We start from the raw sequence: 72,089 nt of genomic DNA on the forward strand, positions 1-72,089 counted from the left end.
AATTGCGGACTTCAAATACGTTTTCTGCTTGTTCACTTGTAATTAGATAATGAATGATATTTGTTATTTGACAATTAAAAAGGCCCCTGAAAAATGAGGATATATATGTTTAGATTTATAAGCTCTTATTTAATTAAAGGTGGGAATATTTCCACCCAATAATTTGCATAAACTCTCTCAATTTCAAAATTAAACTTTTTATTTTCAACATGAGAGATTTTACTATTTCAACTAAATGACATTTACGAATTAAAATTTAAATATCAGGTATCTTTAAAATTATTAAGATAGGTATATCTCATTATAATAAAAATTTATCCTTAAAATATGAAAAATGGTACTATCCAGTTTAAACTAAGTACTCCTTTTATAATTCAGTTTAATTTTTTTAACATAATAATGAACCATAATAACCCGCTTAATTAATTTTTTAAGCTAAAACAAATTATTATTTCTTAATTCAGTGTTTCACACATCCTTTTAGGTTATTCAGTTTTGTTTCTAAACATATGGTTAATGCTTCTTTCGTCATTACTTTATTTTTTAAAGTTGTTTATTTTATGTGTTTCATATTTTTAACCAAGATTTCATTACTCTATACAAAATTGAAGTCTATCTTAACCTGGGTTCCATCTTTTTAATTTTCAGTCGCTTCCGCTAGCAAATTGGCTTATTAAATTAGCTCCTGATATCGAATTTCCAACCACTCCAACCCTCATAATTAATTTGTAAGCAAGGGGTATCCTGTCAATTTCGTTAGTAGTCTGCCGGCAAATTGTTAACTGCAAAAGTCTAACTTGAAGACTTTATCGTACCCGTCATTGCGGACATGTACATGGTTAAGATAATATTGAGTCCTCAATGTCTAAATTCATAACACTTATAAATATAAATAAGGTATCTTTGTAATTTCGGCAAATTGGGAAAACAACAATTATTTTTCATTCCAAATTTTGAATTAAAAAATATAAACTTTTGTATTATTGTACACCTCATCAATATCATATATAGAGTCAATATATTGACTTCACGATTCTGTTAATAGTCTAATTGGCGAATTGAGCAAACAACAATTATCTTTTAGTTTTATATTTTAAATGCAATAATATAAATTAATAAACTTTATTGAACAAGTCACTGATGAAATGTCAATGGCCCAGTGGACTTGATGAAATGGAAATGTTAAGATTAAAAAGATTGAGAAACGTAAGTTTCTAAATTGTGTGAAATTTTATTAATGAAATGTCTGAATCACAAAACTAGGATGTTGGACACCATTTTATACTAATCCTAAATATTATCAATTTATTAAAATAGGCAGACCTAAAATATCATTACATAATAAAATTCTTCTAACTGAAATAAGAAAACAAAACAAACAATATTTAAATCTGATATCTAAAAAATAAAAATAAAAATCTTGAAAGCAATAGGAAAATTTTTAAAAAAATCTAAAATCTTATAAAATGACTGTGAAAGAAAGGCAATTTCCAGCTGCCACGAGACAATATAGTTAAAGGAAGTTTCATCTCATTGCAAGTTTCGAAATGGTATATTATGTGCCTCAAACGAACACTCATAACTCAAGTTATACTATCATAAAGGTATCCTACTCATCCTACATAACCATTCTACAACAAAACTCCCTTATGTCAAAATTCACCTTATAACTAAGGAATCTTTATAATTTTGTTAACATCCTATAGATAAATTGGCAAACAGTAATATTTTTCAATTTTAAATGCCAAAATATAAATTTATGCACTTCATTATATATGTCGTCAATGACATGTCCTCGATCAATTTATAGTGTACCCAATGTCAAAACTACAACCCTTAAAAATAAGGGTATATTCATAATTTCGTTAATACTATATGAGCAATTTGGGCAAACAGTAATAATTTTCCAAATTCAAATTTTAGATGCTAAAATATGAATTTTGTAGACTACTGTATAGGAATGGCAATGGGTAGATATGGGTTGGATCTACTCTACTCTAGATCTAGATCTATAATAAAAATTGAGATTCGTATCTACTTCAGATCCATCATGAATCCATTTTTTTCGTTTTATATTTCGATAAAAAAAATTAAAGATATATATCTACTTCAAATTCAAAAATAAAGAATAAAAAATCCAAATTTGCTTTAGATCCATTATAAATTTTAAAGCTCAATAATAAAAGTGCAATAAATTTTTAGAAAAAAATTAAAGACTAAAATGTATTGATAAAAATTAAATTATATAATTTATCTAAAAAATCTAATAAATATTGTAGCTTATGCCTTTACATCGGAACGAACAAATAAGAAAAATAATCAAATATCCATTAAAAGTAATTACAGAAGTAAGATCAGTGTAATATTCTAATGTCTCCATCATCATAATATCTATGGCACACCCGTCATCATTCTTATAACATTAAATAACGACATATAAGTTAACTATGATTTATATTTAGTGCTTTATTATTTTTATTATGACCATATTTAACTAAATATATGAATAACATAGTTATTTTATGGTAGATACCCACAATTGATTAGTGATTACACAACATGAATAAAGTTATGAGAAAATAACAGAAAAGGAAATTGAAGTCTAGAGATTTACTTGGCAATTAAAGGATTGATTCAAGCATTCAAACAGAGTGAAGAAGCAAGAATAGACTGAAGAGAAAGAAAGAGGCTAAACTGAAGAGTAAAAGACTTAAAAAAAATTAGGGCTAGCTGCCCTCGTTTTACTTTACACTAATTATGTTTGTCTTATTATCATTTAAATTTACAAAACTTACCTTTAAGTTTTAAGATTTTTAAATACACACTAAATACCACTAATATGCTATGAATAAAATTTATTATTATTTAAAATTACACAATTGTTAGGAAATTTTTAAAATAAATTAAAAAGGAAAATGGATATGGATTTAAATTTAAATATTAAGATAGATCTAGACTTGCTGCAAATCCGCCTTAGATCCATGCATCGCTATCCAAATTCATTTTAAACCGACTCAAATCTAGTTTGATTGGATTTGGATCACATGCATCTTGAGTCAGATCTGACCCATTACCAACCCTACTATTGTTCACTTCATTGATGACATGTCCAAGGTAAATAATATGTTGGCTTCTATGTGACAGAGACATAATCGTAACTATAAATTAAACATAAATATTTTGTTAAAATAAAAAAATAAAAAAACAGATCATGAATCTCTTAAGAATCTAGACATTCAAATCTGTCTTTCTCAATTTTTTTTGTAATCCTTTTGCCAAAACTTGATATAAGCTTATTAAATATGTTCGCCTTTTATAGTCGTTATCTAGTCATTTTCGAAAAATCTAGTCACTTTAAAGTGTTGGATTGAACCATTTAGTTAGAGTTTGTTTGGCGTTGACTTTAAAGTGTTCAAGGTCACCTAAACTTGTACATATACGTATACTGTTTAGTGGCTGCTTGTTGATATAATTCCGGCGGGAAAAAAATGGTTACCCCTGAAATACCGAAATAAATGTTTTAAAATTAGAAAAAAATCGATCAGTTTATATGAGAAAAAAACTTAAAACTGAAAAAAATCATAAAATATAAAGAAATTTATAATTTAAAACTATAAAAATAAAACCTAACCAAGAACCGAATTATAATTTGTAAAAAAAAAAAGATTCAATTTGACTCAGAACTACCGAACTGTGCCAACCCTTAGATGTAATAGTTTACAAATTTATAGTGTCAATTTCTTTTCAATATTAGATTATTGCTAAAAATTTTGTGGTTTGTATTATATAATTTATATTTTTAGGTTTGATCAAATGTCCTTATTTAACTTTGATAGTGTACAAAACTTTGACACAAATCCATAATTATTGACCTCATCAAATCTAATGGTAGAAAAAGTGAATGAGTTGGCAGCACTTAATGTTACTTTTTTTTTAATCTCTACTTCACATGTCATATATATATTAATTAGTTGTATTATTTTTAAAGTATTCTAAAATTTCTTCGACTACTAAGTTTAGGATTTTGACACGCTCAAAAGTGTATTACTCCTAAGTATAAGAGTGTCTAGTTATAATACAACCCGGTGAGTCCGGGGTCGAACCACAGAGAATTTTAAATCTAATAATCAATTTGAAACTAAGAAAATTAATTGTGGGGAAAAGAAATTATTTGAAATCAATTTAAAAATATGCTAAGGTTCGGGATCCACTCTCTATTTTCAAACTATAATTTTAATACTCTCTCATTTATATTTTTCCTCACTTTTACCAGTTAATTATTATATCATTTAATTCTATGTGTGTGGATAAATATGGAATAAAGTACCTAATGTGTCACACTATATTAATGTGCTGACATTGTGTCAAAATACCATACAGATCCTAAAGAAATTTATAAATTAACATGACATAAAAAATAACTTGAAAAGAATAAAATAAACTTTAAAACTCATTTGAGAAAATAATAAATTTAATAGTTTGAAACATTGAGTTTCACCCTTCACCTCAGCTTAATAAAATTAGCCACTCATATTGAAAGAAAACACAACACTCCATTTATTTAATAAACTTTTGAAATACGTTACAAGAAAGTTGATTACACAACAAAAGAAGGAAAAGACACAATTCCTCAGCTGCACTCTATTCTCTTTCGGCTTAAGCTCTCTCTACTCAGCTCTCTAACTTCTCCCTTCCTCGTTCACTGCATTTCCTTGCCTATAATAGGCAAGGAATTCATTATCTTTATTTATTTTATTATTATTATATATATATATGTACATTGAAATGTGTAATGGTCCTGACCATCACGAGCAACCAAAGTGGTTGCCTTTTGTTCTTTTTTATTTTTATTTATTTTTTGATTACATGTCCTTAATAATGCTTCCAAATTGCTCCAGCAGTCATTCTTTATTCCCGCTTTCAATTCCAATTCCATCTTTATTCCTGAAAAATATTTACAAGATAAAAATTAACATATTGCGAATTAATTTAACATAAAAATATATTTGGGGAGTATTAAGATAATTTAGAAATAATGAGCGCATTAATCGACACAATAAGTGTAAAACTAATAATTTTATCTTTATTACACGTACACTTTTTGGTGTTAATCAGATTTAAATTCTCTTTTAATATAATCTCTCCAAAACTTTGCATGAAATTATGACAGATGTCATTTAATTTTTTCTAAGAGTATGATTTAATTTACTTTGAGCTTATTAAACACCAAAATACACCGTTTTATAAGTGGCTAACTAAAATTTTAAAACTAACAAAGGTTAGCTCATAAGAAAACTATTTCTTCTCCCTTTTCTGTCATCGGCATGATTTGTTCAATTATTTTTATCCTTTTTTTAATCGCCTTTTCTCATGTTTATTGTTCACACGCATAAACTTTGATATAAACTTCGATATTATTAAAAGTTGTCACACATCGATTATTCATTATACATATAATGTACCTTGACGTATTCAACATTCAATTATCAAGCTAGCTTAAAGATATTAATTGAAAAATAATAGAGTTAAATTAAAATAAACTACGTAAATTTCGAATTATCTATTTAAGACAATGCCAGACCCAGATATTGTTTGAGGTATTCTGTCGTGTGGATCTCTCTCTTCTTTCTTCCATTTTTGTGGTGAAAGCCTGACTATAAGATTCTGAAGCTTTTTGCTTCTAAATTAATTAGTGTGAACAAACAAATATTAATTGATCGATATGTCGAGCAAAATGAGAGTAGCAGTGATCGGTGGGGGAATGAGTGGGCTTGTTTCAGCTTATGTTCTTGCAAAAGCAGGAGTTGAAGTCGTGTTATACGAGAAGGAGAATTCCCTCGGCGGCCATGCAAAAACTGTCACCATCGATGGTGTTGATTTGGTTTCATGCTCTTCAATCATGTAAGTGTTACTCTAACTTCCTTAATTTGCCTCTCTTTACATTGATGTTATTGGTAGAATCAAAAGTTTGAATCTATAGACAACCATTAATTCAATAATTAATGTGATGCATTTTTCTTCCATGTAAAGTGTAACTAGTGTAAGCTCTAAAGCTCTCGTATATACACTCTTGTGAATAATATATTTTCTCTTTGGTTATATTGCTCTCTCTTCTCTCCAACTTTTCTGCAAGCATTTTAGCTTAGCTAGTAAAGAAGTTTAAGGCTTACTTAGCAACTTTTGGGTAAGAGTTATTTAAGTGCTGCACGGGGTCTGCTGCGTAAAATATTCATCCCGTGACAGTACGATTAGTTAAGTGGTTTTTGAAAATATCTTTTAGTTATCTACCCTTATTTCATCCCAAATGTGGTTGCAGATCTAGGAAAACGATTCACCATGTGCTAAATTATAAAATGACAAGACGTAAAAACTAAAATTTTAGGGGTTAACAAATTTATAAATGTTATTTTAATACATTTAATGGGGGCTAAAAATTAAATAATAACAATAAAATCAACCATATGCTTTACTATGAGTTTTTTTTTAAATTAAAGTGCGAGTTTTTATAATTTTCAAAGTTAAAATTTAAATTTTGTGAGTCTATGAAATTATTTTTATCAATTTAACTGAGGTTAATTAGTAACTCAATTAATTTTCTCTTTATTTTTTCAAAATTATTTTTTTTAGTGGAGCTTAAACCCCCACACTAATTATGAAGTTGATCTGTCTTTGTCTTAATGGAAAGTGGGGATGAAAAAATAATAATAATAATTTAGACTTTGTCCACCTCCTTTTTTTTTTTTTCAAGTTGAGTTGTTGAATTAAGATTCCGTGTGATATGACAGGTAGAGTATCCAAATATGATGGAGTTTCTAGAGAGTTTAGGAGTTGATATGGGGACATCGGATATGTCATTTTCAGTGAGCTTAGACAAAGGCCAAGGCTATGAATGGGGTACAAGAAATGGTTTGTCCAGTTTGTTTGCACAGAAGAAGAATGTGCTCAATCCTTACTTTTGGCAAATGCTTAGGGAAATGATGAAGTTCAAAGATGATGTACTCAGGTCAGCTCTTCTCCTTTTTTATTTGGATTGTTTATTTATTTATTTATTTACTCTGTCTAAGCTCTAAATATGACTTATTTTAAGATACTCATAGATTTTATGGATTTTTTTTAAATACTACTTATTTTAAGGTATTCCATCTTATAAAAAGAAGTGAATTTTTTATTATAATTTAAAGTTTAAAGTTTATTTTTTATCTGTGATATTCTCATTTTGTTAAAATGAAGATTTACTTATTAGAAAAAAAAATTATGTGTGTATATATAAAATATAATTTTTAAGTATAAATACCCTCATTTTTTTAATGCAGACACATTATTAAATTATAGAGTTTAATAAATTTATTTTTTAATGAATTATAAAACTGTGCAATTTAAAAAAAATATAAATCTTAACTCTATTAAATTTTATTGTTTGAGAATGTGTCCGTGTGAAAAAAGAAAAATGAGTGCATCACGCTAGAGAAAACTATATATATATACATACGGACACAAATTTTAAACCGTGAGATTTAATAAAGTTAATATTTATATTCTTTTAAACCAGTGGGTTTGAGTGCGTATTCCCATTAAAAATAATTACAGGATTCTGAACCCGAATAATAAGAGGAAGAAGAAGAATCGCAAAATTATTGCCTTTGACAGCCCTAGGGTTGGAGGTGTGGGTGTTTTGTTTACACTGACGCAATAATTCTTTCTGCCCAACGCATCCTTCGAAAATTGACAGTACGGCTCCTGTTGTTTTGTGAAAAGTAGTATTAGTTGCCAAAACGTCTCAATTAGGTCCTCTCTGTTTCATGAAAATGAACTTCACATTTCACAAAACGTACATCGTATCTCTTCAGTGGGGTGCCAATTGCAAACGCCTTCCATATGGCTCCTTGTATCAGCAGGAGGCTCATATACAAGCGCAGCCATCTCCAGTAAATTTACCGAACATGCTTGAGGTCAATTTACAGCAAAACCGATTTGACAAATCCGTCCACTCACATGATGTTCGCTACATGCTCGATAAAATGCCTCACCCGGACAAGATTTCTTCGACCACAGTGATTCTAAGGCCATGGACTCCACTGAAGCTTTGGCAAAGTTTTGCTGAATGTGGATTGAGCCTCAAAATGAACATGGACACCTTTATGCTTAGCCTTGCAATCAAAGCTTGTGTGCTGAATGTGTGACTGTTAATTGAGGAGAATCATTACACTGATATACAGTCAAAACCGCTCTTGTGGTTGTGGGTACTACTGCCCTTTAAGTTCCGATGAAACAATAATAAGCATGTTGACATGATTGTTTAACTACTGCAGTGTTTATATTTATCTCTAATACTTGGATAAATGCGTAATGGCAATTCATTTCTGAAACTTGACTTTCCTAGGAGCTACTTACCATCTTCTTTTTTGCATTACAGTTATGTTGAAGAGCTTGAAAACAACCCAGACATTGATCGCAATGAGACCTTGGGGCATTTTATAAAGTCACGCGGCTACTCCGAATTATTTCTAAAGGCTTATCTTGTAGGTTGCTAAAGCATTATATATTGTCATTTAATTGAGCTTTTTACGCTCCATCGTGGAGATCATTCCCTTATTTTCTTCCTTACTAGCAGAAATCATAATGTTGTTTGTAGATTCCAATTTGTAGTTCAGTATGGTCCTGCCCTTCAGATGGAGCTATGAGATTTTCTGCATTCTCTGTTCTGTCGTTTTGCCGTCTGTTTCAGGTACATTTTCTTTGAAAGGAGATAAGTGTTGGATATAATAACTGTTTTCCTGATTTTGGCTTGATTGTCTCTGCAGCTCTTTGGCCACCCACAATGTGTTACTGTTAGAAGGCACTCTCATTCTCAGATCGATAAGGTTTCTTTTTATTTTTGGCACCACAAATTATCTACCTTATGTGAATGCAAGTTAAACTATGTGTTTCTGGGAATTTTTTTAATTTTTTTTTCAAAATATTAATTTTAAAAAAAGGTCAGCGAACAACTTAAGAGCTGGGGCATTCAAATAAGAACGAGTTATGAGGTGTATTCTGTTTTTCCAGCTGATGAAGGTTAGCAGTTAAATTTTTTATTTAGATTTATAATAATGAAGTTAAGACAATGCTGAACTAAAATTTGTGGCAGTCTGATATATAAGTATTGGCTGCTAATAGGCGAGCCTATCACAAGATATAGAGGCTTTAGTATTTTGAAAGCTTGAAAGCTTCTTTATGACTGAAATTTCTAGCCATGGAATGCTAGATATAAAAGTTGCAGAAGAAGAAATTTAAATCATTGAAGGCATTGTTAATAAATTCTTGCAGGTTGCTCTATAGTCTGTGTGAATGGTTCCCAAGAATTTTACAATGGCTGTGTAATGGCTGTTCATGCCCCAGATGCTTTAAGAATACTAGGGAACCAAGCAACATTTGATGAAACGAGAATACTTGGCGCTTTCCGCTATGTGTACAGGTAATGTCTTCTACTACCATCCGTCATTGTTCATCGATTAGGTGCTATTCAATTAAAGAATGATTTTCTCTTACAACTGGATCTATGATTCTCAAAGATATTGTAAAAGTGTCTCAAGTTCCAAGTATTTCGAAAACAATCAATTTTGACAGTGGGCTGGTGCTCATGATCCACCAAGTATTGTCAACTCTTGGTTCACCATTAACTTCTTAACTTGTGGAATTTTGTCATCTATTATACTAAAATGTTCAATCATTATTAATTTGCTATTGGCAGAGATGTTTTCCTTCATCGTGACAAAAATTTCATGCCCCAAAACCCAGCAGCATGGAGTGCTTGGAACTTCGTGGGGAGTACAAATGGTAAAATATGTTTGACATATTGGCTCAATGTGCTTCAGGTATGTAACATGTTTAGTTTGGGTAAAGCGAATTTGTAGCTCTAGTTTAGGTAAAGTGAACTCGTATTAACGACTTGATACTGTTTCAGAATATGTGGATGTTGTTCTCTCCCGATTTAGCCTCTGCTTTAGTTGATCAAACAAGAAACTTACCAAGGGCCTAGCCGAGTAGGTTTCAAGTAGTTTTAGCGTGCCCACCCCTCCACTTTTTCAAAATAGTTAAAGAAATAAATGAAAAAACAAGAAAATTATTGATTTTTGTTTACAATGGCAGCAATAAATCATTCCTGAAACAAATAATGAAATTGATTATCATACATCATTTCTCAAATGAACAATGAAATACAATATCTGCTTTTGCAATGTTGGCCAATAAATGAGCTGACTCTGAGGAAATGATTTATTCTTCTGCTGTTTACTTTCTCAAAATAGCCATTGGAATGCTTGACATTGCAGAATATTGGTGAAACGAGTATGCCTTTTCTTGCAACACTTAATCCAGATCGTACTCCTTAAAATACCTTGCTCAAATGGTCAACTGGCCATTCAGTCCCTTCTGTTGCTGCATCAAAAGCTTCACTTGAGTTTCATCGTATTCAAGGGAAGAGAGGAATTTGGTATAGTGGAGTCTATCAGGGTGAGCATTTACTTCATGGAAGCAGATGAAGAGTACGAAAATTTCTAAAGCAGATGTTGTGGTTCAATATGTTAAATTGCAACATAAGTTTACTAGTCATTTTTCAGAGTTCTTATGTCCTGGAATAATCAGATTGGATTCACAGTTACAGATTATCATTATCTACAGCAGATGTTGTGGTTGAATATGTTAAATTGCAACATCAGTTTACTTGTCATTGTTCAGAGCTCTTAGGTCTTAGAATAATCAGATTAGATTCATAGTTACAGATCATCTCAGTAATTTCATTTTTCTTCCTAATATTTCAGGTTATGGCTTCCCTGAGGATGGACTAAAGGTACCTATTAGTTTCCTCTTAAATTTATTATTCATACGCGAGATATTTTCTGACATTTCTGACAAATTTATTTTATATAAAAATGCATTGAAGCTTTACACTTTACTTAACCATCATAATAATCAAAACAATAGTTTCTTTTTAAAAAGGTTTTTTCAAATTTTTAGTTAAAATGTTCTCTCTGTCGTGGTCCATAATTTGCTTGCACAATCTATAATTTAGGTGTAAGATGGTCCTTATTTTCTTAAAAGTGTAAACATGCTTCTTTGCAGGTAGGCATGATTGCCGCACATGGTGTGCTTGAAAAAAGTTGTGCTATTTTGGGCAACCCAAAGCAAATGGTACCATCATTGATGGAAAAAGAGGCGCGGCTTTTTGTTGCTAGATTTCTTAGACAATTTATTTCTACCGGCTGCTTCATGTGAGTGCATTCTTATTTCCATATCATTCGGCCTGTTTTTTTCTTCTGCACATATACTTGCTTTTAATTTTATTCTTCCACTTGAAAAATAAGTTTGCACAGAATTAATTATTCTGTCATTAAGATTGTTCTTTTATAGAGATTTACAGCACACATAAAACCATTAAATCAGGAAACTAAATCACTGATTTAAGGAAAGAATAATTTCTAGGTAGATTTTCCTAAAATACATAGATTTGCACCTAAATAGCTATGTTACAGCTAATGACTAATTTACAGCTAATATATAATTACAGCACATATTTTTTCTAATTTTCTAACACTCCCCCTCAAGCTGGTTTGAAGATATCCTCCATAGCCAGCTTGCCAACTAGAAAATTGAACTGTTTTGTGTGTAGTCCTTTGGTAAAGACATCAGCCACTTGTTCTTCAGTAGGAATGTGCTCCATATGAACCAATCCATTATCTATCTTCTCCTTGATGAAATGCTTGTCAACCTCCACATGTTTTGTGCAGTCATAAAGGACTGGATTGTGTGCTATTGAGATTGCTGCCTTGTTGTCACAGTACAACTTCATAGGAGATTATTTTGTCGCTTTTAACTCTTCCAACAGCCTCTTAATCCACATGATCTCACAAATACCATGGGCTACAGCTCTAAATTCAGCCTCAGCACTGCTCCTAGCTACCACATTCTATTTCTTGCTTCTCCATGTAACCAAGTTACCACCTACAAATGAACAGTATCCAGAAGTGGATCTTCGGTCTACTATGCTTCCAACCCAATCTGCGTCTGTGTAGGCTTCAATCTGCAAGTGTCCTTGTGGCTTAAACAGAAGTCCTTTGCCCGGTGTCCCTTTTAGATACTTTAAAATTCTGTAGACAGCTTCAAAGTGTGCCGGTCCTGGGGTATGCATAAATTGGCTAACCATACTAACAGAGAAGGATATATCTAGGCGTGTATGGGATAGATAAATCAATCTCCCAACAAGTCTCTGATAATGCTCCCTATTCTTCACATTCTCAGCTTCTGCAGGTTGCAGTTTCACATTAGGTTCTATAGGGGTTTCAGCAGGTTTACACCCTAGCATACCTGTCTCGTTTAACAAGTCGATAACATACTTCTTCTGATTTACAAAAGTGCCTTCTCTAGATCTAGCAAACTCCATCCCAAGAAAGTATTTTAATGCCCCGAGATCTTTAATCTCAAACTCCTCAGCCAGTTTCTTTTTTAACTTTGCTAGCTCATCACAATCATCCCCAGTTAACATGATATCATCCACGTATACTATCAAGATAGCTATTTTACCATCATTTGAATGCTTGTAAAACATTGTATGATCAGCTTGACTTTGAATATATGCATAGCGCTTAATCACCTTGCCAAAACGCTCAAACCAAGCTCTTGGTGACTGTTTAAGTCCATACAAGGACTTCTTCAATCCGCACACTCTCCCATTTCCACACCTTTCTTCAAAGCCTGGTGGGGAACTCATATATACCTCCTCCTCAAGGTCTCCATTAAGGAAAGCATTTTTAACGTCCAATTGGTGTAAGGGCCAATTAGAGTTAACAGCAAGAGACAACAGGACCCTAATTGAGTTGATTTTAGCTACCGGAGCAAAGGTCTCTTGGCCAATTAGAGTTAAAACCTTTTGCAACAAGACGGGCTTTGTATCTCTCGACACTCCCATCTGCCTTACTCTTGATAGTAAACACCCATTTGCACCCCACAACCTTTTTTCCATTCGGTAATTCTACCATCTCCCAAGTATCATTCTTCTTCAAGGCATTCATCTCTTCAAACACAGCCAACCTCCAATTCGGATCACCAAGTGCTTCTTGAATATTTCTAGGCACAAGAAGTTTTGAAATGTTTGTAGTGAAAGCTCTATAATTGTCAGAAAGGTTTTGATAGGAAATATATTTGGCAATAGGATGTTTGGTACAGGTTCGGGTTCCTTTTCTAAGGGCAATGGGGAGGTCAAGATCAAGATTCTGTTCAAGAATAACAGGGGCTGGTTCCAAAATAGATTCAGGTGCAGAGTTCTCTTCCCTAGAATCTGATCGTAATGGTAAGTTTAAGTCAGTAATAGGAAAGGAAGAGGAAGGAACAGAAGAAGGATTACCTGAGGCATTTGGATGACCATTGCTTAGGGCTTCCGGTTGACCACGTGCTAGGATAATGGCCTAGCCTCTACAACCTCTAAGGACACCTTTCCTAGAATAAACCACAGGCTCAAGATTGTTTCTATTTTTTTCCATTCGTAGTATTTCTTTTTCCGTCAGACCAATGTCAGATTCGGTTTCTTTAGGCCTAGTTTCCAAGGTTTCTTTTTCAAAAAAGGTATCAAGTAGTGTGCTCGGTAAGGGTTCAGCAATTTCCCAAAAATTTGGTTCAACTATCTTCTCCCCCTGAAGCAAATTTTTGGTAAAGTATGATGTATTTTCCATGAAAGAAACAGCCATAGTGACAAAAAAACGTTTTGTAAGGGGATTAAAGCATTTGTAACCTTTTTTATTGGGTGCATACCCTATAAAAACACATTTTTCAACTCTTGAATCTAATTTAGACCTTAGCCTCTTTGGAGTGTGCACATATGCTGTGCAGCCAAATATTTTCAAAGGTAAGTCAGAATTGATTCTAGATTCTGGGAATACCTTTTTTAAGCAATCCAACAGGGTGATATATTATAAAACTTTGGTAGGCATCCTGTTAATAAGATACGAAACTGTCAGTATAGCATCACCCCATAGATACTTTGGAACATTCATATAAAATATCATGGCTCTAGCTACTTCTAACAAATGCTTGTTCTTACGCTCAGCAATGCCATTTTGTTCAGGTGTGTCGGAACAAGAGGATTGGTGTAAAATTCCTTGTTCATTTAAAAAAGTTTCCAAAACTTTATTAAAATACTCTGTTCCATTGTCAGATCTCAAAATATTAATTTTTGTTTGAAACTGAGTTTCAATCATCCTATAAAATTCTTTAAAAATCTGTTCATCAGATTTTTCTCTCATTAAGTAAACCCAACACAGACGTGTATGATCGTCAATAAAAGTCACAAACCATTTTTTTCCAGAAATTGTGGTCACTTTTGAAGGACCCCAAACATCACTGTGGAATAAATAAAACAGTCTTGAAGCATGATAAGGTTTTGGAATATAAGATTTTCTTTGACTTTTTGCCATTAAACAACTCTCACATTGAAATGATGAAGGATCAATCCCTTTAAATAGCACTGGAAATAAATGTTTTAAATAAGGAAAACTTGGGTGGCCTAAACGACAATGCCAAACCATTATTTGATCACGAGCAGATAAAGAACTAATACTACTTAGCCCTTGAACTATTTTATTACTAAGAAATTTATCCTCGAAATAATAGAGACCATTAATCATCCTAGCACTGCCAATCGTCTTCCCCGAGCTCCGGTCCTGAAAAATGCAATAGGATTCATAGAAAATAACAGAACAGTTAGAGTCTCTAGATAGTTTGCTAACTGACAAGAGATTACAAGCAAGTTTAGGGACATTGAGAACAGATTTAAGATCTACTCTCTCAGAAAGTTTTATAAGGCCTTTTCCTACAATTGGTGAGAAATTACCATCGGCTATCCTAACCTTCTTATTTTCGGGACATGGTGAAAAAGTCTCAAACAAATGTAAGGAATTGGTCATATGGTCGGATGCTCCTGAATCTATTATCCATGGAGCAGATTTAAATTGACAGGATAGAGTATAGAATTTATTACCTGTGTGTGCCACAGAAACACTAGGAACATTGGGTACCGAATTAAATTTTAACAGTGCAAGAAGATGCTCCATCTGCTCTTTGGTGAAGGGGCTGGTCTCAACCTCATTGGCAGTAGGGTTGGCTTGGCCAGCTTTCCCTTTCCAATTTGCAGGTTTCCCATGAATTTTCCAGCAGGTCTCACGGGTATGGCGAGGCTTATGACAAAAATCACACCAAACTTGCTGTTTTTCATCAGATTTGCATTGCCAAATAAGAGCCTTGCTTCCAGTCATGGAGACCAGGGCAGAACCTTCAGCAACCCCAGTTCCCTTCTTGCCAAGCATCACATTCCTCCGACTCTCCTCTCTTCTGATCTCTGAAAAAACGTCACCAATTGAAGGTAGGGGCTGTCTTCCAATAATTCTCCCCCTCACCTCATCAAACTCGACATTCAGTCCAGCCAAAAACTTAAAAATGCGGCCATCCTCTACAGTCTTTTTGTGATGTTGAGCATCCTCGGGAGATTTCCACTCATAGGTGTTGAAAAGGTCAAGGTCTTGCCAAATCCGCTTTAAGGAATTAAAATATTTTGTGACGTTGTGCTCCCCTTGTCGCATCTCTCCGAGTTTGAGGATCAACTCAAAAATCTGTGATTGATTTCCGAGATCAAAATACATCTGATTTACATTCTCCCAAAGCTCTTGTGCCGTTGGATAGCACATATAATTAGAGCTAATATCTTCTTCCATTGAATTCACAAGCCACGTCATCACCATGGAATTCTCGGCATCCCATGTAACATAGGCCGGATCATCCACTGCAGGAGGCTTCTTTTCACCAGTCAAATAGCCCATTTTTCCACGCCCTCTAATATACATCCTAACTGACTGAGACCATCTCAGAAAATTGTCACCATTCAAACGAATTGTGGTGATTTGTACAGAATGAGATTCTGAGGAGGTAGCACTGATTTTTGAAACATCTGTGCTACTAGGATTGTTCATGGAGGATTGAGGGACAGTACTGGAATTGGATGAAGAGTCAGACATGGTTTTAGGGTGCAGGGATCAAAAGGAAGAAAAAAGGAATTCCGGCAAGATATTCTTCCTGCTCTGATACCAACTTGAAAAATAGGTTTGCACAGAATTAATTATTCTGTCATTGAGATTGTTCTTTTATAGAGATTTACAGCACACATAAAACCATTAAATCAGGAAACTAAATCACTGATTTAAGGAAAGAATAATTTCTAGGTAAATTTTCCTAAAATACATAGATTTGCACCTAAATAGCTATGTTACAGCTAATGACTAATTTACAGCTAATATATAATTACAGCACATATTTTTTCTAATTTTCTAACACTTCCAGTATCAGACAATTCCATATTTGTGCTCGGAATCTCAGTTGGAACTTGGTAATTTGCCTTAATGGGATTAAAACCGAAAGAGCGTTCCAGGCTTGAGAGTTTGGAATGCTTGTTTTAGACTGAAAACTTTTGGAAAAATGCTCAGAGCGTCTTTGTGGAACACTGAATATGCAAACTTATGCTTTAAGAACCAAAATCAATTTATTGTTTCTGTTACCATATATATATATATATATTACCAGATCTAATTTTTATTTAATAAATACAGAGATATCTATACAGTGTGCTTTTTGGCTTTATAGTTTGCTGGAGGAAGGAGGCAAGACTTTTACTTTTGAGGGACCCCGGACAAACTGCCCGCTGAAAAGTGCTTTGAGAATTCAGAATCCACATTTTTACTGGAAGGTAATTAATCTTTTTTTACGTTTGACTTTGGGATCATTTGAGAGGGATCACATGCAGGAAAATTATGAATTTAAATCATATAGCATGCAGTATATTATAAGTGGAATTTTACAATCATGTCACTTATTCTAATGCTCAAAATTCTAATGACTGATGAGCCCTAGTTATTGTTGTCAGGTTATGACACAGGCTGATTTAGGCCTTGCTAATTCTTATATAAATGGAGATTTTTCTTTCATTGATAAAGATGAAGGACTTCTAAATCTCTTCCTGGTAGGATGATAGATTTGAATTTAAAAGCAAACTGATTATTCAATATCTACTTGGAGATTTCTCTTTGCTGATATATATTTCAGATTGTGATTGCCAACCAAGGTTTGCATTCTTCCACCTCAAAATTGAACCTGAGGAGGTATTTGTGACTGGTGGACTCTGGGATTATGATATAACTAGTATTTGGTTCTTCAAATCATTTTACATTTAAATATTTTCACCACTGTTGGCTTTAGGGGTTGGTGGTCACCAATGTTCTACACGGCTAGTATTGCATCTGCAAAATACTACTTTCGCCATATTTCAAGGAAAAATACTCTGGCACAAGCTCGCAGGAATATCTCTCATCATTATGATGTGGTAATTTCTTATACTATCAATTTCTCTTGCAAGCCTTGATAAATTTCACAGAAAGGAAGAAAATAAAGATAACCTGCTGTTAGAATATGTAGTTTTTCTGTTAATAAGAATATTCATGTTTTCTTAATGCAAGTATAAGTTTATATGCAGACATGAAAGCATCAGGTTCTATTCAGCTTTCCAAACTGTTTTAAGAAATTCTGCATCACTTGCTATATTTGAAGGAAATTAGCACTGAAATTCATTAATGGAGTTGTATAAAATTGGTGTTTATACTTCATGACACCTATTGTAGGGTAGTGCTAATACAGTATAGTGAGCTAAGGTTGAGGCCATAGGGGGTTTCTGCTGTATGGACTTTTAAGTTTTTTATTTTAACTACTCATATAACAAAAGAGTCCTTATAGTTCCTTTCCGTTTTGTGTTGACAGAGTAATGAACTTTTTTCTCTGTTCTTGGGCAAGTCAATGATGTACTCATGTGCAATATTTAAGATTAGGATCCAACTTTACTTCAAAAACAGAAGTGATCTTCTTTGGTTGTGTACTACAGCTTTAATTCATTTTATGTTTTCACTTTCAAGGGAAAATTGACAATGTTTTGAATATTGATTCTTGCATCCATTTGTTTACAGAGTGAATATGAAGACTTGGATGTTGCACAAATGAGAAAAGTTTCTCTTCTGATTGAGAAAGTGAGTATATACAAATTCATTGAAAAATATTGATGGAAGATGCTTTATTCGTTCTTTACTTTTAACTACTGCAGGCAAGAGTTAATAAGGGGCTTGATGTTCTTGAGATTGGATGTGGGTGGGGAACCTTAGCTATTGAAATAGTCAAGCAAACTGGATGCAAGTACACAGGCATAACCTTGTCTGAGGAGCAACTGAAATATACAGAAACAAAAGTGAAGGAAGCTGGCCTTCAGGTAACTATTTGAGGAATGAGATCAAAGTATTGAAAACGAAGAGCAGTTAACCATTCGATAAACCAAAAACTAGTTGAAATAATTATTATTCATAACCTTATCTGTGCTGTCAGGACCACATCAGATTGTATCTTTGTGATTATCGTCAAATGCCTGAAGTGAAAAAATATGACAGAATTATTTCTTGGTAGGTTCTTTTAACACAGCTAATAATGCATATGACCCCAATGTACCTACCGGCATGACAAGCTTTTGTATTGTCTTTTTTAGCGAGATGATAGAAAATGTTGGTCATGAATACATCGAGGAGTTTTTTGGTTGCTGCGAATCTCTACTGGCTGAACAAGGACTTCTTCTTCTACAGGTATATGTAAAACGGGAAGGAGAAATGTAGAAACTCTAGCCTTTTGGCCGTTTGATCATCAGAACTTTGTGGTTAAAATTGTAAGGCTCAAGTGCCTAATAGTTTGGCATTTGGCTGAGCTGATTTGTATTTTGGTTTAACATTTCTCAAGTTACTAATGGTGAATTTCTGCTTGATACTTGATTCTTTTCAGTTCTCATCAGTACCGGATCAGTGTTATGATGGGCACAGGCTAAGTCCTGGTTTTATAACAGAATATGTTTTCCCTGGAGGATGCTTGCCATCGTTAAATAGAATAACATCGGCCATGACTTCTTCATCCAGATTATGGTAGAGGCTGTAGTTAGCAGTTAGCACAGTTTAAGATTTGGTCTTATGTTTCTTTTTTCTACTAAATTATTCCACTTAATTAATTGAACTTCTGTTGAAACAGTGTGGAGCATCTGGAAAATATAGGAATTCATTTCTACCAAACACGTAGATGTTGGAGAACAAACTTAATGGAAAAACAGAGGTAATAAAAATATGATAGTTGTATTTGTCGTTGTTTCTAGATATTTGTGTTTTTCGCAATAAATAATTTTGTAGAACTTAATATAATTAAATCTACATCTTAATGTTACAAATTTCTTTCTTAGTGAAATTCTTGCTCTGGGATTCAACGAAAAGTTCATTCGGACATGGGAGTATTATTTTGATTATTGTGCTGCCGGATTCAAGTCTCGTACACTCGGAAATTATCAGGTGAGTTCTTATGCTCTAGACTTGGTTTATCTAATTGGTTTATCTAATTGGTTTAATCTTTATATTCTTTAAGCTCTTTCAAATGTACCATTAAAAATTTAGAAGAGTTGTGGATTTTTTTCCTGCAGTTAAATTTATGATTTTCAGGTAATGCACGGAATTATAACTAAAGAAAAAAAATTTCCACGTACTGCAGATTGTATTTTCACATCCCAGCAACGTTGCTGCATTCAGCAATCCACACGAAAGCTTTCCTTCAGCATAGCAATGCTGCCGCATTATATATATATATGTTATAAGTAGACTTTAAAGTACTTTCTTCACGGGCAAACTGGTAATTTCATAATAATATTTGTTATTTTCCAAATAAAAAGAGGGATGTTTCATCTTTAGTTATTAAGCAAAACTCTTGTAAGTTGTTACCTTCAGTGCAAGCCAAGCAACTTTTAGCTTCTTCTTTGGCAATGACAGATGAGATTTTTTTTTCTTTTTTAACTGTTTTCTAGTATTTTATGAGCTGCTTTAATTTTGAAGTATTGTGAGAATGGAGCTTGACCATCTGAATCAATAATGTTATGTATCTAAGATACACTGTTTCCCAAGTGATATATAAATATATATGTTATGTATCTAATTTTTGCCCCGTATTCATTGACTTTATTTTCATCATTAAAGTGATTATGTTAATATCATCACATTACTTGGGATACAATGCAATCCTAATTGTTTGACTTGAGTACCTTATTATATTCCACGCGCTAAGCAAGCAATTAGATTTTTATAATCTCTCCGATTCGGTAAGTCGCCAAGATATCATGATTCAATTCATAAGATTTGTAATTGTTATTTGTGTATTTTACTTCCAATCATATAGAGGTCCATTTTTGGCATATGAAGGCACTTTCATTGTAAATACTTAGTATATTCAACGTGTTAGCAAGCAATTAGATTTCTATAATCTCTATGAGCCGTAAATCCCAAACCGGCCCTATGATATGATTCCATAATCGGCAAGGTTTTATTCCGCAATCCTCTAAGGTATGCAAACATAATCGTATTTATTATTTGTATATTTTTTTATAACTTGTACAAAAATTTCTAAATATATATTATTCTAGAAAAATCTATATAAAAAGTATCCGCTGCTGTATGGCCCGCTCGAAGAATGTGAAAATAATGAAAATGCATGAACGAATTAAAGACAAAATAATTCACCAATAAATTCTCAAAGGCCACCGCGGCCAATCACAGTAGTTGACAATTTTTATTACGAATTCAATAGTTGATGCCGATCTATTTATTACGTTAACCTAAATCAATGGGGTATGGCTATTTAATCCCATTAACATACATTTTAGAACTACATTTTTTATACAAACAGCCCTAGCCAATACTCAATATTAGGCCTTTAAATATTTTATTCTTGTTAATTAGCACTTATTTTACGATGTTTTTGTGTAATTTTCTTTTCAAAGAAAATAATGTATTTCCTTTGTCTAAATGTAAAAGTGAGACTTTAGGTTTATATGAAGCTTGAATGTGTGTGAGTAGATTTACCAGTATGTGCTCAACAGATGACACGTCGTCAAGTTATTTTTGGTGAACTTCCATCGTGTCATAATTTTATCGAAACTATAACACAACATTTGAGAGAATTTGTTGTTGTTGTTGTTGTGTGTTATGGGGTACATTCGCTATTTGAAGTAAGAAGGTGCATGGCGTTTTGGTCGGAAAACACTAACTGCAATAAGAGTCGTAACTGGTAACAAATAAACTTCCATTTAATTCTTGAATTAAAATCAAAGTGTAACTGCTGCCCCTTTAATTACATATTAAATTTTGAGCTACATACTCAGAATAAATTTTGAATTTCATTAGCCATTATTAAAATAAATACTGGAATTAATTACATAATTAATTCAAAAAAATAGTCATTTTGATATTCGTTTGTTCAGTGTAGTCGCCGGGTGTACTTTGAATGTCTATTTCTCATTTATCCGATCATCATTTTGAATATATAAATATATTATTTCGAAATATTCATAGATGAGAACTTGAATATGTCTCACTCAAGATAATATACCTCATGATAACAATTCACCGTCTTATTTTCCGACAATTTGAATGTGTGTCAACGGGTTTGTCAAATGGTTTTTTTTTTTTTTGTCTGAACCACGAGGTGGTCCTGGATGGGCCCCAACTGTGGGAGGCACCTTTAAACCCGTACCACAACTCAAATTAATCTCCGCTCGCACCAAGTCGGCCCGTAAGGAGTAAAGTGTTGGCCAAAGTGGTGACTTCATACGAGAACGAAACTTGAACCACTGACCTCTCTTAAGGAGTAAGAGTACCGAACCACTCAGACTAACCAAATGGGTTTTGTTTTAGAAGAAATTTCCTCCATATTGATCATTCAATTACTGAGCTTACTTTGACTTTCAAAAAAAGACCCAACTAATGGCGTCATATGATTTTGTCTAAGAGAGCGGGATGAGGGGTAGCGTGGGGTTCGGGTTGGATTAATTGTCTTGGAGTGGAATTTCTTTTCTTGAATTTTCAAAAAGAAGATTTTGTAAGTTTTTTCTTTTCCCCAAATCGATCGCAAAGACCACGGCTTTTGAAAAGATGAAACATAAATAAATTTTAATTACATATTAATTTTGAAGTTCCTGCTATTTTTAATTTATTAATATTTAATTACATAATACATTACAATTTTACTGATATTAAAATAATAATAATAATAATAATAATAATAATCAGGACTCGCCATGTTTATTTCGAAATTCTACTTTTAAAGAAAGAAAAAGTCTACCTTCACAATACAACATCAATGCAAATTAACTCTTACTCTAGAGTCACAAACACTTGACAAGTAGTATTTATGTACAAATTGGTGCAAGATATCATTGGTTGATTAAAATTATAAAAATTAAATATAAATTATATATTTGGGTCCTGTAATTTTTAATTCAGTCAATAATATAATTAAATAAGTCAGTATGTATAATTTTTTTTATGCAAAACTATATCATTACTCAAAAAAAAAAAAAATTATAGAAGACAAAAAGGTAATCACCGTCGGCATTGGCGAAGCCTTTAGTGACAAGTTGGGGCAGCTGCCCCAAGCAAGTCAAAAATTCCTGAAGACGTTCTCCTTCTAACTTATTTAATTATAAATTTGCCCCCATTTAAACTAATTAAATACATTAAATTTAGGTTCAAAACGTATTAAAAAAATTCAGGCTTAAATTTTATTTTGAAGATCGCACAAGGATTTACTTATATATATTATAGTAAAATTTTGATATTTATAATTTTTCTCCCATTGGTTTGATTTCTTGGCCACGCGAACAGGGCGAAAAGTAATCGCCCAAACCTACTTTTGAATTGAGGATGGCGGGGACGGCGGCTGGACTACTTCAGACACGTACAATTCAAGATTCTATAAAATACATATTTTCATCAATTTGCATGAATTTGGAACGTTATATTATCAGCTTTTGGATGGAAATTGTACCAGCGACTAGCGTTATAAGATTTTTCCATAAGAAGAAATGTTTTCTGCATTTGACCTCTTTTTCAATATAATTAAAATCGATTTGTGATACAGCACTAGCTAATAATCATTTAATTTTTTAATTTCGTCTGTCTTGTATGTATAAATAATGACCATTAATTCAAAGTTCAGAACTACTGAATCCTAATTCTTGAATTAGTAAGGAACCAAATCGATATCGAAAACAATGAACGTACGTACAATCAGCTAATGTTGTTGCAAAAGCAGAAGTTGAGGTTATAATTCATTCTAGTCTTATTCAATAAAACAATATCACACTATATATATATATATAGAGTAAATTTTCATATAATTATTTATTTGAATGTTACGTTACTTAAGATATACTATTTTAATATATTACGGTTTCAAACTCACATTCGCACACGCATGTTCGTGTCAGACGCACAACCCTCAAGAAATTAATATTAAAAATTTTTCAAACTTTGCACTGTACGCATTCCGCGTTCCATTAATTTATTACTTCTTGCTAGGTAGCTTAATTTAAGACAATGCCAGACCCAGTTGCTGTTTGCTAGCTCTCTATTTATAGGCATGTACTTCGTCGTTACTTCCATTCTTGTGGTGAGAGGGCCTGATAAATATTGGATACGTTATAATTAAGATTCTGAAGCTTAATTTAAGATCATTCTGAATTAAGAAAAAAAATGAGAGCAGCAGTGATTGGGGGTGGGATCAGTGGACTTGTTTCCGCTTATGTTCTTGCAAAAGCAGGAGTTGAGGTTGTGTTATACGAGAAGGAGGATTCCCTGGGCGGCCATGCAAAGACTGTCACCATCGACGGTGTTGATTTAGACCTTTGTTTCATGGTCTTCAATCGTGTAAGTGTTATAAAGAACATCATTTTTAAGTAGTTTTCTTTAACTAACTAACGTAACCACTCGTGTTCGGGTCAAAAGTAAAATAGGTCATTAAAAATTAATTAGGGAACATCAAATTGCGATTTGAGTTAATTTGACATATACCCAAGTGTCTATATTTTTAAGTTTTCAGAATAAAAATGTCTTAGATGTTTTTAGAGTATTATTCATTTTTTGTCACATATATGCTTCAACTAATTATAATAATATGCATACCTAGGTGACAAGCCTTGAATGAATAAAAAGTAATACTCCAAGAGCGTAAAAAATTTTCTCATTCAGAATAGAGCACAATTTTTCAATTTTAACCAAACCTAATATATATATTATTATGAGTATTTTATGAGTGCTTTATCATTTTTACTTCTTAATGAACTAGGATCTGTTGGTATAATTTTGTAACAACTATTTTTGTTTTTATTTCCTTAATTCAAGTGTGATACATGTTCCATGGTCATTTTTCCTCGAACAGATTAAAGAATAAATTATGAAACACATAGATTAGAAGCCATATGATAGTAATAAATAAGAGAACTTAAATGCCTATTCTACAAAAACAAATTATAAAATGGATCAGGATTCTTTCATGATCTGATTATGTCCTGAGCAAATAACTCAATTGCTGATTGATAGTTAATAAATAAATAAATAAAAATAAAAGAAGTTAAATCTTACTCATACACTACCACTAAAAAACATATGGTAAAAGATTTTAAAAAGCTCATCAGATCAGGAGAGGATAATTTTCCTATGAAATACGTTATAAAACTCATTCTGCACATTTTCCAACACAAAATAAATGCTCTTTTATCTTATCTCACTTATATTTCCTTCCTCATTTATCAGCTTAGATTCTCCTTCATCTTTCCAATATTGATCTCTTCTTCATCTTTCATAACCAAATTTTCAATTTTTTTTTTTATCTAAACATTTCCTGTCACCTCCCATCTTTATTTTTTAATCTTAAAAAAAAGGTTTTGAAATCACTATATGCAGTTATATATACATAAATATGGGAGCTGCTACCTTACTTTAAACGTAAGGAAGGCAAATCCCATAAATATATATTGATTTTAACATATTTTATTCCCTTAAATTCTCACCACCATCGCATGTCCATCCCTATATTTTCTTAGTATTTTTCCCCCTGAAAAACATGTGGATGAGAGTTGGGGGCCGGGGTTCTTGCATTTGAGATTATGGCTGGCCATATTGTGTTGCTGCACTTGTTTTTGAATAATAGAAAATATATGACTTATAAGCAAATGAAATTTTAATATATGAATTACAAGAAAATAAAATTTTAATGTACTTTTATTTGCTTGTTATGGAGAAGACATAACAAGAAAATAATTGGAGAAGATAGAGTATGATTATGGTGATATTATCCATTTTAAAATTTCATTTCTAATTTATTTATGGTAAATCTATATTTTTTTAAAATTTAAAAATATAATTTTAGTTATGGAGATTAAACATATCAATCTTTTATTATTTTTTGTTATTTTAACTTTTTAACAATAACTATGAATTGTATGTTTAGTAAAAATTAATTTTAAAGATAGTACTACCAAATACGTACTTGAATATTTTTATTATTTCCAATTGACTATAGAACATGTATTACTGTTCATTTTTTAAATACAAAATATAAAAAATTATTCCAAACATGTAGTCAATTTCAAAATACAACAACCTCGAAACATCATTTTCATTCTTACCTTTGTATTATGAAAATATCAAGTGAAAAATAATATAGAAAGGGCTCTAAATTTTTTGTAGTACAATTTTATGCCTCACATAAGATGTGTATTTTCCCTTGTTCTTCATTATATTCAATTACCCCATGCCCAGCATGCCAGCCTTGTTATTGTTGCCAAGCTTGCAAAATCTTCATTTGTTTCTGGAATTTCGGTGCATGATAATTGATCGATTGATTCATTGATTGATTAACTAATGTGGCGGTGGTTATCTTTGATGGTTTATTAATTGTCGGAAATTTAATTAAAATTTATAGATTTTGAAGGAGAAAAATTTTAAACAAACCATGCCGCAAGCAAAATGATCTTCATGATGAACTAAGAATGGCAACTGGTTTCTCCAATTTTGGGTTTTCTTGTGTGCTTGGCTTCCTTTTATACTTAGAAAGATGCCTGAAGACATCAAACAAAATAAAGAAAATAACTACTGGAAGGATAATATATATTGGTAATAAGCGAGGTTGATTTACAAAATAATATAATTTTAAGAATTTATATGAATGTTATAATACAAAAAATGGGGGAAATATCGCCACCCAAAAAACTAATATTACGATCAAATAAACGCCCATGAACTACCATCACCATAAATCAAGCTCAAAATGCTACAAATTAAACTAAAACTTTGAAAATTAAAAGAAAAATATTGCCGGAAAAAAATTTACTTAATTTTCCAACTATTAAGAATTTACATCTATCTAACCAGTGTAATAGATATTGTTCATGAGTTACTATTCTTGAGTCACTATTTATAGTTAGTACTCATCATTACTATTCTTAGCATGTTTCCATTACTTTTCATTCTCATTAAATCCATCAAATATGCTAGAAATAGTAAACTATAGAAAGTAAAGCACACAAAAGATTTTTACATGGTTTGGATTCACAATCATATATCCATGAGACCACGCCCAAACATTAAGCAATTTACTAAGTAAAGAAAATATTACAACCTATTGAAATCTTAAATACTCCGAGACTCCTTCTTACTCTTACCACCACCTTGCATAATCTAATTTAGTTGACCTTACTTAACGAGCACCACTTGTTTTTAATTGTGTTTCTTGTTTTCTTGAGATCCCCCGAACACAACAAACAACACCTTCATCCCGAATAGACCAAAGTAATCATCAAAGAAAGTCTAATGAAAGACTTGATATGAAGAAAACTCAAAAACTAAAACTCCATAGAGGTATGAAACACCATATGCGGCCAAATAAGCTTTATTCTCTACATTAGTTGCTTCTGTGATATAAAATACAAGATGTCTTCAATCTCTTCTATGTGTGAAATACTTTTTTTATATAGGTATAATATTTCACCCAAGTTCTAGTAGAAGAGTACTAGGATATACTTTTTTAAGAGTGTAAAATATTCCAAAAATACTTTATATACTTATCAATGTAGTAATTACCTTTATTTAGAACTCTTTGATAAATAATCCGATATATACGCCAATTTACTTCTTTATGCCTCTAAAACATTCTTCAACATTCCACATAATCTAATCTAATAAATACCCAAGACTGGACAAGTTACTAATACAAAGATTAAATAAATGATAATATTACAACAATTAAAACACTAACACCAACTTTTATCGAATATTTAATTAGAAACACCAACTTATTAAAATGTATCCAACGCCATCTAAGTTTCTGGAATTATCACCTAGTTATTTTTCGTTTAGCAACTCATATAAAATAATCAAATGTAATAATGTGACAAAAGACATTAATTGTCACCGAACTATACAAATGGGTTTATCTTTTTCAGCTTAGTTATAGAATTACAATTTTTTAAGGGTGATGCGGCGGATTGTTACCATGGAACTGACCACTGAGCAAATAATATGAACATATTTCATAATCTGAAAGACTGTTCTTCAACATCTGTCTTGATGAACAAGGGCTTATCTTTCTTGCATATGTTTAGTAAGAGCAAGATGCTATTTTTTCGTTCTTGTATATAATTGTTGCAAGAGTAATAATTAATAAGTTCTTGACATATAACCCATTTGGCACTACCACAAAAGCCATATTATCGATTGGATACTTCTGAGGGCTGTATATAGCTTCAGCAATAAGCACTTTTGATAAAGACATGAAAGAGCTGTCGGAAAATCTTTAAAAATCGGATAAGTTTTTTCGAGGGTATTTGTCCTTGGTATTAAATAATGTGTCTTAGGAAATTTAAAACTCAGTTAAAGTGTTGGATGATTTGACAGGTAACATATCCAAACATGATGGAGTTCTTTGAGAGTCTTGGGGTTGATATGGAGATATCCGATATGTCATTCTCAGTGAGCTTAGACAAAGGTCAAGGCTGTGAATGGAGCAGCAGAAATGGCATGTCTGGTTTGTTTGCACAGAAGAAGAATCTGCTCAATCTTTACTTTTGGCAAATGCTTCGAGAAATTATCAAGTTCAATGATGATGTCCTCAGGCAAGCTCTTTCCTCTTTTTACCTTCAATAAATTTTGCTTCTGTAATAACAAGTGTCCATTGGTAGCATGCTTGTAACCGTCGTGCTTCTGCTTAATTCTGAAAGAAAAATAGCTGATAAAAATAGACCCACTTGTGTTTGGTTATTTTTAGTCCACCATACCACTGAGGTATCAAGACTTTCTGACAACTAATTTGGCTCCATTTTTCGAATTGCAGTTATCTTGAAGACCTTGAAAACAACGCAGATATTGATCGCAATGAAACATTGGGACAGTTCGTAGAGTCACGGGGTTACTCCGAATTATTTCAGAAGGCTTATCTTGTGAGGCTGCTGCTGGAGCATTAAATTTAGTCATATCCTTTAGCTTTTACCCTTCATACTGAAGATCATTCTTTTTGTTACTTACTACCAGTAATAACTATTTGATTCTATAGGTTCCAGTGTGTGGTTCAATATGGTCCTGTTCTTCAGAAAAAGTTATGAGCTGTTCTGCTTTCTCTGTGCTGTCATTTTGCCGCAACCATCATGCGCTTCAGGTACATTTCTTAGCAAGAAGAAAAGTGTTGATCAAGTGTGCTCTAATAAAGTATTGTTAATTTTTTTGGCATGATTGCCTGTGCAGATCTTTGGCCGCCCACAATGGCTTACTGTTAGAAGTCGTTCTCGTTCTTATATCGATAAGGTAGCTTTTATTTTATTTTATTTTTTTTTTAAGGCATGGCTGTTTAAATAATGTTTTAAGGTTCCATAAACTAAGTTAAATTACGTTTCATGTTATTTTTATTTGGATTCAATTGAAATCAGGTCATAGAACTACTTGAAAGCTGGGGTTGTCAAATAAAAACTGGTTGCGAGGTGCGTTCTGTTCTGCAATATGGTGAAGGTAATTATGATATGGTCCAAACTATTGCAAACTCCCTCATTTATTCCTCCACATGTTTGTATTTATGTTAGTATCTGCATTTCTGTTTTTTGGCCTATGGGCATGTGAAATGTAACAGTCTTAGTTGAGCCTGAATGGTATTTGCTGGCCCTTTACCTATAAGCTCAAATTCCATAATTTATGTATTACATAGCTAGCTGGTGTTTTTAATGATCAGACTCCTTGATGAATGAAACTCCTGGAAAGCCAAGAAATGCCAGTTGGATGAATAACTACTGAAAATACATGAACATCTGAAACAAGCAATGTTAATGTACTGTTGCAGGTCGTATTGAAATCCGTGGAGATGATTTCCAAAGAGTTTATGATGGCTGCATAATGGCTGTTCATGCCCCGGATGCTCTAAGAATGCTAGGAAATCAAGCAACATTTGAGGAAAAGAGGGTACTTGGTGCTTTTCAGTATGTCTATAGGTATTGTCCTCCATTATCATCATAGTTAATTGATTTAGGCTCTACTTGGGATTAAAATTAGGCAGCTATAGCATAAAAGTTAGAGTTTTTAAAATGTTTGGTAAATACTAACTATTGTAGTTTGGAAGATCTGATTTTTATATTTGTAGTTAAAATTTTCAAACCCATCAATTGATTACTAATCACAAACCCTCCTCCCTAATCCAAAAGCAAAGTCTCCGCTTTTAATTTTAATCCTTTTGGATTTCCATTGTGACTCCGGTTTTTCTTCTGTACGGTAAGTCAGTTTCAATTACGTGCTCGTTTTCCTTTTTCTTTGTATCCCAAATGATTTGAAAGAGAAAATAAAAAATAAAAGAATCCTTCTTTTTGGGGTTATTCTCCATTTTAACCGTGATTGTTGATTTGAGAATCATATGTTTAATTTTTAATGACTTCAGAGCACTGCATGTGGCGGCATGAGCAGTGTCTCTAGGGCACGAGCGAAAATGATAGTGTTGTCATTATTTATGTTGTTGTCGGTTCTTGAGTCATTTGATACATCGTTCCTTAAGTTACAATTGGATACATTATTTTTTTTTTCATGACAACCGTAACTTAAAAGTTATAGGACCTCAATACTAAATAGAACATTAGGCATTAAGCATCTCTACTCTGCCCCATGGTTCATCAGTTCTGTCGGTTAAATTAAGGAAGTTGATATCATATTTTCTCGACAAGTTTCTTCAATGTAAATGCACAGTCAATCACTAACATTCTATTGGCAGTGACATTTTTCTTCACCGTGACAAAAACTTTCTGCCTCGCAACCCAGCAGCATGGAGTGCGTGGAACTTTCTAGGAAGTACAGGTGGTAAAGTATGTCTGACATACTGGCTCAATGTGGTTCAGGTTTGTAACATATTTCCTTTGAGTGATATGGTTCTCACACTCCGCTGTTTATTTACCATCGCTTTTAGTAGAGTCCTCCTATTCATTTCTAATGCGTAGAACTTGCAATTTAAAAATCAGAAATAAGACTATGTTTAAAAATTACACTATCATAATATAAAAACTACACTATCATAATATCATTACACATGACACTGCAATAAGAAAAAGAATTTAGTGACAGCTTGCGCTGTGTATGCTGAAATTTTAACTATTGTTAGCTTTTGTAACGTTCTAAATGAATAGGCAGTCTTCTGTAATTTTCTGCAATTACCCTTTTGTTGAATGTGGCAATGCGCTAGTTATTCACTGGAATGCTTGACCTTGCAGAATATCGAGGAAACGAGATTACCTTTTCTTGTAACACTCAATCCAGATCATACACCAGAGCATACCTTGTTCAAGTGGTCAACTAGCCATCCAGTCCCATCTGTTGCCGCATCAAAAGCTTCACTTGAGCTTGACCATATCCAAGGCAAGAGAGGAATTTGGTTTTGTGGAGCCTATCAGGGTGAGCAATTTAATACATGAAAGAAGAAGAAGAAGAATTTGCTTCCAGCTCAATTTTTTTTGGATAATTTTTATATAGCAGAATTTGTGTTTCAGTATGTTAAATTGCAACATCTGTTTACTCTTCAATGTTCAGAGCTCTTATGTCTTGGAATAATCAGATTAGATTCAAAGTTAATAACGTCAGCATTTTTATTTTTCTTCCTAATATTTCAGGTTATGGCTTCCATGAGGATGGACTAAAGGTACCAGTTAGTTCCTCTTAAATTTATTACTCAGATATAGTTTCTTCAGTGAAGTCTAACACTTTACATTGAACATCATAATAACAATAATTTCTTTGTATTTAAGGTGGTATTTCAAACTTTTAATTAACATATTCTCTCTGTTGTGGTCCATAACTTGCTTGCGCAATCTACAATGTAGGTGTAAGATGGTCCTTATTTGCTTACAAGTGTAACTCTGCCCCTTTGCAGGCGGGCATGATTGCTGCGCATGGTATGCTTGGAAAAAGTTGTGCTATTTTGGCCAATCCGAAGCACATGGAACCGTCTCTGATGGAAAAAGGGGCACGGATTTTCGTTGCTAGATTTCTTAGACAATTTATCTCTACCGGCTGTTTAATGTGAGTGATTTCCATATCATTTAGCCTATTCTTTCTTCCACACATACATATGCTTTCATTAGCTTTCCAGCGTACTAAGGTATCGTAGGTGCTCCCGAGAGTAGTCTTTCAGCCCCTTGCCCCCTTCTTCTTGGTAGATTACCGCTTCCTCCGTGGGATTGACTTCGCTATCAAGGATTGGAAAAGCTTTTTTGTGCGAACCTCGCATTGCCTTATAATAGAATAGTTGCTATGACTTGCCATTTCTATTTTCTATCTAAGAAAGCAGTCTACTCAGTAACACTCAACTCCATATTTATGCGCTTTAGGGGCTTTCTGGGTTGGATAGTAGGTAGTATGCCTTAAGGATTAAAACTGAAAGAGAATCAAGGCTTCAGTGTCTGGAATATCTGTTAAGTAAATAGTGAAATAATGCAGAGATGTTTACAGAATGTGCATTTTGGCTTCACAGTTTCCTGGAGGAAGGTGGCACAATTTTTACTTTTGAGGGAGCCCAGAAAAACTGCCCTCTGAAAACTGTTTTGAGAATTCACAATCCCCAGTTTTACAGGAAGGTAATTCATCTTTATTTACATTTGACATTGGCATCATTTAAGACTGGCAGTATGTTATAAGTGGAATTTCCACAATCAGATCATTCATTTTAATGCACAAAATTCTCACTTCTGATGAGCCTTAGTCATTGTTGTCAGGTTATGACAGAGGCTGATTTAGGCCTTGCAGATTCCTATATCAATGGTGATTTTTCTTTTGTTGATAAAGATGAAGGTCTTCTGAATCTCTTCCTGGTAAGATGATAGATTTGAATTAAAAACCAAACTGATTATGAGCTAATTAGATCTCTCTTTACTGATATATACATTTCAGATTGTGCTTGCGAACCAAGATTTGGATTCTTCCACTTCAAAATTGAAACAGAAGAGGTACTTGTGAATCGTGGTTTCGGGGAATACGATATTAGTAGCAGTTTTTTCCTGAATCATTTTACATTTAAATATTCACGCCTGTTGGCTCCAGGGGTTGGTGGTCACCAATGTTCTTCACAGCTAGTATTGCATCTGCAAAATATTTCTTTCGGCATATTTCAAGGAAAAATACTCTCACACAAGCTCGTAGGAATATCTCTCGTCATTATGATCTGGTAAATTTCTTTTACTATTAATTTCACCTGGCAAGCCTGGAGAGCCATCGCAGAAAGGAAGGAAATAAACATATACCTGCTGACAGATTATGTAGCGTTGTGTTAGTTTTTCATAATGCAAGTATAACTTTATATGCAGATATGAAAGCTTGGTGAAATTAGTAGATTCTGTCCTCAAGTTTCATCCTCCTTAATAGTATGTAGAAGCATGAGGTTCTGATAAATTTGAATAACACTTGAGAAATTCCAAGTGGACGGGCAAATAAAGCTAAAATTTTGCAACAATCATCTATTCAGCTTTTCAAAATTGTTTTTCCTAATTCTGCATTACTTGCTATTTTTGAAGGAAAAACGTGCTAAAATTCATAAATGGAGTTCTCATAATATAAAATTGGTGTTTATTCTTCATGAGACTTATAACTCCTTTCTGTTTTGTGTTGACAGAGCAATGAACTTTTTTCTCTGTTCTTAGACAAGTCAATGCTGTACTCGTGTGCGATATTTAAGGTTGGGATCCCTTTCTTTCATGATTATACATCAAATTTTACATCAAAAACCGAAGTGATCTTCTTTGGTGGTGTACCGCAAGCTTTATTTATTTTATGTTCTCACTTTCAAAGAGAAATTGACAGCGTATTGAATACTGATGCTTGCATTCATTTGTTTATAGAGCGAACATGAAGACTTGGAAGTTGCACAAATGAGAAAAGTTTCTCTTCTGATTCAGAAAGTGAGTCTATTTAAATTCATTCAGAAATTTCAATGCGAGATGCTTGATTCTCTCTTTACTTTTTACTCCTCTAGGCGAGAGTCAGTAAGGGGCATGAAGTTCTTGAGATTGGATGTGGGTGGGGAACCCTAGCTATTGAAATAGTTAAGCAAACTGGATGCAAGTACACAGGCATAACCTTGTCTGAGGAGCAACTGAAATATGCAGAAATGAAAGTGAAGGAAGCCGGCCTTCAGGTAACAATCATCTGATACAGCAAAACTAGTTGAAATTGATTACTCATGTAATCAAATCATTCATAACACCTTAACCACCTCTGCTATCAGGACCACATAAGATTATATCTTTGTGATTACCGTCAACTGCCTAAAGCCAACAAATATGATAGAATTATTTCTTGGTAAGTTCTTTTACCACACCAAATTATGCATTTGATATAACCACAAAGTACATGCTCACATGACAAGCTTCTCTACGGCCTTTTTTAGCGAAATGATAGAAGCCGTTGGTCATGATTACATGGAGGAATTTTTTGGCTGCTGCGAATCTCTACTGGCTGAACATGGACTTCTTCTTCTACAGGTATGTGCAAACAAGAAATGAGAAATTTAGAAACTGTAGCCTTTTGGCCAGTTTGTTAAGCATTTGGCCGAGATGACTCATATTGTAGTTTGACATTTCATAAGTTACTAATGGTGAAATTGGTGTTTGATTCTTTTCAGTTCATATCAGTACCAGATCAGTGTTACGATGAGCACAGGCTGAGTCCAGGTTTTATAAAGGAATATATTTTCCCTGGAGGATGCTTGCCGTCATTAAATAGAATAACATCGGCCATGACTTCTTCATCCAGATTATGGTATAAGCTATAGTTAGCAGTTTGCACAGTTTAAGATTTGGTCTCATATTTCTTTTATACTAAACTGTTCTACGAAACTAATTGAACTTTGTTTGAAACAGTGTGGAGGATCTGGAAAATATAGGAATTCATTACTACCAAACACTTAGATGTTGGAGAAAAAATTTCTTGGAAAAACAGAGGTAATGAAAAAAAAATACTATAGTTGTACTTGACTTGTTGAGCTTTTTGCAGTAAATAACTTTGGAGGACGTAATATAATTAACTATAAAGACACAGCTAGCAATATAAAAATCCTCGACTTTATTAAAATTTGGGAAAAGTCTATAATATTGAAAGTTACCTTTTCTATTATTTACGACATTATAAACTCATTCCGCACTTTATTACAATCGGAAATTACGGGATTGAAAATTTTTCAATTGACTCTATAATCTAATGTTACAAAAATTCTTTCTTAGCAAAATCCTTGCTCTGGGGTTCAGCGAAAAGTTCATTCGGACATGGGAGTACTATTTTGATTACTGTGCTGCCGGTTTCAAGTCTCGTACACTTGGAGATTATCAGGTAAGTTTTAATATGTACTCTAGACTGGGTGTATATAATTGGTTTATGATTTTCAGCTAATAAACTAAATTCTAGCTCAAGAAAAAAAAATAAAAGTTCCTCTTAATGCAGATTGTATTTTCACGTCCCAGCAACGTTGCTGCGTTCAGGAACCAACACGAAAGCTTTCCTTCAGCATAGCGATGTTGCTGCATCATTTGACTTTAAAATACTTTCTTTGCGGATGAACTTGTAGGTTCATAACAATATTTGTTATTTGAAAATAAAAAAAATGCCCTGAAAAATCAGATTAAAAAGAAAAACAAATAAAGGGATATGTTTATATTTAGTCGGTTTTATACAGCTTTAGCCGACCTCTATTTCTCTTCTTCCTCAATCATCTGCACATTTTTTCATATTATTTTGAATTATAACCCAAAAAAGACAGGGACACTCTCCTCCCCATACCCATCCTTAATATTTTGTATATGTTGTTGTCCCCTCTTCGTCCTTGTCAAAATTGTTTAAAAGGAGGGGATGAGGATCCTCGAATAACATTAAGGGATCCCAAGGGTCTCTAATCCTCAAATAACTAAACTAGCTAACAACGCAATGATCTAGGTTGTTCGGCCATCGACGATGCAACATGCTACTTAGTGCCTGTTTGGTATGGCTTATTTAAGAGTCATAAGTGCTTATTTAATCGCATAAGCACTTTTTAAAAATTTTTATGGTGTTTGGTTATTTTTTTAGTAGAGTTTTTTTAGCTTAAATAAGCTAATTTACCTCTACTAGCAAAAACCCAAAATTTGAGCTTTTGGGAGTAGAGGTTATAGAGCTTTCTAAAAATATATAATATAAAAAATATTACACAGTTTAATGGTTTAAAAGTACTTTTTTTATTGACAACCAAACACCCAATGACTTTTTGTCCAAAAGCACTATTGGTATAAGCTCTACTGCTATAAACTTTATTGTTGTAAACTCTATTTAATAAACTGTATCAAACGGAGCCTTAGTTATGATGAGATAAGGACTAACTGGGCGCTGGTTACAATGCAGATAATTTAGAAAAGATAAGTGAAACAGTAAGAGAGTGGCTTAGGTTTTGATTTGTGGATTATGGGCTCTCGAGATTGTGGGCTTTGAGTTGTGGTTAAGTCTAAATTACATTAAAATCTTTTATATTAACTAATATTTATATTATTTGTATAAATATTTTGATACTTGTTATTTACACCAATATTTAATATTTTACAATTTAAAATTTATTATTTATTCACTAATAATTCTAGAAAAATAAAATAAAAATCAAAATAAGGGAAATGGGAATGGGATAGGGATTTCAACTTATTCTCGTCCCTTCGTCAAATAAGAAATTTGATATAAAATTGTTTTCATACCCTTCCCAATAGGAAAAAAATCCCTTAGGCCTCCATCCCGGCAGAGAATTCTATCATCACTAATAAAAGACCAAGGAAAAGGCTTTTCTATTGAAAACCGACCGAATTAATTTCTCCGTGACTTTCAAGAACTTAAATATCTTGAATTCAAACTAAATCATGAAATACATTGGGGCCAAACCGCGTTATTTTCTTTCATGCTTGTAAACATCATACTTGATTTTTCAGCCTAGTCAACATCTACTAGATTTCCAGTTTTTATTACTTTTTTATTAGTTATCCGAAGGACTCTAATAGTTTTCATTCTCATCCAATACTTTTTAAAAATTAAAAAAAAAATAATGTTAAGAATTCTAATATTTAAGTCTCAACTAAAATTATAAAGTAGCGGTTTCATGTCTTACAATTTGGTAAACACTTCTCATAAGTACTAAAAAATGAAAAAGAAGAAGCCCACCATCTTCTTTTTCCATGAGGCAACAGTCTTTTGTCCACAGATTGTTTGCAAAGGTACTTTTATTAAGACCTTCAATCGTGGAAAATTATACCAAGATCATGGCTTGGTAAATGTAACTTAACAAATTTACCTATAAGCTATAGCTTGATAACTTATAGCTTGGTAAAATTTATCCACTAACTTACTTGACCTCGCTGCTCTATCACTTATTTTACCTATAAGTTAAAGTTACAATAAATGTAACTTAGAAAAACACATATCATAATTATAAACACAAGTTGAGAGGGCTGACTTCCAGCCAGGGCCGGCTTTAGAGTCACAGGGGCCTTAGGCGAAATTTTTTTATGAGTCCTTTATTTATTTTATAATTTCAATATTCAAAGATATATAAAAAGGATCAAAATTTATTTCATCTTTTATTCTTAAATTTCAACAATAATTAAAAAATGATAAAAAATTTTAAAAATAGAACCTAAAAAATAGTCAAGAAGATATATTTTTGTATTCCATTAAAACCGTTAAAAACAAACAAACAAATAAATAAATAAAGACAATATTATTTTCAAATAGAATATTTAGAATGATAGAATATAAAAATTTGAAATGATAAATTGATGTTCAAAAATAAAAACGGACTTTATATTTTAAGAAACTAATTATTTTAAATGAACCAATGAATATAATAATTTTCTTTGTAGATAAAAGAACAATAAATTTTTTTCATTTACTAATTCTTGAGATTATAAGGTTTTTAATAAAAATTAAAAGAAATACTAAAAGTCAAGATTTTAACATTGAATAATTAAAAAGGTAAATAATTTTTTGGAAATATTAATAATGCATGAACTAATGGTTAAATCATATTATTAATTATATTTCTTTAAAATTAAGGTTCCCAAATATAGATTTTTTTTATCAAAAATATTTCTTAATTGTAGGATAATTAAGAATAGATAGATATTTAATAAACTTTTTGATTTTTTAAAATACATATTAAAAAATTTTATTAATTAGAGAATTATTAAAGAAATACTAAAAATATGAGGCCTTTTTAAAATATGAGGCCTTAGGCAACTGCCTTGTTCGCCTATACCTAAAGCCACCTTTGCTTCCAGCAGACTACGAAGTCTTGAGGTGGTTATGACTGGTGTTATTTCTCCTTGCATTAAATAATACTAAGCTACCAAGTAAGATATGATGGGAATATTTCACTCTTAAATTAGGGGGTTTAATTAAAAAAAATTTATTTATTTTAGAATGCTTTTTTTCTTACTGTTCACTTAAATGCATTTGAATTCTCAAAAACTTAAATTAAATAATTTTTTAAATTTAAAATAATAATAATAATAATAACAAAAAAATTATTTACTTTAGGTGCTAGAGCTCATTATGGCCACATTTGTGAAATTATCCTTTTTTGTAAATAATATCCATAAAATTTTAGTTTATTTTACGGTACTTAACTTTTTCAACTGTTCATTTAAACATATTTAAAATCTTAAAAACTTAAATTCTATTATTTTCTTTTAAATTTTAAAAATAACAGTAATAAATTATTTATTTTAAATGTTGGAGCTCATTGTGGCCATATTTGTGATAGTATATTTTTTGTAGGTAATCTCCACAAAATATCTAAAACAATTATATGATTATTGGGATACGAACCAAGTCTCCAAAACTAATAAATAATATTTTTACTACTAAACCAAAAGTATTTTGTTATATAGAAAATGTGCCCAATTTTATTTTTTTTAACTCTTTTAAAAGATGTTTGGGGTATGTTTAACCAAAAAAAAAAAAAACTTAGAAGGAGCTGAAGGCCCTCCTAGGCCTTACTAGGTCCGCCTATGTATGTATTTATATGTATATAAATTAATTCTATGATAGATAGAGTAATCGTCACATCTCGAATAAGTATCATTCAGATTTATATAGAATCTCAAGGACATATTGATCCATATAAAGTTTAGACAATCCTAACTCTTAAACTAACTTTTGAATCCATAAAATAAAGAATGGAGATAAAAATGAAGCTTAATTACCTTTAACTTCAGTAATTCCTTTCAATTGATTGGTTTGCCAGTCAATAACACGATCGCGCAAATTGCGCTCCGCGACTTTTTGGATGGAAAAATTTGATGTTTTTGGATGAAAAAATTTGCTTAATTACCTTTAACTTCAGTACTTCCTTTCAATTGATTGGTTTGCCAGTCAATAACACGATCGCGTAAATTGCGCTCCGCGACTTCCAAGATTAAGAAAAATTTGATGTTTTTGGATGAAAAAAATAGCATTAGTTAAGAGTTGATCAAGCCACGTTATCTTCTTTCAGGAAATTATTTTCCATCCACATTATATATACTTGACTTGTCGACCTAATCGACATCCACAAGAACTTTCATTATTATTATTATTATTATTGATGTTAGTAACAAAAGAAGAGGCAAAATTATTACGATAGAAAGTCAAGATACAAGACTCATGGAGAGCAAAATGGGCGGTGCCCTTGACAATGACCATAAAACTACAGCTTCCACGGGGCATAACTAAAGACCACAAGTAATAGAAAGCCATAAGGATGTACATTGGCGTTAAGTTAATTGTTATTAATTATGTTAATTATTTATGTCACTCAATAGCATTCATAAAGATTAACATGTTAAGGCACAAACAATATTATTATCAAATATTCCCCTTATCAATTGTAAACTTCGAACTTTTAGAAATTGAGAGTTTTTATTATCAAGATAATGTTAGTTAGTGCGGTTAATTTGATCAAATCCAAATTTATTACTTTTCAGGAAAAGTTTTAAGTAATGTAGCTCTTTGTACGTAATTCCTTAATGTTGATACAAGCTTAATAGTTTTTAACTATTAAGATATTAAAATTTTGACATACAAGTGTCATCACTTATTGATCTGAAAAAAAAAAAAAAGAAAGATAAAAGAAGTGGGAAAAAAATTGCCACAAAAAAAAAGAGAGATGAGAAGTGGTTGTTTCTAGACTGAGCTTGATTCAAAGTCACAAAATAAAACAACATAAATGATACAACTACAAATATTTGTACAAATTGAGTTAGTAGCTTGTATGACATAATTAGATTGATGGAATAAAATATCATAGAACCTATGTTAATTATTTTCCTAAGTAGAATCTTGGAGAAAAGGAAAAGTAAAAACCCTTCATCTTAATTACTAGCTAATCAAATTGAATATATAATTTTTTTTTATAGAGCAATATTATGTTACTTATTGGGATATTCATTTATGTTACATCTCATTTCCATTGATTAAGTTCTTAAAATCATAGGTCAAAAATTAAAAATAAAATCTATTAATAACTAGTAAATAGCAAAAATGAAAAGAAAGGAAGAGAAAAAAAGATCAAAGACTTACAAAGTCAATTAAAAGCCGAAAGCTGAGAGTAAAAATTCGTAGTTATGTTATAAATAGCATAGAGCCCTCCTTTATTGGTTGCAGAGAAAGAGAGTGAGTACGTGTATTTGATTAATAAAGAGAACGGGCGGTTAAAAAAAGGCGATGATGTTAGTTTTCTTCTTATTAACAATAATATTAGAAGGGTGTTGGGGTACTGAGGGATGTTTGGAGCAGGAGAGATCTGCTCTCTTGCGACTCAAACATGATTTCTTTAATGATCCTTTCAATCTTGAAAACTGGTTGGATGATGAGAATCATTCAGATTGTTGCAAGTGGGAAGGAGTTGAGTGCAACACCTCAACTGGCAGAGTGAAAGCACTATATCTTAGTAGTAAAAGGCAATTTTTGTATTCGACAGCGGGGCAGCTGAATGCTTCCTTGCTTACCCCCTTTCAACAACTTGAGACTCTTCACTTAGATAGCAACAACATAGCCGGTTTTGTTCAGAACGGAGGTACTTAATAAGTTTTATCAGTTCCAAGGTTTCGAAAATTTTTTAAAAAGTTTAATTTTGAAATAATTAACACAACTCTATATGATCTGTTTTGCGAGGTCTAGAGAGGTTATCAGGGTTGAGCAACTTCAAGCTTCTCAATTTGGGCAGAAACCTGTTTAACAATAGCATCTTCTCATCTCTAGCTGTTCTTTCATCACTAAGAACATTGTCGCTGGGTTACAATAGATTGAAAGGAAGTATTGATGTTAAAGGTAATTAAGCTTCATATCTTCTAAGGTCTACTAGACGCAAAAATAAGCTTCATTTATTAGTCTGTCGCTGCAATCAGATATTTGTAATGCCCTACTGCTTCCTTGACTAACTCTATTTAAGTCTTGGCATATACCACATACGCAGAATTGGATTCCTTGAGCAACTTAAAGGTGTTGGACATGGGCATGAATGAAATCGAAGATTTTAGTGTTCGTCCTAAAGGTAATTAATTAAATGAAAGATTCAACTACATTTGGAGAACATTTAATTCATCATTTTGTGAGGGAAGGCTAAAAACTCAGAGCCAGGAATGGTTGATTTGGTTGTGTATTTTGAGAATAATATGTATATTGTAACATAAAACAGTTAGTAAAATTGCTTTGATACCAGTTCGCTAAAGACGTTATGTAATATTTTCGTGTTTGAATTCAGTTCTAGATTTTAATTAACAATGTTTCTAAACAGATTACAGAAGCTTGAGGAGGTTGTATGCACTTGTTCTAGATCACAATTAGAGATGGAAGCAAGTTTTTTCAGGCAATGGGATCATTCCCATCCCTCAAGACTCTTTCCCTTCAGTTCAGTAATTTCACAGGAACTGTGAATAGTCAAGGTGCGGAGGTTACAAGGATTAAAATAAAAGATAAAGAAAAACACACACTCACATGCTATCTAATAATATAATGTGTTTTGTCCTTTAGTACATTAGAATATTATTTTTTATTTTTTAATTTGTTATTTGATTAAAATGAGTGAACCTCATTTAGAAAAAGGCCTATATATATATATATTTTTTTTTTCTTTTTTCAATAGAAATGTTGGACAATTTCACCAACTTGGAAGATTTGACATTGGACTATTCCTCTCTCCATATTAGCCTTCTAAAAAGCATTGCAGCTTTCACTTCGCTAAAACGTTTGAGCATCCAGTATGGTAGAGTCGATGGTGCTCTAGGTGATGATGAAGAAGGTAAATTTTAGAGTGTTGGAGGTTTTTGTGATATTAGTTCGACTTCAAATCTTTTCTTTTAATAATTAGTTAATTTTTTCTTTAAATAAAAAAATAATGCACTGTTCAGTACATTACGGTGTTGTTATTTAATATGTTGATAATAATTGTGTATTTAATTTTTAATTTTTTATTTTTGTTATATACTGAAGAATAAATGAATTCTATTTCAGGCCTGTGCAGATTGGGGCATCTACAAGAGTTACATATGGGGGGAAATGATTTAAGAGGCATATTGCCTTGGTGCTTGGCAAATATGACATCCCTTAGGGTATTAAGTCTCTATCTCAATCAGCTTACTGGAAATATCTCCTCATCTCCCCTCATACATCTAACATCCATCGAACGTCTCTTTCTTTCATATAATCAGTTTCAAATCCCATTTTCACTTGAACCCTTTTTTAATAACTCAAAACTCAAAGTTTTCAGTGGTGAATGCAATGAAATATTTGTAGAATCCGAATCATCACATTCTATGACTCCAAAATTTCAATTAGAGTCCGTTAAATTATCTGGTTCTGGTATCCATGCCACATTTCCCAAATTCTTTACAATCAGCATGACTTGGAGTATGTTGATTTCTCTGACAGTAACTTGAAGGGAGAATTTCCAAATTGGTTGTTAGAAAACAACACAAATTTGAACACTCTTGTTCTACGCAATAATTCTCTGTCAGGACCTTTTCGGATGCCAATTCAACCGCATTGGCATTTAGATACATTACATGTCTCCAAAAACTTCTTCCAAGGAAACATTCCATTGGAAATTGGAGTATATTTCCCAAGGCTGGTGTATTTAAATTTGTCTAGAAATGATTTTAACGGTAGCATTCCCTCTTCGATTGGGGATATGAACTCGTTAAAATTTCTGGACTTATCTCACAACCAATTGACTGGTGAAATCCCCGAGCACTTGGTCATAGGTTGCTTCAATTTGGAATATCTTGTGTTGTCAGAAAATAGTCTGCACGGTCAGTTATTTTATAAAAAAATTTATTTGAGAAAGTTGGCAAGGTTACACTTGGACGCCAATTACTTCACCGGAGAGATCCCAAAAAGTTTGTCTAATTGCTCCCGGTTAGAAGGGTTGTATATGAGTGATAACAATCTCTATGGTAACATTCCAGCATGGTTGGGTAATCTTTCATCATTAAATGATATTATGATGGCGATCAATCATCTTCAAGGTCCAATTCCATTAGAGTTTTGTCAGCTTAATTATCTTGAAATTTTGGACCTTTCAGAGAACAATATATCTGGGACTTTACCATCTTGTTCTAGTCATTCCACTATCCAGCAAGTTCACCTGTCCAAAAACATGTTATATGGACCACTAAAATATGGTACATTCTTCAATAGATCTTCTATTGTGACATTAGATCTTAGCTATAATAGCTTTAGTGGTAACATTCCATATTGGATTGAAAGGCTTACTCGTTTGAGGTACCTTATCTTGGCTAATAATAATCTTGAAGGTGAAGTGCCAATCAATTGTGCCGGTTGAAGCAGCTGCGGTTGATAGATCTTTCTAATAACTATCTTTTTGGTCAAATTCCTGTTTGCTTAGATAACACTTCGCTTCATAATAACGGCGATAATGATGGTTCATCAGCTCCAACGTTTAATCCTAATCGTACAACTACTTATTTTGTTGGGCCTTCAATACTGGAAAAGGAGGAAAGTATAATGTTCACAACCAAGGAGATACAAGGGAAAACCTCTTAACAAAATGTATGGGGTTGATCTTTCTTGCAATAAATTGACAGGTGAGATTCCTCCTCAAATTGGCAAATTGACCAGCATCCGTGCACTAAACTTTTCCCACAATAATTTGACGGGAGTAATCCCAGTGAGTTTTTCAAACTTGAAACAAGTTGAAAGCTTGGATGTTTCGTACAACAACTTGAATGGGAAAATCCCTCCTCAGCTAGTTGAGTTAAATGCATTGGCTGTTTTCAGTGTGGCTCACAATAACTTATCAGGCAAGATCCCCGAGTGGACTGCACAATTTACAACCTTTAAAGAGGATAGCTATGAAGGGAATCCTCTTCTTTGCGGGAAACCATTGCCTGATTGTGATGTTGCAGCAGTGCCAGAAGCTTCAAATGAAGAAGATGGTAATAGTTTAATTGACATGGGCAGTTTCTATATCACTTTTACATCATCTTACGTAATTGTGATCTTGGCAATCATTGGAGTCTTGTATGTGAATCCTTACTGGCGTCGTAGATGGTTTTATCTTATTGAAAACTGGATGACGTCTTGTTTCTATTTTATTGTCGACAATCTTATTCCCACAAGATTCTATCGTGCATGTATGTAGTTGCATTATTACCTTGTTTGAAATTTTTAAGTGCTTTTTTTTTTTCATATGATGTATAAGATCAATAATGTATTAATTTAATGCTAATTGTTCAGCAATATTCAATTCTACACGTAATTGATTTGTACTGTATTGGATTTTGGGTTTCTACTTCTACAAACTAATCATGTGTTTACTCAATGCTCGGAAATTATGAAATCAGAGATTGCACATGATCCAAGAAAGCCAACTATCCGGAAACAACCTCAAGTGAAAATAGTCAGTGAATCGTGTAACGTATCCACGGAAATGGTAGCTAAAATTGATGGGTATGGAAGCTCAAACCCTAAACAAAAGCAACAATTATTTCCTCTGATAAAAAGTAGAAGATTGACCACTATATTAAAGGTTGTCAATTAACCTCTCCTCAACCAGAGCCAGCAATATTGATAAGTATGAATCATACTTCATAGTTAATATGGACTCAACATAAACATTAAAAAAAAAACTCACAAATGCTCATGCATCAAATATGGAAAGAACAGGGCAAATCCCTAGAAAAATTTTTCTTCCAAGTTAAATTATTAGTCTTCTTTTTTATTTCTTTCAACTTGTCACAATTTACAAGTATATTACAATTTTATAAATTGACTTTTGTAGTATAACTAGGGAGAAATCTGTACCTAATCTATATTTTTATAATAGAAGATAAAAATAAATCTCGTAGGACTCAAACTCATGTCCTCAAATTTAATTATTAATTTTACTAATCTTAATCATAAAAAAATAATAATATAATACTCACGGATACCCCCTGCCACCTGCCTGCATATATACATATCAAATTCGCAACGAAAAATGTCGAAAATTTCTTGATAATAATGAGGCTTCAATTGGAAAAGGGTAAAATTGTAAATACATGTCACTGGACCAAAGAAAAAAATTGAAAAAAAGGACACGTATTCAAGATTACATCATGGAGGCTATAATTGGAAAATGGTAAAATTGTAATTTGAAAAACACATTTTAATGGGCTTTAAGACCTGGGCATGCCTTACATATAGCCCACATTTTGGAGTGGACGCATTTGAAAAAAAGAAAAAATAAGCAAACTCCCTCTCAAATTTTTAAATAAAAATTCTCTCAATTATTCTTATTATTTGCCCACGATTTTCTTTATAGCCAAACAGCATGAAACTTATACTATTAATAAAATAAAACCAAAAAAAAAGCATGAAGCATGATAGATTCACTGGCATAAAAGAGAACCAAACATGAAATTTGATGGATTCACTATGATGAAACATGCATATTTCTCTATATTTATTAACGTCTTCAATCACTAAGCATTTTCTTTCATCCGGAGGTTCTTTGCTTCATCTGCTTATTTGAGTACTTAGATGGAGATTTGAAAACTTTTTACCAAGAATAAACTTTAATTTAATTTAATTATATATGTATCAATATCATGTCAATATGCACTTAAAAAAAATGATTATATCCTTTTGGAGCCCATCTCTGATCGGCGAGATTATGTGTTTATTTGTAACTCCAAATTAGTCTGATTAATGAGCTATTATCCCGACAAAAAAATTAAAGTAAATACAGAATATTAACAAATATTTTATAAATTGAAATTGGTCAACAATAAATAAATCCTAATGGAAGATTAGTTGATTTCTTATTATCATTTGAAAAATTCATAGCAACCTTCAAACAGCAATTTGTGTAGGGAACTAGGGATTGGTTCAGTACACCTCCTTTACACAAAATTATAAATGAAATCTGAGCATTTGAGTCTTTTCTTAACAATGAGATTAATCAACAATGAGATTAATGAATGAGATTGCTAATTTGGGATTGCAATGGCTAATTAAATAAATTACTTTATTGTGTGAATAAAATAAGTTATTGATTACAAAAGCAGCTTGGTGTTAGATTAACACAATGAGATTGACAAGTAGAGTACATGTATTTAGTAAACTTGATTACGAAAGTATTTTTTTTTATTACATAACGAGTAAAATAGACATAAGTTTAACTTGTCTTCTATTTTTTAGAATATGATTAATAAATTGTTTAGAAATGCCTTTTTTTAACACGTAAAATTACATACGGTCATGATTATCTTTCATGTGAAATTAGTCATAGTTCAAAAAAAATTTACATAATCCTATGCAAGTCTTAATTATTCTAATAATAGAAAATAAAAGGGAAATACAAAATATTTGAACTTACTGAATTAAAATTTTAATACAAAAGAGAACATACATTAGTTATTATAGTAATATGATATGTAATAGTTTATATTTATTAGGATTTATGAAAATATAAGACATAATTATTTTTTTTTTAAATATTAAGGTTATAATATGAACTTTAGAAATGTAAGATGACTTATTTAATGAACTGCTTATAGGTCTAAAAGGTGCTGTCAAAATATAAAAAATTATGAAATAAGTAGGTTTTACAAAATTTATCAAATGTTATTTTTTAATTAAAAATTTATAAAATAAACTCATTGAATTTCAACTTTAATTCTAAACAAAGGCCCGCAATATACTATAATTATATTTTCTTCCTCTCTCCTTCTATTTTTTTGTCGAATAAAAAATTCTTTTGATTATACATTTTCTCTCCGATAATTAAACCCAGGGAATAATATTCAGAAGTCGGTGATTGAACCAAGTTACATAACTTACATTTCTTTCAAAGGAAGCGTGTAAATAATATTCAGAAGAAGTCAGTGATTGAAGCAAGTTAAATGTGCAAAAAAAAAAAAAAAAGGAGGATGAATAATAATTGATTTGATTCTTTAACTACTTGATAACCCACCAATTTATGCAATATTCAAGGCATTAAAGTTTTATTTTGACACGAAAATAGAAGGGCATTAACATTAAAGCTACCTAAGAGAAATTGTCTTGTTGCGCTAATGAATGTCGTTACAAGTACGAATTTGTAGCTTGCAAGTCTCCGAGAAAATAAAAAACATAATAATTATTGGATAGTACAGAACTACATTGGAGGGAGAGAAAGAGAAAATGATAATAATAGAAGAGCAAATTCACAGCCTCGATAGAGATACCACAGTGAAGGGGTGGGCATTTCAATCGAGAAATTGAACCGACAGTTCGATTTGATTAAAAATTAATAGAAAATTAACTAAACGGTTTAATTGAATAAATAGAAATTAAATTGAAAATTCAAATAATCAGATATAATTACGATTTTAAAAGTAAAAAAACTAAAAAGTTGAACAAAACCATACATTATTCTATTAAAATTTTATTTAGTTAATTCAGTTCGATTAAAAAATTGAATCGAACCAAGCCGTACCCACCATAATATTGACAGAAAATCAGAAATAATGTCTTCAAACTATCGTTTTACTTATTATTTTATTTTTATTTAAAAAAAAAAGACAATAGAAACGGCAGCGTAAATACACCAATCTATTGTTTCTGTTGCCGTAGTGTCTCGCCATGATAGCCAAATATCAGTGCTTATTATATTAATTATTTACAAAAACATTTACAAGGAGTCCAAATAGTAAAATAGTAAAAACTATTATTAAGAGGAATAGGGTATCATTCTCCTTACATTTTATCGGACACTTCAACACAACTATACCATTTTTTTTTAATTATATGAGACTATTGCTTAAGAGTACAACTCATATTACATGAGATTACAACTGATGTTTACAAATCAGACTATTACCGAGACTAGTTTACATCGACTCTTATGAAGCATGCTCAGATTTTTACCCTATCTAATATTCGAGGAACGTCTACTCTACTCACATTTCAAAAGGGAGAAGAGTGTCTTCACTCAAATTGAGGAAGGAAATTAAACTCCCACAATGCGTAACACAACTATACCATTTAAATTGCCATATTAAGAATATGTTACTCAATTACGAGTAAATTTTTTTTTTTGGGTACATAAAGGCTCCTCAAAAAGAGCTGAGTAAAATCTCTTTGATTATATTAATATTTGAGATTTCTAATTATTAACTAAAACTAAGAAACTGCAATAACTATTTCATTTAAAATGTTTACATACCCAGATTTGCATTCTTGTCTAGAAGATATTGCATTAATGTTTGACTCATATCATGCTATAAATTCATCTTCTTGTGCTAATATAACAAATCAATCAAAATTAGTTTCTCATAAATCCTTAAGAATATAGAGATTATTAAAAGATGGCGAAGCTCACTGTTGTTTGCATCTTGTTTGTCCTCCTTCTCCTTGTCTCTGGTATGTTTTTCATCCTTTTTCATAGAATGCAAATATATGCGTTCATTTCAAGTGTATAAATATAATGAAATTTTCACAAGATGCCCGTATATTAACTAGTATGTTATGCTTGACAAACAGAAGGGAACATTATGCATGTGGCAGCAGCAGAACGTAATCCTGGCCCTTATTGCCTAAAAACTTGGCCCTGCAACGGGGATGATCAATGCAGAATCGACTGCTCAACTATGTACAATGGAGAAGGACACTGCAAATATGTTACGGCAATCTATGCGCCTCATACATGCATTTGTAAATACAAGTGCTGATTTCATTTTCGCATCTCTCCTGCTATGTACTCAGGCTTGAAATAAATTAAATGTTGGCCATTCATGCTTGAAATATATTTCTCATAAAAGAGAGGTGCAATAAAATAACAATCTAGAAATTTTAATAGAACTTATTTATTCATTATTTATTTGACCACACATACTTTATCCTTATTCATAAAGTATATGATTAATATATTGGGCATATGATGTCCAAACAAAAGGATATATATCATAAATTCTTCATGAATAAAAGATATCCACAGTCATAAATGAAGGATACATCTTATTATGTATGGATCTAGCATACTACTTTAACAATTGAAGTGAAGACTTTGAGTAGAAACCTTAGTATATATGTATATGTACGTGATAGTTGACATTTATTTGGCTATAATATTGTGAATTAATCTTTTAGCTCCTACTTTCCCTGCTTTGAAAACGACTAGATAGCTAGTTAAATAAAACCAACTACTTGAATGAAACGAGGGTAACATAATTTTTTTATTTTGAAATATTTTCAACATGTATTGTCAAGTATATGATCAGATCATAAGAGAATCTAGTCAATTGACAAAAACCTAGTAATGCATGGGTCATGTGATCCCCCGACTTTCTTTATTAATTGATTTACATATTGGATAGAAATAGTTCGATTGAATATAGTAAAAATTCTGAGTCTTTTGTTGTTCTATGCTAGCCCCACCATATCTTTGATTTGTGCTTTGCAATTGAACCTGGATGTGAAAGCTAATAAATTGAAAAATTTGCATGTCAACTATGAATATTTTATAAAGGAATCTCCAAAAGAGATTGCTAAAAGAACTTCGATTAAGGTAATGCCTTAAAATACTTTCTTTTCCCCCTATTTAATCAATGCTAAGGTTAGTTGGTTGCCATAAGCACCCCCGTATTTAATCAATGCTAAGGTTAGTTGGTTGCCATAAGCACCTTGGTCATACCATTAAGACATGTTACATGGCCAATCTAGGGCTCCGACCTCAGCGGCCCAGTGGGAATTGGCAGACTATAGTAAATAATAAGAAGTCAGAAGTTCTGTCGTCTAATACTCCACAACCCTTGGATACTCCACAACCTGAGCCTTCCATCACTAAGCAGATTGCAGATGCAGGATCTCCAATTTTAAATATGGAGAACTGAGCCAATCGGTTCCTACTCCCATTTAGGAACCGATTGGCTAGGATGTCACGACTCATGATTCTAGGATTCAAGAACCTGGTGAGTATAATCTACATCTTCATCGAGCATCTAAGACATATTTTAGGCATTACAATTCTCATCCTGATAATGATGATAGTTCTGACGAACACGTGGTGAATAATGACCACTTTCTGTTTGCACCTGAGAATTTTGAGATAATTGACTGTAGCCCTGATTTTAGCGTTGTCGGTCATTTGAAAAAAGGCATTAAATTACTTGTTGACCGCAAGCATCGTAAGAGATATTATCATCATCTGCATTAGTCTTTTTCTTTTCATGTTAGGCTATGCCTAAATAACTTCTTTTACTGTTATATTTATTTCTCTTGATTGGACGTTTTGGTTTATGTCCCCCTCCATATGTAATTTTCATTATCTGTTCTAAGTGACAGGTAGGGGTCCCGCCTAACCTCCCACCAATAGAGTGGTACTCGCATAAAAAAAAAGTATCATATATTTTTCTATCTTATATATCCATGGATTTTGGATTTTATATCTATTAAATAATCTTTTATTTGATTTGAATGTTGGGTATATAGTTGTTACAAAAATAAATGTTATTTCACTTTTGAAATATACCAATTATTGACATTAATTTGAAATACAATATCAAATATTTACCAATACACGTGGTGATTGGGGATGACAAAATAACTCAACTCGGCCCAGACTCTTACAAACCCAGATAATTTGTGTGTAGTTCAACCTATGTTAGAGTTAGATTAAATGCAGATTAGGATTCAATTTCATGAACTTGAATATATCTAGGTTAGATTTCAATAAACTTAAATATCCAAAACTCGAACCGGATATCTTTATTTTTATATTGCTTTTTAAGTAATTTTAAAAATAAATAGAAAAGGGGAAAAAGAAAAAGAAGCCCTAGAACAGCTGACGCTAATTTGCAATCACATTTTCCTCTTTTAAAATCTCACAGTTGAAAGGCGCCAACCATTTCCTCTTCTTTTCATCAAATTAAATCATTGTCTTCATCATTTCAGCCACTTCCTCTTCTCTATGTTCATAATCATCATAATCAACTATTGTATTCCTCTTCTTTTTGCTACCGCGATCTCCATCATTCTCAGTTGTTCATCTTTAATTGCTGCAAAGTTGAGTGGACTAGCTTCCACCTCTAAGCCCACCACTGCTTCTCCTTTGTCATCTCTTCACAAACTCTCTCTATTTCTTTCTTTCTCTACCTTTCCTACGGAGCTGGGCGGGGGCCTGTCTTTGATGCCATTGCATGGTAGAGCTAGGTGGGCTGTTGTCCTTGACGCCATTACGATTCAAAATTAATTGTAATTTTTGTGCATCGATTTCCTATAACAAATTATTTTATTCTTAATTTTGTTGGCAGCATTTGCATCACCTCTATACCAACTCCAGAATATGTTTCATTGGTTTTAGGTTGTGATTGAATGTAATGTCCAACTTCATAAAGATTAAAGAGAAAGTTACTATTTGTTTTTTTCATTTTTTTTTCATAATTTATAAAGAAATCCAGGTTAAAAAACCACAATCTTGGAACCCAAAGTTTTACGAGTTGAACCAAGTCCAGACTCGGAGTCAAAGAAATTAGGTTAATATTCGATCTAGAACAATAAATTAGTATTCAAGTTTAGGATTGGGAAGGCCAAATCCGGTTTTTGTCATCGCTAGTGGTGATGCATCTCAATTTATTCTAAATAATGATTATGTTGTGAACCTGACTCAATATGTATATGTCATAAGATATTTAATTTTCTAATATTTTTTCTTTTTATATAGAGACAATTTGCAATGTATATTGATCATATTTTTCCAATTTCAAGCATCATATTTGAGGTTTAACTTTTGCAAACTTCCAATTGATTTGATTATTCAATTTTATTTTATATAAAACGTATTTTAAATTTGTTTTCTCATTAGCTTGTAATTAGTAACTCACAGCCATGTACTAAACTAATTTCTTATGTAAATAAAAGTTAATTTGTTTTCTTAATTTTATAATACTTTATAATCTCATCTGCAAGTACGTAATATTAAATTTTATATTTTTATAATAAAAAAATATTAATACCATAGTAATAGTAATCATAGACACTATATTTGTGACATTACAAATAAGTATCAATGTGTTCTGACTGCCAGATTATTGACACAATTAACAAGTGTCACTTAAAGTAATTACTGACACTATTATAATGTCAATAAAGATCATTTTTCTAATACTAATGTCCTCCCTTGAGCATTTTGTAGGAGGCCTCCTTGCTCACAACGAGGACTACCCCAATACCCATTAAAAGTTCGCCTCATTTTACCATCTTCTATTCTTCAAGCCTAAACAAACAATCAATAGCCAAAATTAAATGGAACATGCATGTAACTATTGTACAACAGAGATGCAACATATTCAAACAATATATTTATGAAAATCAAAGTTTCATAACCATCAAAACTCAAAATTAATTATCAATCCCTACAAGTCATTAAACATAGTTATAACATCTAGTAGCACGTAATGGAAAATTGCTTTTCATATGATGGACTCCATGTGAATACTTGGAATTTCCCAAGAGTCACCATAGATAACAACACCTAGGCCTTTCGATAACACTCGTGATATATTGTTTGTGAAACCACTGCCAATGATGTTCACTTTTCTCTTTACTTCTCCCTTGCTAATTATGTCCACTTACTTTTAGCATTATTTAGCATGGCAATGTGTTGTCAACTAGGTTGAATAGGGGTTAATGAAAAACCTGCTTAACAAATATAACAGTTGGGGCCATCAAAGCTTCACCTAATGTAGTGTTTTCACCAAGAAGTTGGTCCTACAGAGAAAAGCCACTTTGAGCTAAAATATTATTAAGTGACACAAGTTCAAACAATAGGATTTAGTTATACATCACTCTTCGTTTGGAAGAAATCTACTACAACAAATACTTTATGTGATCAAAATCAAGTCTTTGGGTAAATTTCGACATGGAATGGAATTATGACTTTCTTACAAGAGAGAAACCATTAGAATGGACTCCATTAGAAGGTGGGCCAATGAGCAAATCTCTAGCCAAAATGTTTTCTACATCCAAATGATTCCCATGGATAACTCACTTACTATATTTATACCACTATTGTACTAATATGCAAGATTACTAGTAAGTTTAATAAAAACCTTAAATACAATATTGGGTAATTATCCATCGACCATTTATTTTTTTCTAACTTTTTCAAAAATACATAATTTTTTTTTTTGGCAGCACTTTACCTGAAGTTAACATTTTTTTTACTAATCCACTCGTGTTATAACATTATTAGAACTTTGCTGACATCATAAGGGTAAAATTGTTATTTCACAATGATATTGTTTGAAGCCAAAAGTGGACATGTGTAAAACAATATAATTTTAAGTGGACTTCAGTAAAAAAAATTAAGAATTGTGTATTTCTTGAAAAATGCAAAAAATACAGGTGGTTGGTAAATAATTGTCATTTTACATTTGAGGGTAAAAAATTATTTAAATAATATCCCGTTAGTTCTCTTAACTGTTTAGAGGTGGAAGTATATAGGTGCAAAATAATATAACTTCGAGTGGAGTTCAGGGAAAAAAAATTTGAGAAATGTGCATTTTTGAAAAAGTGCAAAAAAAAAAGGTGGTCGGTGGATAATTGCCCTACAATATTTAGTAGGAAAGGCTTCATTTGGTCAGGTAATTGATATTATTACAATTATTATAAATTAAATTATATTTAATTTAATTAATAAAATCAAGCTTTTGATTTTAAGCATATTATATTAAGTTAACAAAATATGTTAGGTATGTTAACATTTAATGGCTATTGTGGAGAAAATTGCAAGGAAGCTCTCTTGTGAGAGAAAGATAGAGAGTGAGAGAGAAATAAAGAGAGAAGAAAAAATTGCTTAAAATTTTTTCCCGATATGGGAATTAATCAAAAGAAAGAAATCAACTTGCTTAAAATTTTTAATTCTAACCTTGTAAACAAAAATTACTAGTTGCTTTAAGTAATGCAAAAGACGTCCACCGTCCACCGTCCACCGTCCACCCATAGGTACAATCAAACTTGAAACATATCCTAGAAAATTTTGGTAAAAGATTTAATTCTTGGTGCTTAATGTTTTGTTTTGAACTTTTTGCTTCCTAAAAGTTAAAGTAAGATTTCCCATAATAATTTTAAATATTGTATAAAAATTGCAATCCAATATTTTTATAAAATATATTTTAATCCAACACTCTTACTTTATAACAACAAAAGTATGACTTTAAAGTGTGAGCAAACATTTGTGGTAGGCTCCCTAAGCATTTTAACATTAGAAAAAATTGTCATTACTAGGTAGGTAGATTCTGAAATTAAATTTTCTCTATCTTCAGCACCAAAATGACATTTCTATAGAAAAATAGTAACTAAACACTTAATAACAAATATAACTAATTGAATGGATACAAAAGAAATACACACATCTCCTTCTGAAAAGCACAATCAGAATGTTGAACAAATACAGAAAATCAACACACGTTTACCGCACTAGAGTAATTAACACAGTTCATACATCCCCAACAATTATGAGTATCACATGTACCTTTTTACTAAGATCAACAACTAGGTGGCTTGTTGCAAAGTAACCTAAAAATAACAATGTCATAGCTCTCAAAGATAACAACCTGAAAGAGAATTACATTAGAAGCTAATTACTACTAATAGTAACATTCACAGAAAAGACCTTTTTATTGTTTTTTTTTGGCCAAAATAATATTCACCAAATCAATCCCAATGGTATCATGTATTCCAATTTCAAATGCTAGCTTAAATGTATTTCCCCCAACTATTAATGTAGCTGGCAAGGTAAAAATCATATGCTTGAAAGAAATTTATTAGCAAACCAATACAATAACCCAAAAAAAAAAATGTCAACAGCTTAATCAAATCACAAGAAACTACTAAATGTTAATTTTTCAATCAAAAGACGATCAATCAATTTAAGAAAAATTTAAGAAATCAAGTAAATAAAAAGATTTAAAATATTGCCGAGAGTGAGAGGATCATCAAAGCCTCTAATCTTTAATTAATTTAAAATCCATATCAGCATCCTTATAAGCTAAACCCCTACCAATACTAGTACTACTTCTAGACATTGTAAAAACACGACTATCGAAAGACAAGCAACTTTACATTCATATGCACAATTGAGTAAGACTTTTTTTTTTAGAATTTCATTTGTTGGGAGAGTAATTAATTTTTGTTGAAAAACAATGCAAGAATTTAGCATTTGCTGCGATACTAGTGCTCATTACAACTAATAAGAATGAATTTTTAGATTAATTTTGAGATCTTTAAGAAAGCTACGAGTGAGGAATGTGAACATAAGATATATGATGATGCCTGAACTAGGGGTTTAGGGTTTTAATGAGTTGCCTCTAAGGGTGGGCCTCAATTTGGTTTAGTTTTATTTGAAAATTTTAGGTTCAGTTCAGAAATTTCAAAATTTCTATGATGCTAATTGTTCTAATATTGAGTATACGTGTTTGCGCTTAATTAGATGTATACATGTTTGTACTCTATTAAGTGTATTAAAATCAATGGAATAAAGCCCAACTCATAATTGCAAATATTCAATAATCATAGAGCCAATGATAAGGTTGCAACATTAACCATGACCCAAAAAAAAAAAGATGAAAATAATGATAATGCAGACAATGAGAAACTAGAAATAATGATAATGAGTATTATTTATCTTTCGATACTATGACTTGGTCTAATATGATGTGCACATGTGAGTTTATTTGTTGGATGAACAATAATGTTAATGTGAATGAGAGAGGCATGAAATTTGGTTGAAATGATCTTTTTAAAGTCCATTGGTTCAACCATTTTAGTAGATTTAAACTTGTCAATAATATAGTTATTAAATATAATTATTCATAACTAATTACTACAATTTTTAGATACTTGTTCTTACCAGATTTGGCTTTATCTATTATTGATTTCAAAACATTACTAACAACATCATTACCTTTAAAAATGTTGTGAATAAAGAATCTCCTCAAGCCACTCTTACCTCTAAAATCCTCTTATATGAGATCATGAGATTTGAACAACCGAAACATAGAACACTTTTAAGGTGTATCTATTTAATATCTCAATGTTCATTTTTTAAAACTTACTATCCATTATTTTAGATCTCCTTCATATATTTATTTATTTATTTATTTAATGTAATCTATTTTATATGCTTGTTAAGTGAATTAAGATAGATTATCTAAATTTAAACTTTTCATTTATTTATTCTTTAGATCAACTACAATTAATCAACTTATTTCTTTAATATTTCTTCATAGAGCAATCTTTGTGGAAAAAAAATTTGTGTAAGGTGGTCCTACCACTTCAATAGTCGAATTGGAAGGACTAGCCAGTGAATCTCTACCAAATGGTAAAGCAAGTGGGTCCTATCGTGGACACCAAGTGAATCCAATTGTAGGATCCACTAAAATTTAATAAAAATTTATATTTCCAAATAATAGAGCCTAACTGGTTCTACCACCTCATTAGGTTGACATGCCAGGAGGTAATAGGAGCGATCTATGCAAGTTTTTCTCTCTCTAATTATTGGGTTGATGCATTGATGAAGTCTATAGCAGGAAAATAAAGTATTTTCCTTCTTTTGTAGTTGGAAGATTTAAAATAGGAGAAACAATATTTTAGCCAATTAGTGATTTAGAAAACTTCAACCACTATCATTTAAAGGCTTAATGGATCAAATAGCTGCTGAAGAATGGATTCATGACCTTGAGAAAATTTTTTATTTGATGGGTCGTAAAGATAACTAGAGGATTTTTTTATGCTACTTATATGCTCAAAGACAATACCAATCATTAGCGGGAAATGACTAGGAGGGCTCAGAATAGAAATGGTAGGAATAGTGTTATTATGACCGATTTAGATAATTATTTGATGATAAGTACTTCCCTGCATCCTTGAGGATGGACAAAGAGGTAGAATTTATGCAACTCACTTAAGGTTCTATGTCACTGTTGGGTATAAATACAAATGTTATTAGTGTCAATGTGCAAGTGTACACAACAAGTAATAAAGTGATGAGTATTCAAGATCGTTTCCACAGGGATTGATGTTATTAGATTTGCTACAGTAATCTCAACGGTGCAGATTTGTGCTAAATAAAAATAAAATAATTGGTGAAACTTTTATACTAATTAAAATAAAAGTACAATAAATAAAATGCAACAAAATAAATTACCACGTCAAACTCAAGGATAAAACCAATGGGAATATAGAGTAGTTGAGTGACTAAACTCTCTTAATGGTATTGACTATTTTTCTAATATTTGGCTCGGTTGCTGCAACATCTGCTACAACACTGGGCAGAATCCTTATGTATCCTCAGTCGTCGCATGTTGGATATCTTATATTTATATGCAACTTAACAGTGATCAGTTGTTACGCCAACATAAGATATAATATTACACGCTTAGATTCTATTTACCCTACAAGGTGAATCCCTATGTCTAGTTCACCACTAATTTTAGATTAAGCATGGCTCTTTTGGGATAAGTTAAACTCAATACAGGAAACCCAATCTAAAACCAAGTATTGCTCTGATATATTCCACTAAGATAGGCCATTTTGCAGCTCTCTCCTAACTTGTATAATTAAATGGGTGATCAACTGAAATAATGAATGAAAATAAATACTATCAAAACAAACTGTTATAGCAAACATGCAGCAACAAATATATTCAGTCAATAAACCATCAAGATTGTTTATCACTCAACCACAAATAAATTTAGTTCATGGTTTGTAAAAGAAAAATAAAAAATAAAATTCAGTCATGAAACACATCCCTATGAATAAATAGAAAACATGAAAACAAGAGAATGATAAGAAAGATTGAGCTCCCAATTAATCTCTGTAATTTTTTTTCTTGTGCAGCCCTTAATATCTCTCTTGAATCTTGTTTTTCTTTTGTTTCTTTGTGTTTTTCTCCTTGGGTGACAGCCCTCATTTCCTTATGATGTGTGCTTCTTTTATAGCTGAAAATTAGGGTAAATGGAAGTCTAGGGCGCGCATAAGTCAGATTAGGAAACTACAGATCGTAATTCTGCGAGTATCTCGTGCGAAATTTTCTCTGTCGTTGTTCCAGGATTGCTGCAACAATAGTTGCTATAGCAACTGCACTGTTCCAGATTTGTTTCAATTCTTTTGTGGCCATATTCTTCCTCCTTTTTGCCATCCTATTGCATCAGCATTCCTTCCATGAATTATAAGCTTCTGGAAACCTACAATTATGCACACAATTTAAGTACGAATTACTTTAAATCAAGCAAAACTTATTAAGACTAAACTAAAATGAATGTTTTTGCAAAATGTAACAAAAATGCAATAGAAACACACCATTTACTGTCTAAGTAATCTTGATTTAAGTCGAGAATTGCCATAATAACTCTCATTTTATAGAGTTATCAGTCACCTATAGAATATGAGAGAAAATTTAAAGAGTTGTCAAGATTTGCTCCACATCTAATTGATATTGAAGAGCATAAGGTATTGTTCTTTGAGAAATGACTTTGACCAGATTTGAAGAGGATGATGTCTATGTTTGAATTGTAAACATGTAGTGCAATGCTATAAAAAGCCTAGCTATGCCAAGGATGAAGTGGTGGCTGCTGCACTTGAATTGAAAGAAATGGTTTAAAGTTCTTGAGAAAAGAAACCATGGGGAAAGAACCATCAAAACAAGCTTAACAATTGGAAGGGAAATAAAAGGAAAAGAAATAAGCGTCCAAATAAGAAAAACTTTCCACTTTATGATACTTATAGAAAACATTATAGAAGGATATGTTATAAAAAGATTGTTGCTTGCTTCAAGTATGGGAACCCTGGTCATTTTATTCAAAACTACTTGAAAATAAAAAGCAACCAAGAAATACTTAAGAAATGTCAAAAGGCTCAAGAAATGGTGCTTACTCTCATAAGACAAGAAGCGAAAGTTTCCTCTTTTACAATGACAAGTATAATTCTTATTTTTAGAAAAGACACTTTAACATTATTTAGCTTATTCTTCTACACAACATGCATTTACTAGTAAATTGGGAGTTACCCCTACTCTATTAAACTTTAAGATATGTGTAAAGACTTTTCCAAAAGATTTGTTGTGCGCTAAGAATGTTTTGAGACCATGTATAGTTGAGATAAATGATAGTATGGTAAAGGTTGATTTGATAATTAATCTTAAGAATGTTATAGTTTTGATGTTATACTTGGCATGAATTGGTTATTTTCTTAACATGCTAATATGATGTTAAATTCAATATGTAGCTTTTTTCTAGGTATATTGAAAACATTTTACAAAATGGCACTAATAGAGCTTAAAGAGCTTAATGTCACGGGATGAGAGTGTTGCGCAGCAAACTCGTGTGGTACTTAGATGATTCTAGCACACAAGTTCCTAAGTAAGCCTATAACACTTCTCAAACTAGCGAAGCAAGAACGCTTACAGAAATGCTAGAGAAAAGTATAGTAATATGGCCAAAATATATTTTATTACACAAAAAATAATTTATAAGAGAGCTTTTACAAGAGCACTTGAGAGTGTGAGCGAGAATGTGTGTATGTTGGTTGGGGTGTGTGTATGTAGTGTGGTATGTGTGCAAATGAGAAGACTCACCCTATTTATAGGTATTAGAGTGATAAGTTCTTGAAGCTTCCTAACAACTTGTATAAATATCCTACAGGCCAAATTGAAGAAGCCTAGAAAGTTCTACTTATTTATAAATGGTAAAGAAGTCTAGAACTTGGGTCGGGCTTGGATGGTCATTAAGCACACTACGACTGGTTAGTTGTGTTGGTGGCCCATTTCTAAGCGCATCTTTTTCTAAGTGCATCCTACTTTTTGTGTTAAGCGCATCCCGCTTCTGAGCGCACTTAACATTTAGGCGGACTTTTGTTAAAGAAACCCATGCACGCAGATTTAACCTCCGTTGGTAGTAAATTTGAGCAGCCCGTGACAATCTTCCCCCAACTATGCTCGAGGTGTCCTCGTCGCGGTCTTGTGCTTGTAGTTCTGGACATGCTCCACGAATTGCCATAGTTCGTCCTTACGTTCCTCCACTTACGAAGCATGCGATCATCTTCTTCTCTCATAAGGTGCAACGACATCCCTTGCTGTTGAGATTTTGGCTCTCGTGAACTTCTTTTCGAGGTAGAAGCTTCTTCGGAAGTTCTAGAGGCAAGATGTCCTTAATCTTGTCATGGACGGCTTGTACTTATTGTAGGACTTGGCTATGAGGGTTTACGGAATCCTCTCCCTTATTGGATTGTCGAATAGAGACCAAGTTGCCAAGATCCTTTTTTAATCCTCTTATACATTGCATGACCAAGAGCTTCTCGGGCTAGAGGCGCTCAGTTGGTACCACGCATGCCTTACTCCCATCGAAGATGCTTAAAGAGTTTGTGGTCAGTAGTGAGAAGGCATGGACCTTGTCGAAGAACTCCAAGCCATATATCATCGCGAAGTCATCCATTAGCACTATTGACAAATCGAGCTTCCCATTCCATGTCCCAAGTGTAACGTGCACACCTCATATAATTCTCACAAATGACTTAACAGGTGAGTTTACCACCTTTATAGTGCCTCTATACTTGGCTGTCTTGAGGCCTAGACGTTTGGCCTCTTATTTAGAGATGAAGTTGTGTGTTGTTCAAGTCTTGAGCAGCGCACAAACGGTATGGCCACTAATGAGAACACTCACGTACACGAGCCTTTTCCTTGTATGTGCAGGCGGATAGCTCACGAGTGTGCTAAGGCATTGGAGCGAACTTATGCTAAATTAGGGTTCCTCCACAATCAGTGTATGCTAGCCCTTGAGCTAAGCCACAAATGCATTAATCAACTTTTTTTTTGGGACAATCGCATATCCAATAAGGACCATTACAAATAAAGCATGGACTTCGAGGTTTGGGCGGTTTTTCTAATTTACTTTGCCCACTCTTGCCGCTATAAGGCTTTTTCTGCCCCCATTCCTTCTGATTGTGGCTTTTGTCCTCACGACCCTTTTTCACCTTTGTCATAATTAGGCCTCTTTTCCTTGGGCTGGGCGGAGTAATCGGCAAGTGATTCCACAACGACGATGGCGTCATCGAGAGTTTATACGCCTTGCCTATCTAGTTCTGTCTTGGCCTAATCCTTGAGGTCATCTTGGAAGTAAAAGAAAGAGTTCTTGTCAGACATGTTAGAGATGAAATGCTAGTTTTGCAACCCAAGAATGGGTGAATTGGGATTTTAAAACTTAAGTTAAACAAACAACACAACAATTCAATCTATTGCCTTGATAAAATCAAAAATAATAAATTTAATAAAGTACAATAATAAAATAATAAGGAAAGATGGAGCAAATACAATGATTTTTACATGGTTCGGCAATCCCTGCCTACGTCAATGCCTCCAAGCAAATCAAGCTTGAGGATATCACTATTCAAGCCTCCTAAGGCTTCAAATACTTATAATTGACTTTCAAGATGTCAATAGACCTTTATAACAAGAGATTATCCTTCAATCTCTTCACCCAAGTGTTTCCCACACTTACACACTCGCAAATTTTACAATGAATTCAAGAATTACAACAAATACTCTCTTTTAGAGTGGATATATAAATAATAGCTCAACGAACATTTAATCTATGATGATTTGCGAATTAAAAACTCAAAATATGTTATTTATACTTGTTTATACTTGCAAAAGTCTTAAAATTAAAGCTGGATTTGAGTTTATATCGATTTAACCCAAAAATTTAGTCGTTACAAGCAAATTCCAGCAAGCAAGCGGCTAGCGTCTTAATTAGGCGGCTCCTTTCTTCAGAACAGTGAAGTTAACGTTATAATTTGAATTTTGCTACAGTAACATTGTTTACCAAAATTACATTTTTGCCCAAAACTTTTTATAATTTTACTACAGCGCAAAATGTCATAAAATTTTGCAAACTGACGCAAATCTAGAATTTTTAAATAATGCTCGTTATTTTCAAAACTTTATAATATGACTCAAAATATAATAATATTTTTCAAAGAAATCCTTTTCAAAATTTAACAGAATACTTATAAATTTTAAAGTTCTCAAAATCTTTTCAATTTATTCCAAAATTTAAAAACATGAAATTTTCCTCAAGCTCAAGCAGTCAGCCGCTAACTCTCTGTCCATTTAGGATATTTATAATTATGCCCTCAAACTTTCATAAATTATAATATGACCTAAAATATTTTAAATATTTACAAATAGATCGAAATCCAGAATTCAAAACAATATTTATTAAAATCAAATATTGCAAAACTTTTTTATTATAGTCCACAGCTTGAAAAATAATTAATTGTATAAAATGCTTGGCTTATAATTGCAAAACCTTTGGTTTATGAAAAATGATTATTTATTAAACAAAATCTTGAGCTTCTTAAATGCTAAAGCATACATATATTAAATCATACCGGCTTTACAAGAATTGTCGCAATAATAAGTCCATTGAGCTCTAAACTTTATTATTGATTGCGTTGTTGTCCATTGAGTATCTTGAGCTTGATTTCATGTAATTCACTTCATCATAAATATTATCCTTCAAGAACTTGTGAAAATGTAAATTGCAATATTTATCAAATCACTTAAGACACGTGTTTATTATCATTAAAATTATATCATGTGTAGCCCTTTAGGCTAATAGGAGATCTCAAGTATTAAGGTAATGAAGTTGTTGATATAGTGGCAGACACTACCCAATTGCTTGAGCTAACGAAGGTGCACTTGTGCTTCCTTCTCTGTGTTACTTAGGCCAAAGTGATTGCGGAGTTATCATTGGAACTTAGCACATGTGTTGATGGTGCAAATGCCCTTACCCATCTCATCATGCTTCCGCTGCCACTATAGTTGTACGACGCCTCAAAGGAATGTACGCACGATGCCTGCTTTCGATGCATTGTCACGAACACCCATGGCATCGAGTATTGCTCTATCCTAAATAGGAAGTTATCGACGACAGTGGCATTATATGCACCATCTTAGATGTCAAGCTTCGACACGGAGATTCGGTGCGCATCACTTGAGCTTGTTGAAACCGAGCTAGGTGTGTGTGTACACTTGTGCCAAGCCCAATCCTAGCAGACTTCGTTGACTTCCACACCGATCGCTCGTAGCTCACTTTGCACAAAGCTACACAATTTCTGCAACTTATCATGGAATGCTCGAAAGTCCCCTCGGAGTGAGTCGACTTAGTCTTGTATGAGGGCCTTGGTGGTTACCGCAAACTCACCATACTCACCCATGAGACCATCGACCTTTAACTCCAAAATATCGAGGGTGTCTTGGACAACGGGCATTGAAGTCTCAAGCATGACCATGTGAGGCTCCAAGGCATCTATAGAAGCAACCTTAGACTTGCCGTGGAACATAGCTTGTACGCATCCCTCCTCGTGGCCACGGACTTGCTCTGATACCTCCACACCAACTGTCATCTTATGTTGTACTAGGAGGATTGGCCATTGCTCGTTGAGCTAGCTTGTGTGGATGCAAACCTTGGCTTTGATATCACTTGGTACGAGATGAGAGTTTTGCACAGTAAATCCGTGCGGCACTTAGACGACTTCTAGCATACAAATCACTAAGTAAGAACACTTGTGGAAATGCTAGAGAAAAGTAGAGCAATATGGCCAAAATATATTTTATTACACACTGAAAATAATTTACAAGAGCACTTGAAAGCGTGAGTGAGAATGTATGTGTGTTGGTGGGTGGGTGTGTGGTGTGGTGTATGCAAATAAGGGGACTCAACCCAATTTACAAGTGCTGGAGTGCTAGGTTCTTGAAGCTTTCTAGCAACTTGTATAAATATCCTAAGGATCTAAGTTAAGAAGCCTATAAAGTTCTACCTATTTACAAATTGCAGAGAAATCTAGAACTCAGGCCAGGCTTAAATGGTCGCTAAGCACACCACGGCTGGCTAGTTGTGTTTATGGCCTATTTATAAGCGCACCCTGCCTTTTGTGCTAAGTGTATCCTGATTATAAGCGCACTCCACATTTAAGCAGACTTTTGCTAAATGAACTTGTGCGCGCCGAATTAGCCTCCATTGGTGGCAAATTTGAGCGGCTTGTGACATTAAAGAGTAATTACAGAACTTGCTTGAAAAAGGTTTCATCTGCCAAATGTTTCACCTTTGGTGCTTCGTATTATTTGTTAAGAAGAATGATAGTACCAAAAGACTATGCGTTGACTATTGAAAGTTGGATAGTACCATAAGACTCTACATTGACTATTGAAAGTTGAATCGTGTGACAATGAAAAAAAGTATCTACTTCCAAGAATTGAAGATTTGTCTAGTCAATTATAAGAAGCATGTGTTTTCTCAAAGATTGATCTTCTATTGGGCTATCATTAATTGAAGATCAAAGAAATGAGATATTCTAAAGACTTTTTTTTTCGCACATGTTATGGCATTATTGTCAAAGCCTTGGGCGGTGCCAAACCAAGGGGAGAATGTCAAAGTCTTGGGTGGTGCCAAACCATGAAAAATCCACCCAAATTAAAGTCCAAGTAGATGCCGCCCAAATTAAGAAAAAAAAGGGAAACTTTGATAAAGAAGAAAGATGAAGAAAAATAGGTGCCGTCCAAAGAAAACAAGAAAAAAATTTTAAAAAAAAGCCAATTTTGGCTATATAAAGGAAGCCCTCCATTTTAATTTCTGCATTCAATTTGTGAGAGAGAAAAACCATAGAGTTTTATAAAGCTTAAATAATAAAAGCTCTTGTGTTTAGTGATTTGAGAGTTTGGGTGTATTGGGTTTCTGGGTAGTGAGCTAAAATACTACAGTACTTGTAACTCCTTTTCACTAGTATAATATTTTCTTTCTGTCTTCGCTCATGGATGTAGACTAAAAGCTGAACCACGTAATTTATGGTGTTCTCTTTTGTGCTTGTTCTTTATTTTTCTTCTAATTTTATTTTAGCTGTGTGTCTGCTTCACCCACCAATTTCCTAACAGTGGTATCAGAGCTATTGGTTGTATTTTTTTGAGTCGGGTATTGTTCACGTATACGGTACTGTTCACGAGAAAATGTGGGAGCGATCCAAGAATTTTGTAGTGCAAAGCAGGGAATAGTGGTGTGAGTAAAACAAATGTGTGGTTTTGTACATGTCTAGGTAAGTTATGTCACAAAGGCGATAAGAGCTTAAGGAGTCTGGGTTTTAAGTGGGACCATTGTGACCCCTTCAGTCTTTCCTGAAAACTTTCCTGGTGTGCATTCTCACACATACTCACAACTATTCAGGGTGGTACACTAACTTGTGTGTGGTATTTATCAACAAAATGGCGGCAAAGTATGAAATTGAGAAATTTAACTGAAATAATTTTTCGTTGTGGAAAATGAAGATGAGAGCTGTATTGAGGAAAAATAATTGCTCCGCAGTAATTGGAGAAAGGTCCATGGAGATAAATGATAACAAGTGGAATGAGATAGATGGCAACGCTATTTCTGATCTATAATTAGCACTTGCGGACGGAGTATTATCCAGTGTTGCGGAGAAAAATACAGCGAAGGAAATATGGGATACTCTCACAAAATTGTACGAGACCAAGTCACTACACAACAAAATCTTCTTGAAGTGGAAACTTTATACTCTGCGAATGGCGGAATCTACAATGGTGACCGATTACATCAACACCTTGAAGACTCTATTTTCACAACTCACAACGTTAGGTCATAATATAGAAGAAAATGAACGTGCAGAGCTTCTACTTCAAAGTCTACCAGATTCGTATGATCAACTCATCATCAACCTGACGAACAATAATCCAGTGGACAGTCTAGTTTTCGACGATGTTGTAGCCTCCGTATTAAATTAGGAGAGCAGACAGAAAAATAAGGAAAACAGACAAGCAAGTTTGCAGCAAGCGGAGGCGCTATCGGTGACGAGAGGGAGATCAACAGAACGTGGCCCCAGTGGGAGTCACAATCATGGTATATCAAAATCCAGAAGTAAGAAGAATGTTAAATGATATAATCATGGAAAGAAAGGGCACGTCAAGAAAGAGTGTTGGAGTAGCCAGAAGAGAAAAAAGTGCAAAGAACCTGAGTCATCAAATGCTCAAGGGTGTGTAGCAAGTACCTCAGATGATGGCAAAATTCTCTACAGCGAGGTAATTACTGTTTCAGAAGGCAGAAAACGACTATCTGATGTCTAGCTTATAGACTCAAGAGCTACCTGGCACATGACCTCTCGGAGAGAATGGTTCCACACATATGAACATATCTCAGGAGGATCTGTATATATGGATAATGATCATGCATTGGAGATCGCTGGTATTGGTACTATCAAAATAAAAATGTTTAATGGTATAATTCGCACAATTGGGGAGGTACGACAAGTCATCAGCCTGAAGAAAAATTTATTGTCTTTGGGACAAATGGATAGTCATGGGTACAAAACTCATGTGGATAATGGAATTACGAAGATCGTTAAAGGCGCGCTTGTATTGATGAAGGCAGAAAAGATCGGTGCTAATTGAAATACAAGTATGCAACCCAAGAGGGGGGGTGAATTGGGATTTTAAAATTTATGCAATACAATTTGCTCAACAATTTAATCTATTGCCTTAATCAAATTGAAAACAATAAATTCAATCATGCACAATATTAAAAGAGTAAGGGAAGAGAAAACAAATACAATGATTTTTACGTGGTTCGGCAATCCCCGCCTACGTCCACGCCTCCAAGCTCACCGGGCTTGAGGATTTCACTAAGCTAGCCTCCCAAGGCTTCAAACGCTTACAATTGACTTTCAAGGTGTCAATGGACCTTTACAACAAGAGATTATCCCCAATCTCTTAACCCAAGTGTATCCCAACACTTACAATCACTCAAAGTAAAAGATTACAAATTGTTTTTCTCTCACACAAAATTTAAGATTACAAATCAATGCCCAATGTGTGAATAGATGAAGAGAGAATGTGTATAAAGCTCTATGAAGATTGTATTCTCGAATATAAGCTCAATGGTTGTGTTGTGATCATCTTTCTCTGAATTTGAATGAGCTTATTTATATTTGGAGCTGAAAATCTAGCCGTTACAAACTGTCGGACAGAAAACGGTTCGCCGTTAACCATAAACGGTTAACCGTTTCGGTTGGTCAAAGTTACCGTTGGGCCAATTTTTAAATAAACGGTTAGCCGTTTAGGCTTACCCTTTCGCCGCTAATTTCCAGAGACCTGCAAGATGAGCATTTGTTATCCGTTTACGCTAAACGGTTAAGGACTTGCGTGAAGTAACGTTTCTGGATATTATCGGTTAACTGTTTGAAATAAACGGTTCGCCGTTTGTCTCCAGTAACCTGCAAAACAATTTAGGTTTAACCGTTCTTACTAAACGGTTCAAGGTTAGCAATCTGGAAATAATCGGTTAACCGTTTTCAGTAAACGGTTCACCGTTAGTTTCCAGAATCATTATTTTTATAATACTTTGTAGAACATGCTTTCTGGAAATTATCGGTTAGCCGTTTTTAAATAAACGGTTAGCCGTTTGCTACAGTGATTGTTACAGTAACCTGCACAGTGCACTATTTTCCAAAATTACAGTTTGACCCTAAAACTTTACAAAACTGTACTATAGCCCAAAACGTTATGAAACTTTGCAAATAGGTCCAATTTCAGAATTTCTAAGTAATACTTTGTTAATCCCAAAACTTTCTGAAATTATGTTATAGCCCAAAATGCTATGAAACTTTTTAAATAAGTCCTTCACCAAAATTTCAAGCAATACTTGTTTATTTCAAAGTTTTCAAAATGCTTTCAATTAAATCATAAACTTTGAAAAACAACAAATTTCATAAAATCATTTTTCCATTAAATATGAAACATTTATAATGTGAAAATAATGATTTATTTAAAAAGAATATTAAATGATTTGAGCTTAAAAGATTAATCATTCTTAATCTTGTTTGTTATCATCAAAATCAATATTATGGAAACATATATGTTAACAATCTCCCCCTTTTTGATGATGACAAACGTTTCATGTATTTAAAAAAATGATTGCACAAATTGCTCCCCCTAAATGTAAGCTTCTCTTACAATTTAGCTAAATTAACAAATTTAAATACATGCATTCTTCTCCCCCTCATCATCAAAAAGAAAAACTTAGTGGAAAAGAAAAAGAGTAGTAAATTTGTTACCCATATAGCCGAGTATAAATTTTGACACATTCTCCCCCTATCAACAAGCATTACCTCAAATACAAGTTTAGTAATATTACTCCCAAAATATTATAAATCACGATACATGCCAACTCCATACACAAATCATCACACAAAAATATCAATTATCAAAACAATTACTCAAAATGCATATTATTCTCCTTCTTTTGACCACATCGAAATGAGATATTAATTTATCTCCCTCTTTGGACAATAACAAAATTCAAAATGCATATTATCCAAAATCATATTACATGCTCCCCCTAAATATATGGCCAATTTAAAATTTAAAAAAATAATTTTATCCAAAAACATATCATATTTATCTCCCCTTTCATCATAAAAAAGAAAAGATAGATAGATAGATGCAATCGAAACAAAATCATTAAAAATAATTCAATGAAAATATTACCCACTTTGTGCGAGCAAAAATTTCAGCAAAGTCTCCCCTTAAAAATGAACAAATCCTCAAATACACAACATGATTAAAAACACTTCCATATAAGCTTAAACAATAATAACAAACCAACAACTCCACCAAGTCAATTCACACATAAATAATCATCCAACAACAGAAGCATCACATAGAAAAAATCCATCATCAAAATCAAATAGAAGTAGCAATGTATACCAAACAAAATAGCAACACACCAGGAAACAAAATATGAAATGTATGTGCGAATATGAGAGTTAGAAACTAAGTAAGTGGTGAAGATGTGAAATTATGGCTCAATTTGGTTGAGGAAGGGCAAAGTTTCGGTCAATATGGAGGAAATCCGTTCGACTGCCCTTAGGGTTTGGATTTCTAAAGATGAAGAGAAATGATTTTTTTAGAGTGATTTAGCAAGAAAATGAAGAAAAATGAAGGATTGAAGAAGGAGAAAGCTTCGATTGTGCAACAATGGCAGAAACGGTAAGAGGGCAAATGAAGAAGGAGAAGAAACCCTTGGAACAATTTTATATTTCAAGAAAACGGCGAGCCTTTTTCTGTAAACGGTGAGGGAGTAACTTCCAGTGAACATTTAATGGAAAAACGGTGAAAGGTTAGTCCTTAACGGTAAAGGGGTAAATTCCAGTGAGCTTTAAGTTTTTAAACGGTTTACCGTTTGCCGAAAACGGTAAGGGAGTAAGGTTTAAATCATCATAGCCTAGTTTCTGGAATTAAACGGTACACCGTTTATTGAGAAACGGTTATCCGTTTACTTCATCTATAATTCCGCACATTTAATTTAATTTTTGGCCATCAAATAATACATTCCAAAATCATTTAATTGATCCAAAAATGTTTTATAAGCCATTTTAATGCATGAGACAAAAATGTATACAAGACCAAACATATGAAATCGTATCAAACAATAATGTCAATTTTATAAATGAATGATGATATAACACAATTAATGGCATATGAATTCACACATACATAAGAGATGGACAATGATGGTAGACAATTAAGAAGATGAAATCAAAGACCATACAATCATCAAAATCAAACAAAGCTATCATGATGAGTTGACAAGCTATCATCTTATATATATATAACCATGCATCATGATAAAGCACTCAATGTTATATACAATGATAATTCCATCATGTAAACATACAAGCATACTTTTGCAAATTCAAGCTATTATCCATCCATCATGATCTATTCGACAAAATCAATATGGCAAGAATTATTACCAAAATAATTAAATCATCTTGCCTCGTCTTTTTCTCCTAGATCATACTCAAATGATTATCCTCACAAGCTTCATCAAGGAACTTCTCCACCATTCCTTGTTTGTGGTACCTACAAAAGAATATTCAAGTTGTGCCCTTTGGTACCCAAATGCTCTTGGGTCCTTGAGTGTTAGCAATGGTTCCTTTTGGAACCCAAATACATTTGACTCCATATTACACATTTCTTTTAATTTGACATCTATTCTTCATATGACCATTTTGATTGCAATAATGACATACAATTTGATCATTTGTGGAGGTAGCCTTAACAAAATAATTCTTATAATATTTTTGTTTCAAGTAAGGCTTATACCCAAGTCCTCCTTTATCAAACACACATTTTTGTGAATTAAGCATGTTATCCAACATCTTTTGCCCATTTGTGAATTTCAAAACAATCTCATTCAACTCATTGCTCCTTTTCTTAAGTGTTTCATTTTCATTTATTAATTCATCAACATGTGATTTCTCATGCTCATACAAAGTACTTTGTTTACATGTGAATGATGCAATTCTATCATGTAACATTTCATTATCTAATTCCAATTCTTTGATCTTTTCATTTAATGAAACATTGGATTTTTGCAAGGCATCTTTTTCATTTTTCAAGTCATTTACATGTGATTCTAGATGCTTGTGTGAAATGCTAGGTTTCTCATTTGATAATGCAACTCTATCATGCAATGTTTTATTCTCTAATTCTAGGCATGTGATCTTTGCACATAGAGATTCATTCTCATTTGTGAGCTTTACCATTTTCTTTTTAAGACATGCATTCTTTCTACCAATTTTTATCCAATTATCATGCAATTCTTTAAAAGCATCATATAATTCATCATAAGTAGAAAGATCATTTACCTCATCAAGTTCATCATCCGATTCATCTCCAATTGCCATGAGAGCTAGATTTGTCATTTCTTGATGTTCTTCACCATCACTTGTTTCCTCATCGCTATCATCCCATGTGGCTACCATTGCTCTCTTCTTGAGCTTATTGAGAAGAGGGCATTCCGTTCTTATATGACCGGGCTTCTTGCACTCATAACATTTGATTACTTCCTTCTTCTCCTTTCGGTTCTTGAGGTCTCTAGATTTTCTTCGCTCACCGGATTTCTTAAAAAGTTTTCTAAGCCTCCTAGCCAGCATATCCATCTCCTCCTCATCCAGCTCGCTTTCCTCATCACTTTCATGTTTCATGGCTTTGAGGGCAATGCTTTTCTTCTTCTCCTCATTGCCTCTTTCGGCTGCCAAATCTTCCTCATAAGAAATAAGAGAACCAATTAAATCATCAATAGGTAATACATTTAAATCTTTGGCTTCCTCAATGGCAGTCCTTTTTTATCTCCATTCCTTAGGTAGTGACCTAATGATTTTCTTAACTTTCTCACAATTTGAAAAGGTCTTTCCTAGGGCTTCTAGAGTGTTCACTATGTCCATAAATCTAGTGTATATAGAATACACACTCTCATTTTATTCCATTTGAAACAATTCATATTGTCGAGTGTACCTACTAATTTTAGACTCTTTCACTTGATTTGTGCCTTCATAAACAACTTCAAGTTTGTGCCAAATTTCATTAGCACTTTCACAACTAGATACTCTATGAAACTCTTTCTTATCTAGTGCACAAAATAAGGCATTCATAGCTTTGGAGTTTAGAGAAGCTTTTCTCTTTTCCAATTCATTCCATTCCCTTGAAGGTTTTGGAATATCTTCCCCGACTTCGTTTTTAGTCAAAGGCATAAATGGACCATCACAAACAATTTCCCAAATATCATAATCTAAAGCTTGTAAATAAATTCTCATCCTAGTTTTCCAATATGGGTAGTCATTACCGTCAAAGAACGGTGGTCTAATTGTGGATTGTCCTTCCCTAAAAATTGAGTCACTATAGGTTGCCATGGATCTTTAACTCTAGACGGTTAAGCCTACACAAGAGCACCTTGCTCTGATACCAAATGAAATACAAGTATGCAACCCAAGAGGGGGGGTGAATTGGGATTTTAAAATTTATGCAATACAATTTGCTCAACAATTTAATCTATTGCCTTAATCAAATTGGAAACAATAAATTCAATCATGCACAATATTAAAAGAGTAAGGGAAGAGAAAACAAACACAATGATTTTTACGTGGTTCGGCAATCCCCGCCTACGTCCACGCCTCCAAGCTCACCGGGCTTGAGGATTTCACTAAGCTAGCCTCCCAAGGCTTCAAACGCTTACAATTGACTTCCAAGGTGTC

General features: G+C 32.7%; 2 protein-coding genes and 2 pseudogenes across 3 annotated transcripts; all 4 read left to right on the top strand.

The window, feature by feature from the left end:
* LOC112098864 overlaps position 1 on the top strand; it is a 1,617-nt pseudogene extending 1,616 nt beyond the window's left edge.
* Positions 2 to 8,252: 8,251 nt separating this feature from the next.
* On the top strand, positions 8,253 to 20,030 carry LOC18032438 (annotated as a pseudogene).
* Positions 20,031 to 23,660: 3,630 nt separating this feature from the next.
* LOC18032452 lies at positions 23,661 to 34,979 on the top strand. Of its 2 annotated transcripts, none has more exons than XM_024179584.1 (24): positions 23,661 to 23,834; positions 27,861 to 28,078; positions 28,297 to 28,402; positions 28,516 to 28,617; positions 28,704 to 28,763; positions 28,886 to 28,964; positions 29,290 to 29,437; positions 30,205 to 30,328; positions 30,698 to 30,878; positions 31,094 to 31,122; positions 31,354 to 31,502; positions 31,954 to 32,056; positions 32,195 to 32,290; positions 32,370 to 32,425; positions 32,520 to 32,643; positions 33,088 to 33,150; positions 33,314 to 33,373; positions 33,448 to 33,609; positions 33,700 to 33,773; positions 33,862 to 33,955; positions 34,096 to 34,232; positions 34,334 to 34,414; positions 34,694 to 34,799; positions 34,911 to 34,979. In XM_024179584.1, exons 1-24 carry the CDS (start codon positions 23,661 to 23,663, stop codon positions 34,977 to 34,979), a joined length of 2,595 nt encoding a protein of 864 aa, XP_024035352.1. The 2 variants fall into 2 exon arrangements, with proteins under 2 accessions (XP_024035352.1, XP_024035384.1); XM_024179616.1 differs by having other exon boundaries at positions 28,886 to 28,958; positions 29,311 to 29,437.
* Positions 34,980 to 40,181: 5,202 nt separating this feature from the next.
* LOC112098867 (probably inactive leucine-rich repeat receptor-like protein kinase At3g28040) lies at positions 40,182 to 44,115 on the top strand. Its single transcript, XM_024185367.1, has 8 exons — positions 40,182 to 40,530; positions 40,635 to 40,784; positions 40,930 to 41,007; positions 41,683 to 41,754; positions 41,967 to 42,064; positions 42,352 to 43,267; positions 43,360 to 43,473; positions 43,559 to 44,115. Exons 1-8 carry the CDS (start codon positions 40,182 to 40,184, stop codon positions 44,113 to 44,115), a joined length of 2,334 nt encoding a protein of 777 aa, XP_024041135.1.
* The last annotated feature ends 27,974 nt before the right edge of the window (positions 44,116 to 72,089 follow it).

The sequence above is a fragment of the Citrus clementina genome, unplaced genomic scaffold (genome assembly GCF_000493195.1).
Source record: "Citrus clementina cultivar Clemenules unplaced genomic scaffold, Citrus_clementina_v1.0 scaffold_9, whole genome shotgun sequence".
NCBI lineage: Eukaryota > Viridiplantae > Streptophyta > Magnoliopsida > Sapindales > Rutaceae > Citrus > Citrus x clementina.

Coding starts and splice junctions, on each gene's coding strand:
- LOC112098867 (XM_024185367.1), top strand. CDS start 40,182: ATGTTAGTTTTCTTCTTATTAACAATAATATTAGAAGGGTGTTGGGGT. Junction 42,065..42,351: donor CAAATATGACATCCCTTAGG/GTATTAAGTCTC, acceptor CTTTACAATCAG/CATGACTTGGAGTATGTTGA. Junction 43,474..43,558: donor AATACTGGAAAAGGAGGAAA/GTATAATGTTCA, acceptor ATAAATTGACAG/GTGAGATTCCTCCTCAAATT.
- LOC18032452 (XM_024179584.1), top strand. CDS start 23,661: ATGAGAGCAGCAGTGATTGGGGGTGGGATCAGTGGACTTGTTTCCGCT. Junction 28,403..28,515: donor TATTTCAGAAGGCTTATCTT/GTGAGGCTGCTG, acceptor TTGATTCTATAG/GTTCCAGTGTGTGGTTCAAT. Junction 32,057..32,194: donor ATCCCCAGTTTTACAGGAAG/GTAATTCATCTT, acceptor CATTGTTGTCAG/GTTATGACAGAGGCTGATTT.